At 36.9% G+C, this 63,983-nt stretch overlaps 2 protein-coding genes across 2 annotated transcripts; one reads left to right on the forward strand and one right to left on the reverse strand.

Moving 5' to 3' along the window:
* The first annotated feature begins 32,800 nt into the window (after positions 1-32,800).
* Positions 32,801-35,246, forward strand: GIMD1 (GIMAP family P-loop NTPase domain containing 1). Its single transcript, XM_010173361.1, has 2 exons — positions 32,801-33,193; positions 34,852-35,246. Exons 1-2 carry the CDS (start codon positions 32,801-32,803, stop codon positions 35,122-35,124), a joined length of 666 nt encoding a protein of 221 aa, XP_010171663.1. The 3' UTR covers positions 35,125-35,246.
* Positions 35,247-36,900: 1,654 nt separating this feature from the next.
* On the reverse strand, positions 36,901-57,455 carry AIMP1 (aminoacyl tRNA synthetase complex interacting multifunctional protein 1). Its single transcript, XM_029086316.1, has 7 exons — positions 57,445-57,455; positions 56,326-56,459; positions 55,514-55,627; positions 53,038-53,196; positions 49,952-50,160; positions 44,231-44,399; positions 36,901-37,132 (listed from the first exon to the last, which is right to left on the reverse strand). The coding sequence occupies exons 1-7, from the start codon at positions 57,453-57,455 to the stop codon at positions 36,966-36,968; spliced, it is 963 nt and encodes a 320-aa protein (XP_028942149.1). The 3' UTR covers positions 36,901-36,965.
* Positions 57,456-63,983: the final 6,528 nt, after the last annotated feature.

A 63,983-nucleotide genomic window follows, 5' to 3' on the forward strand; every position in this document is an offset into this window, starting at 1 on the left:
AAAGGTACACTTTGGTGAAATGGCAATGCTCTATCACCACATCATTACATTCCTAACGAAAATAAGCTGCATAATGACAAGTTTCAGTTAACTGCTTTACCAAAAGTTTGCAAAGCTACCTTTTAAAACTAATGAGGATTTCATTTAAAGGTCTTCACTCGAACCCTCGCTGTCTTTTTGTTTCTGAAAAGATTTGAGAAAGGGGGATTGGGGGTGGAAGATGGAGTTATGCAGTAACACATTTGTCCCAGCTAGGAAAGCTGACTGGTGATTCTTTCAGCAGTATAGAAATATTGGCAAAAGTCCTCCCTATCCCCTGAGAGAGTCATCTGGATTACATCCTCTGTAGCAGTGAGATTAAACCATTTGTAAAGAAAGAGATCCCTTTTCATTAGGGTTTTTATTTATTTATTTATTTAGAGGGAAAAAAAAACCAAACGTTAAAATTATCCCCAGAAAAAAGAGGAACACTTGTGGGGGTTTCTCAAGACCCAGAGTGAACTTTACAAGTTCTTCAGAAAGAGTAACTGATTTGGTTTATATTTTCCATGTGTTTCAAGAGTCCTACTTATCCATAGGTCTGATCATGACATTCCTGGGCAGTGAAATTACTATAGGGTGACAGCACTGATAATTTTGTAGCTATGAGGAGGGGAATAGGGGGTCCAATATCTATAGACAGAAACCTGTGGTCTCTCAAAAAGTTCTTTATTTGAACACACTGAAAAAGGGTCTTAGCTGTAATCAGTATTTCCCCAGCACAATAAATTTGAAGAAAGATGCTAAATCAAGTAAGTAAATCACTATACTATAGATTTCTTCAACACCGATCCATTAACAGTATCAAGGGAAAGGTTCTTTGCCACCTCTGCAACTCCAACTGAAAGTGTGATGATTTTGGCTAAAGTTTAAGCACACCTTTGAGTATGTTTTGGGATGTCTACAACCATGGAAGACAGAAGTTTATTGCTCCTGCTTTGGTCTTAATGTTGGCTTTCACAGGGCCTGTGGGAGATCCTCTGACAGCAAGCAGGTTTGAAAGCAGCTGTGATTACAGTCACTCTGAGGCTGCCAGATATTGCATGTGGGGTGAGACAATGCCCCATTCAAGTTTTCAGCATATTTTCTGCCACCAGAGGTTTTACATTTTGAAGAAAGAGCACGGGATTAAGACAACAGACAGTATGAGCATGGGGGTAGGAGGGATGTCAAGAAAAAAAACAACGCAAGGTTGTTTCATCAGCAGCATGGTATGAACTGAGGGCATATATACTAAACAGTCACATGAAACAATACATTTCAGGTACACAAAATGGTCCAGTTATGGTGATGGCTAGGAATCTAATAGTAATAGAGGGATCCAGATTTGCAGAGTATTTTAACTTTGAGTTTTACAGCAAACTTTCCAGAGAGGTTCTAATACTCACACTTTCCAAACTGACTTTTCATATTGCTGCCTTCTCTGGTAGATATGTCATTGCACACCCTCTCTGCCAGCATGCCATTCACAGCCACTAGTGCTTTTAAGGAAGTATACCATCTCACATCAAGACTGTCCACTCAACAGCCTCTCTAGATCTGACACACATGACTTAACAACAAAGCCATCAAGGTGTTCTGAAATCAGCTCAGCCCTCTGCTCTCCATGGAGACATTTGTAAACTGCATTTGGCACAGTTCTCTGAGTATATGCAAGCCACCTTCCCCACTGCTCTAGGCTGCATCCTAACATTTGATTAATCCATAACACAACCGTCTGTTTCATTAATCTCTTCTGTCATTATTTTACAGCCATCACAGATCTGCATGTCAGATAATTCAACACTTTCTTAAGAGTTCCTTGTGGACTTTTCTCCAAAATTATTTCCTCTCATTTGAGCACATTCCATTTGCTTATATTGAGTGGGTCAGTGAAATATTTTACATCCGTGTCAATGAGTTAACAAAGGATGTTCAAATGGAAGGGTAGATGTTTTTATTTGCTGCTCATTTATCAAGATGGCATGTTATTTGTTGAAGGATGTTGAGTCAGTTTGGAAATTCTGAAGTAGTACTGAACACACAAAATTTTCCAAGAACAAATTGGCCCCCATTGTTTAGTGTTATTTTAGTTTACCTTCAAGTTTTGGGAAGGAATTTATGGTAATTTATGAGAAATTAGTTGCAAGAATGAACATTATCAAGACAAGGAATGAATCCAGAGATTCTATACTTAAAATTAGGTTGCTGGACCCAGTCTTAGATGTACTCTAACTCGATGTCAGATCCATTAAATCCTTTACTTTGTTCTCAGACATTAGATACCCAGTAGTCTCCATTATCAAAACAATTGTATTTTAAGTCCTATAGAGCTATGGGCAAAAGCAGAAAGGAGGAAGACATGCTTCAGTTCCAACAAAGGCTGCTTTGGATGACATGTTTTCTCATTACACCTAACCACAAACTTTTATCATTATATTTTTTTCAACAAACTCATGAAATGCAGAGGAAAGAAATTCTGCAGTCCCAATAGATGTCAAGCTTGCCTGCTTGACAAAGTAACCTGCGAAGAAGAATATGAGCTTATAATGCCACAGAATCACCACATCTCCTTCATGGGGAAAAAAATAAAAACAAAACCAAAAAACATACCTGATCACTGTTTGCTCATCATACACAAGTCACTAAATCTAATAGAGCCTGAGGACTTTGTGCAGGTGAAGAATTATTTATGATGTATTTTGGAAGCAAGTAAATAGGAATTGCATTATGAAATTTTGTTAGAATAGTACAGATACTATTCTACACCAAAACAGAGCTCACTTCTTGCATTTGTCACAGTGCTGGATTTTCAACTGGCAAGTCAGTGGCCTTAAACTATGGGTTTAGGGCATTCCTAATGATTTTTAAGTAAGCAGAACACTTACATTTCAGGGATCAAGACCTCCTTCCTCTGAGAAAAGGAAAAATGCATCTTCGGCCAAGGTCTAACCTCTACTCTGCCCACACTCACATATTAGGCTTCAGCCTCCATATAGCTGACTACATTTTTACCTTAAAACTATTCTACCCTTCCTTTGCTATAAATTTAGAATTATGCATAAAATGGATAAGATTACATAACTCAGAGAAAGCTCTTTGCTCATTGCAGTTCTCAATATTTCCCCCACTATCAGTATAATATACTGGATTGTAATGAATTGGATCCCTTACCTTGAAGGAAAGGGATTGGAGGCTACATTCAAGATGTTACATATACTTATCTCAAATTATCATACATTGTTTGATAAATATAGTGTGTGGCCAGCTAAATTAAAAAGCTGTATTATAAAATGCAAATATGCTTTAAATTTAAGTAAAATACCAAAGCTAAGTTTAACCATGCTACCTAAACATGTCTTTAATATAATCTTCATCTGGAACAACAATGAACATGGATAGTCTTTCATTTTTTACTATTTGTTTGGCAAAATCCTTCATTCTTTTACCTTAGTCATGAATGCTTTTGACAACAGATACTTGGCTGAGAAACAGAAAATCAAACTGTAAGTACTGCTGTAAGAGAACAGACAGCATCTTAATCTTTCAACAAAAGAGGATTCCAGCTTTACAGTGCAATAGCAGACCTGCCTCTGAGATCACATCTCATCCTTTGTGCTGGTCACTGTATTGTACTGTTTCAGGACCACGCATTCCTTCCTGAAGCCAAATTGTCTACAGATGAAAGAGAACTATAGTCTGTAAAGTAAAACCAGTGGAGATCTTGGTACTTTGTCTGTCAGTATAACAGAAGCATCAACTTAGGTCATCAGGACAGACCTTACTTTTGCTCTACCTTTAAAAGGTTGCACTCTACTTGGTGGTTAGGTTGCAAACACCCATTTGAGCACACACACATACACACAAACAGGAAAATGAAAAAGAAGCTAAAGGAATCTCAAATCAGATTTCTAATATTACCAAACAAAGTTCTATTTTCTACTGGTCAACTTGATGTGAAAGCAGAAAGAACAAAACAGTCATCCATCTTATATGTCAAATAAGAATTCTGCTAGTCAGAATTACTGCCTTTCTTCTAATTCCACTTTCAAAGTTGTTCCCAGAATTTATCCTGTTGCACAAAAGCAAGCAAGCAGAATTTTTGATAATTACCACCTGATAGACAGTCAAGAGGCTGTTTCTTGCCATCTTGAGAATGTCAGTTCTCTAGTGTTTGCAAGCATTTTTAAAAATGTGGTTAAAACACCAACATTTTTGTCACTGAAGCAATCAGATCTAAGTACAGATGAAAAGCAAAGTCTTCCCGATGCGCCAGGATTGCTATTAAAACAGCAGAATTTCAGAAGCCCTGAACACTCGAAGACCTCTTGAATTCAGGGGCAGAAACAGGGACGCCTTTTTCTGTGCTTCCCCCTTCAGGCAAGTTGCAAAGAAATCTTTCTAAGCACCTTTCACGACTACCCCAGGTTTACCAGTGACAGCAAATGGTCTCTGATGCGAGTGTCCACAGCGATTGTAAGGTAATGTGGCTATGTAATAAATTCAAAGTTCATTACTGCTGCCTAATGATATTTAACTTCAAAACCCTGATTGAGGCATGCATCATGGCAATGTATGCCTGAAAGAAGCTCCTGAAGTAGTGGTAAAGTACTTGCTTAACATTCATTTCATGGCAATCTTCACTTCTTTGCATAGTAAGATACATTACAGTTGGCTACTCTTCTTCCTGTAATATTTAGAATGCATAAAAAAAAAAAATCTCTGTTCATAATGTGTTTATCTAGCAAAGTCTCCAGTCAGTGTTAGATCTAATTATAAGTTGCATATAGAGGTTCATACATGAAAGCAATAAATCTGCCAAGTCTGACAACACACAAAATGTATTATTTTCAAAAGCACAAGAACATCCAGACAGGTATGTACACTATACAGAAAAGCAACATAACCTTTATGTATTCTTTGCTATAAATGGAGAGTGAAAATGTTCTAATTCTTTCTAGATATCACAGGGACCTTATATCTCCTTCAGAAATTAAAAACAAGTCAATTCATAAGTGTGGAGCCACAAACAGCACTTTCATAACAACTTTGCTTGAACTTTGCAGTTGCTCCTGACATCTTTACTTCACTTTTCTCTTGATACACACTTCTGTTTCAGGCTGTCATGCTGTGTTGGCTCTACAAGTGTTCTATGTATTGTATACTGCCAGCTATGAAGTCATGCTAAAATTGTGAAATACATCAAAGCAAGGACATCCAAAGTTTCTTCAGGCATTCTCATCTCATTTCCTCCTTCTCTGCCTTAGCTGCAGTTTACGTTGCACTAAGTTCAGGCATGAGCCTAAGATTCTGGTAATCCATCAAAAGAATAAGATGCAGACTTTAAAGACATTTTTCAGAAGTACTGTTAGTGGATGAACCTCAAAGGCATTGCTGAAAACACCCAGTATATTTGCTAAACCTCAAGTCTTTGTGACAGCCGTTTTGGAATCAGCTGGCATCTTGCTTTTTCTTCTCCCAAGTAATATGAAATATTTCATGCTTTTGGAAATTAAAATGCAGTTTTAGTGGTGGTTTTGATTGTTTGGGGGTTTTTTTAAACTCAGCTGAAACTCCAAGTGGCTAAATCTGCCTTGATTAACGTTACTTGTGACACACATTACTTGTGAAATTTAAATATGAGTAGATATGCCAATACAGATAAGAGTAATTTTCAGAACTGGGAACATCTCAACATTTAGGTTACTACTTCAACTTTTTTCACTTACAGGTCATACGCTGCTAAAGCAGATCTTTAGCAGGTCATACCACTGAACAGCCCAAGCAAGAGCTGTGGTTAAAGCTGTCTGCCCACCACTTAAATTTGTATTAATTTTTAAGCCTGTCTTGTTATCACCATAAGGAAAAAATACTATTCACTATTCCCAATCACTTATTTTTTTTTTTTGATAGTTAACATTTAAGCTGACATCAAGTTGCTTTCAATTGTATTATAAATTGCATTGATTTTCCCTAACTAATCACCTTGTCATATCACTAAAAGAGAGGTCCCAGAAATCTGGTATTTACAGTAGAGTGCACCTAAGTGCTCCTACTTGATCAGTTTGCCGAAATTGCATTGTTCATTGTCTCTATTTCTACAGTAACTCCAAACACCTCTCCCTCACAGGCTGCTATCCTTTTCTTCTAGAAGCTACTCAATAGCAGCTTGGATACTTCAAAATCTCCTGCATTTTCTTTCTTTCTGATGGAGTGGATCTATACCAGGAACACAGATCCATCAAAAAATCACACCTGCAGCTAGGACACAGTCTATGCAAATTAACAGGGTTGATCAGCACTGAAACTTTGACTATTGTGATGTTAATCTCACTATTGTCACAAGCAAGGTTTTGTCCAGCTCACATGCAATGACATGAAGAATTCCCTAGTGACAATGACCAAGAATTTAGTGGAAGATCGGGAATTATTCCTGTCATATAGCATCACAACTCTCTTGTCTTTTGGATAGAGCAGTAACTCAATATTCCTCTGCAGCTCATAGTGCTGCAATACAAGACAATTACACTGGGAGACCTCATCCATTTGCTCTTTTGAGGTTTTCGTATGAAAGAGACATTAAAATATTAAGCTATATCTGTACTTATGCTGTGTGCTGGCAAACTGATTCCTATTTCAACCTAGCTAAATGACCACTAGCTAGCTATATGGGACGCTGCTTTCTATCGCCTGCAACTTCCCTGAGCATTTAGCTCCACTAAATGTTGGCTCATCAGCTGATACTGCTTTCACTCACTGCTGAAACTACAAACACCAGTTAAAGCCATCTCATTTGGTTAACAGAACAATTAAAAGGAAACTGAAAAGCATTTTTGATTTTGATAAAAATCCAATTAATTGTGTTCATTATGAAGCCATAATTGTACACCAGACTTATCAGAAAAAGTTTACAGACAAGTTTCCCCCAGAAGGCATTGGCAGACAGTCCAATGTATCCGTGCTAAGAACATACTCTCACAAGACTCTTCCATTGCTTTAAAAAAATATATGTAGTTACTTATACATTTCAGGTTAGCAGCCATACTGGTAAGACAATTTTATACTGCATCTGGCATAGTTTAAAGGCTCATTTCATATTTAAAATTCAGTGACTTAAAAGAAAGGGTGCAACAGTGGCCAGACTTTCATTGACCTAATTGCTCGTCAAATTTGAATGACAACCCTCTTTTTTCTTGCAATTATATTAATTTTTTCAGGAATTCAGCTTTCAGGAACTGGATGCATGTAAGTTACTGGGGGTGGGGTTTGGTTGATTTAACGATCCCACAAATAAAATACAAACGGAAGAACGTTCTCTGGGTTTTTGGATTTTTTTCCCCCCTCTAAATTATTATTAAACAAATGTAGTTGGAGGTCTTTATAAAGAGATGAAGTTGATAGAACCATTACCCACACTCCCATTCAGATAGGCTAACACTTCTGTTGATGCATTTTTGTTTGACAGGACTCACCAAGAAACCACCAAGGCAAAATGTAAGTACAGTTAATATTTCATTTTTCTCAATATTACCTTGTCTTCTTTATCTTTCTGTTCCCCAAGGAACCAGATGGTGAGAAGCATTTCCAGGGCTCTGTACGCAGTTCCAAGATACCCTTATACATTATGGCCAACACCAAACTTTCAAGGTTCACTGTTGGTCTCTACAACCCACTTAGTTGGAAGATTCTTGTCACTATCCTTCCAGGTTGTCAAACCAGACAATATTCTCTTAAAAAATATTAATCTACCACACATCAAAAACTAAAGTGCTCTGGAGCCAGTCTGGCCAGCAGCAAATCACAATCCCCCTCCTATGCCTCTTTTTCATGGCAGTATCAGCTCTGTAATGCTCACATTGCATGTAGGAGGCTGTCACAGTCCTGCTCCACTTCCCAGGTATATGGATCCCTGCTCTTTAGTGAACCCAGAATTTAGAACAATCCTAGCTCTCCCTTGTTCAGCAACTGACTGCATTGCTTCTCTGTAGCAAGAGGGTACACATCTTCTGTTTGCTTTTCAAAAGTAGCATTGTACCTCGCACATTTTTAGGGCATTTCTCAACATGCCCTATAGCAATTTATTACATTAGGCATTGATTGCTTTGCTAATTTCATATAAAAAGCCAGCATCCTGTTTTAATTATGCAATGCGAACAAAGGCAGGGGTATTTCAGAAGGAGAAGAGCAGTGAGATGTGTTGGTGGTTTGTTTTTGGTTTTTTTTTTACTTTCTTTTTCTCCCTTCCCACCAACTTTTTTTTAAATAAGATAATTAGACAGAGTTCTTATGAATTCTCCTGCATATATTTAGAAATGAAAAAAGTCTAATAGAATTTGTTACTCTAAAAGACAGAAGAGTATAAGGAAAATGCTATTGTACAGATCATTTCGAATGCAAAAGAGTCTGCAGAGTTGGGATATTCAAACTCCAGCTTTTCCAAATACTAAAGTCACATTGACTTTTAACATTATTTTTTTCCTCTCTAAACACCAACCTATCTATCTGGATAGCTATACAACAGCTTAAAAACAATGGAAAATAACATCAAATGGAGAACAAAGACAATCCAGTTAACATCAGATTTTGTCATGTTTTTCCAGCATTCTTTAAGCCAATTTAGAGAGCCACTGATGTTCTCTGAACTATTCATGGAGCAGGGAACTGCATGAACCAAGCAAATGTGAATAAGTACTTGCATGAACCAAGCATTAGCAGATAGCTCACAGACAACTATCCCTGATTTGAGCTACTCTACTAGTAACAGCAGCAACAACTTCCAACAACTCCTCTGCCATACAAAACTCTTAGCACCAAAAAGGTGCAGGAAGAAATACATTCTCTACCATTTTAAAAAGGCTGTAAGTAATCCTAAATCCCAATTAATAAATAATGTCAATAAACAATAACTGCCACAATTCAAGGTGTTGTAATGTGCAAATATTTACTTTGTAAAGGACAAAGGCAGTCAAAGCTATAATCTAGCAGCACATTCTTTGTGGAAATTCAGAAGGAATATGTTCTCTACTAATAAAGGTATCCTTAAGCTTGTATCCTAATCATGAAGTATCTGTACAGCTGTCTCATTCAGAAAGAATCAGAATACATTTTTGGTTTTACTATAAAGAAGTCTTCAATATAAGCAAAATCACCTTCTATTGAAACGTGTTTCATCACTGAGCTAAACCGCCCCTTTCTACACAAGTGCCAGTATTAGGATTGTCTGATGCATCTCACCAAGTCAAAAGCATCTACAGAAAAACTTGGAGTTGGAGGGTAAAAGAGGAAGAAAAGTTTTTGGAAGTTAGTACTAGATTGATATCCAGAGAGGATTCATAGTCAGGCATTACCTTCAATAAATACACTTCAAGGGCCTATGATTTTGTCATACCTGCACCTTCTCTGAAGCCTTGAAAGGAGACAATTTTGTGCTGCTTTTTACTTTTCAATTGAAAAAGTTCTTGAGGGTGTGAATTTTGCATATGCATCATGTCTATTACCAGAGATTTTTGCTTTGTTTTTTTAATCAGCAGTTGGAATTACCCCAAAACCAATTAAAAAACTGAAGGAGACATTGCTTCAGTGGCACAAACTGAGGACTAAAGTTCATAAAGCTGTCCTCAATGCTATGAAAAAAGGGAAGTGCCCAACAGAAAAGAATGCATTTTTGCAACTTTGACTCTTGTTTCAAAGAAATTGAACACGAGCAAGCTCCAATTCACAGGCAGAAGGTTCCTGTAAACAACTATGAGCCCCTACCACCTCAGTTGTAAGACTACTTCCTTGCAATTACAGTCTAAAATAGAAATGAAGAATGCAGAATATACCGGGGAGGGGGAGGAGAACAAATCAAACTGTAACAAAGCAAGTCTGAAGACAATACAAAAAGTTTGAAATGTTATAGAAATTAGAGATACCTAAACAGTATCATAATCTACTTGAATCTGAGAAATAAGTCTACAAACTAAAGGTCCAAGAACATACCAAAATATAAGTACTTTAATGACATATTTTTGGGGAAGAATGCATAGATCACTCATGACTACAGGTTTAAGAAATGGCTTCACCACTTGTAGGCTGAATATCCAAAATCTGTACCAAGAGTAAGTCCAGTCTCAGGCATGTACAAATAGCAAACTCATTTCCAAAACACAGTGAAAAAGTAGAGTTAATTAAAAAACAAAACCAAATGACAAAACCCAGATAAGCAAGGATTCTTATTTGTCTTAAAGTTTGAGTTCAGGTTCATGTTTTCAAAAGACTTTTTCCTCCATTTGTTCTTTATTCCCTGCAGGATGGCAAGGGACTTGTCATAACTGGGCCCTAATGATCCACGGCAACTGTGAATTCAGTCACACTAAGCAAGGAAACGTTAGTTTAACGTTAGTTTAAACATAGGTTTGAACTTGAATCTTGATAGAAGGGTGAAGGGAAACACAGTCACATGAGTACAAACCAAGAACAAACACACTTTCAGAAGACAGCTGTTTTCCTAACTAGGTGCAAGCAGTTTCTCACTGCTGAGAAGCAGAGAACAGTCCTTGGTTCTGTCTAAGACACCTTACTGGCATCTTAGACAAAGCTTCTGTGCTCAGGGTTTTAACAACATTTCTCCTTCACTGAGTGGGGATCACATGCTGTACCCTGTAGAAACACAAACTGTAAAATTCACAGTATATGGTATAGTATTCTACATACATAGAATAGTTCATAGTATATAGTATAGGGTTATACATATATTAGTATATAGAACAACTAGTATTTCAATACTAACCTGCCTCCTGAGCCTAGGTTTGTTAATTCAGATGAATCAAGCTTTCATATATTTACAGCTCAGCACAATGATGTCTCCTTTCATGATGAGTATGGTGAGTCAAACTGTGTTCAAATGAAAACTTGAACTGTATTACTTAAGATAAAGAGAATGTCATAACGAGTCTTGGGAAAATCAGGGTAAAATAGAAACATAAAACCAAAAGATAGGATAAAAAACTTCTAAGTAAGTCCAAACACCTCACTGTGTGGTATTATTTTAGCAGGGTTACTTATGATCAAGAGCCGTACATGGAAAACTTGCGAGACAAATGTTGTTACTATTGAAAGTAGCACTGGAGACACCAGAAAACTGGATCTTGCATCTATGCATTGCACTTCTCTAGTGTCCTCCATTTAGAAAGCTTCAGAGCATTCCCCAAGATGATCTGGATTTTCTTCACATTTTCTCAAGTCTAGACTATACAGCCATTGCTTCTGACCCAGAAAGCAATCCTTTTGGTGGTGGAACATGGCAACTTTTTAACAAGCATGCAGCAGCAACCCTATACAGTCAATTACAATAGGAAAAAGGTAGGAGATTATTAATGCAAATGACAGTTCAGCTGGGGGAATAAGAGCAGGAATTTTGAATCTCAAGCAACCTAGTTCTCCTCTTGCAAGGAAAGAACTCTGCAGGGCCTGGAGTGGGAAATGACTGTGTGGCTAGCAGCTCCACTGCAGACTCTGGGGTCCTGGTGGACAGGAGGCAGAACATTAGCGACCCATGCAACCTGGCAACAACGAAGGCTAACAGCAAATGCAGCTGTACCAACCAGAGCATCACCAATTTCCTAGAGAAAAGATTATGCTTCCTTAATTAAGGAACTTTAGACTGGCTCTGAATTCAGTGTTGGGCAACCTCCTAAGGTCCCTTCCAACCTGACTGATTTTTATTAGCGTCATCAGATTGCCAGGATCATGATGGCAATTACAGAGACCACTTCTGGCACAGCAGCACCTCCAAAAAACAAGCATCTGCTTCTGCAAACTGTTGTGTTCCAGGAGGTTTCATGTCCAAGATCTAGCCTCCCTTGGCCCTACCTTGCTTCGAGATCAGACAAGATCTTTATATTATCATTAGGTATGTTTCTAAAGAATAGCACCTATCACACTAGCCAACTCAGTCAGTCTTAACAAAATCCATGCCAGCATATTTGAAAGATTACATGTATGATTAACTCCTTTAATGCAATTACTATGATGTTTTTATTGGAAAACTCTTGCATTCCTCAGATTCTTAGTGTTATTCCTTGCAAAGAGACCTACAAGCACAGAACATTGTTTCTTTTGTTTCACATCAACAAAATGAGTACAATCAACTTATTTAGATTTCAAGACATTTATCAAAAGTCAAGCTGGGGCTATACAAGTTGTCTGATAAAAATCAATGGTCACTATGTTTATCATATATTTGATGGAAGGAAAAAAAAATAGAAGAAAAAAGGAAAAGACATTTCCTCTCTTGTAATAATTTCTCTAAAAACTACCAGCTGAACTGAGAAGAAGTTACTCACTATATTAGAGCATTGATTTATATTGTCCAAACATACATATTCAGCTAAAACATTCTATTCAACCACCATTCAGCACTAACTCAGTTATATGCGATACAGCTGTATCTACGCCAGGGCTGCTGCAGAAAAAGTAATATCTCTATCCCTGGTGAGGGAGGGCACGGGGAGGGGAAAATGACACTCAAACATTTAATAGCAGTTCAGAAATTTGTTGAGTGTGATTAGTACATTCCAGGTAATAGATTAAAATGACTTCATACTTCAGGCATCTCAATGTTTAAAGGATTACAATAGGTAAGTATTACTTTAAGGAAGCACCACATGGGATCACTTATTATGAAGTCAGACCTCAAATTAAACACATGGAAAAGAGAAATGCTTTGGTAATTTACTCTACGCCTACCTCTAAAGCTCCCTGTTTCATCTTCTGCGCTGCCTGCTCAGTTCTGTGTCAAATCGTCTCCTAAGGACTCATAAGTCCTGCCTGTCTCTTGTTACTGCACAGGCGTGTGCCCGGCAGCAAGCCAGCTGGAGGCATATGTCTTGGCAGCTAACTGATACCAGCCAATTCTCTGCCTCCTATAGCTAAAGTGATCCACTGAGGCAGCAGAACCACACTTCATGTCCATTCTCTAATCATGAGCACACCTGCCTTACACCAGTGTGAGGCACTTGTCTTTATTCAGGGTGAAATTGCACCAGCTTGAAGACAGTTTCAATAGCTGAACTAATTCATTCCAACCTAAAATTTTCCAAACAAACATCTCTTTTTCTTTTAAATTTGGTGAAATTATTTCTTCCTCATGAGAAGAAAAAAATAAAACTACTTATGGGGCTGACCTATTTGCATAAATTCAAAGTGAAATGAATATAGGACTTAAAAAATACAGTGCCTTAACCATATCCCATTCACATGTGGCATTTTAAGATTGGCATGGACAATCTTAAGAGACAAGAAGGAACTCTTTGAAAAGCACTAACCTCCACACACATCTGTTCAAGTTCCTTTTTGGTTTAGAGCTCCATCACCTCCACCTCCCCAGATGCCCACAATGGACTGAGACCAATAAGGACTACAATGGCAGACATTAACTGCTTTCCTCTAAACAACTCAGCTACAGCATGACCAGCTTTCTCTTCCCTACAAAACACACTAAAGAGTTGCATATAGTTGTGACCACAAAGCCGCAGCCACTCAGTACCTCCAGTACTGTATTAATCTCTGGGTTACTAAGACTCAAGGCAAGCATTTAACTATACTGGGAAGGTTATCTCACAATCCACATACCAAAATATATGTATGACTTAAAGCCATGCAGCTGAGACAGGTGTAGAGCTTGAGGAATAATTCACTATTCCTCATACAAACCTAAAGCTAAAACTGTCTCTCTGACAGGTTACAGGTCAGTATCATGGCAGCCAGGCTCACATAGACTAGCCTTTCCAGAAAGCATCTAACTCTGCTTCTTGTACATTTCCTCTCCTCCAGCTTTCCCCAAGAAGGCTGGCCACATATACATTGGATCCAGATCCAAATGACTTGCATCTCTCCACAGCAGACCAACTGAAAACCAAATTAATAATTATTTCCTCAGAAAACTCACAAATTAGGACAAGTGTCTGGAGACTGAAGTTATTTGGTAGCAATCAGAGTGTATTAGTTTCTTAGAAATGCACAGAAACAGCTTCATTAAAATGCTCCCAAGACAAGAACTAGCTTTGCTAATCAGATTTAGAGCCTCAGATACTCCAGAAAAAAGGCAGCAAGTCCTCTAAATCCCAACTCATTCAACAGAGCAGCAAAAGGGCCCAGACATATTAAGATAAATAGAGACAAATACCTCATTCACAGGCAACAAGTACCAGAAAATACTAAGATAGCTATGGGGATACAGAGCTGTCCAGATCTTTTTGTGTACCTATAAGCAGGGAAGATTTCAGCCATATATCTTCCGCTTAGCCTATCAAGCACCACGATTTTTCCACCATTTCAATCCATCTCCTCTTTTTCCCCAGCCTATATTTGGAAAAGTCCTTCTTTCTGTACCTTAATAATTAATTCCCACAATTCAACACCCACTTTGCTTCAGCAGCCAGTCACTCACCTCTATTATTCAACACAAAAACATTGCTGCTGATCAGAGGTCAGCTTCTCTTCTAGTTTTTGCAGTGTAAAATAATTAAAATGACTAACTGTATATCAACAACTACTGCACTTCTTTAGAGAAAATATTCCACGCAGAGTAGACCTATGCTTACCCACACACATCCTCAAATAAGGGAGCAAAGCCTTCCTGTGGCATGCCAGCAGCTCACAGGTGCACCCCCTGTTTGGACACCATCACCTGTATAGCAAAGGTGGTACGAATCAAAGCCTAAATCATCATTCAGCCATATTTTTGTTCGTTCAAAAAGATAACAACATCATATCAACTATGCTTTACAGCTGTAATAAATGTCTCTGTGTATGTCTCAAAACAAGCCACATATTTTCTTTCTACTGTTTTATTTGTAAGAGTATTAACAAAACTGTTTATTTTAAAAGCGAGGAGAGGGGGGCCTTCCTCCCAGAGCTGTAGATCTCTCCATCCCTTCCCTGAATCCTCTTGGTGCATGATCCAAAGAAAAACAAAATGCAAGAAGGCTATGGTTTTCCTTGTGGGAATCAGGTTCTCTGTCAAATCTTTTCTATTATCTCTCCACTGTTTGGTCTTAAGGATTAGCCCCGGAGAACAAAGCTAACTAGCCCTCTTCTTCCTGCAGTCTAATTCCTATCTAACTTACTCAATCTAAGCCACTTCTCTTATACTTTCCCATGCTTTCTGATATGGAAAACTATGGTGAAGTAAGAATTTGACATTTCCTTAAAATGCATGTTTTGTTGGCACTGATGCTTTTAACAACAGGATAAAGATACCACATTAGCCATAATATTCATTGCTGCTCTACAATGCATGTGAAAAGACTGCCGAAGCAGCAGCACAAGAGAAGGGGGTGAACACCATGGAGCAGCATGTGCCCACTTCTCTGCAGTTCTCATCACATTAGACAGGCTGGTCACTGCTCCTTGCTTACATGCACAGAGGAGTGTACACTGTGTTAAGATTGATGGATTTTTCACTGGAAATTTTCTCCTGGAGTCACTGAGAAGTGGCATCTCTAAGATGATTGGGAACAGTCAGTGGTTTACAGGTCCAAAAGAAATGAACAGTCTATCAAAAGTTAGAAGAGATATTTCCATTGGCAATCAAAAAACACTAATAACATTTTGAAAAGTACAAGTAGAATCCCATCTTCATTACCTCGGTAATTCTGGAAGGAGGAGAAGCCAAGAAACTTGTATGTTTAAAATTTCAGTTACATAATTTCCTTCATGTTTCACAAGAGACAACTTTGCTTGCCCTTTTCCATGTAGTATGAGAGCCGAAGTTTTCCCATGCTTCTCATTCCAAATTTATTCTCTATTTTATACCTTCATTAGTATATAACCTTTGTGGTTATATGTGGTTATACACTACGGTCCATTGCACTGAAATATGTATTCTCACTTTTAAGACTACCATATGAAAAAAAGGTCATGGATTGGCTTTAAAATAAATTGTGAGTGAGCTGTGGATACAGACATGTGATATGTAGTTTGAATAGCAGGCACCCCATGCTTTGTTAGCAAAACTTACCTTCAGTAGCAGTTCTGCGCCTTCAAAAAAACCTGAGTTTCTGAAGTTACGTCTTAGCATCTACTTCTCTTCTCTTACTATCTATGTGCTTATCTCATTAATGTATAGGTTATATGGTTGTACATGTGTTCTGCTGTTCCTACTTTTTTTTTTTTAAGTAGTTTTTTGATATGTGATATATTAGGAAACATGGTGGAAAGTAGCTGTGGTTAGGCTGAAAAACAGTGGTGTTTGGACTGGTTATATCTTTATGCAAAACGTCGTGGAAAAGCACTGAGGGAAGTACCTGAGGAGCTGAATCCTCTCAAGGTCCCTCTTCTCCATAGACTGAGCTCCTCTTGTAGTGTTACTCATTACATAAAAGGAACAGGTCCATATCTGAAATTTCTGTACCATCAAATTAAATGCAAGTCTTCTACCACCACCAATATAAATATTTACATTCTTTTAAAAACCACCGCTTCATAATGACATATGTTGATCCCATTAGTGGCTTCCAGTTGTCCCTGAATTAGGGTTCAACCTAATGTATTTACTTGACTACTATTTTTTTTTTTCTTTCTTTCTTTTAAAGCATTGCACCAGAACAGGACGTCCTGCAACAACTGGCAGTGAAACCTGTGATCATTAGTACTACATTTTGCAACATTTTTGATGAATCACCAGATAAATATTTGGCCTGAGCTTGATTTCTGCAAGGTTGAATTGACTTTTCTCACCCTATTTTCTTGTCCCTTGATGCTTTGATCTTGTGTAAAAGGAAGAATGGACCATAAAAACACTTAGACAGATATTCTGGCTTCACAGAACATGTTTTTTCCATTTTGACAGTTTTTAATAAGGTTTCTGATTTCTTGAAGAACTGTTAAAAGAGAAACTGTGATTTCCCAAAAAAAAAAGAAAAGAAAAAAGAAAAACAAAAGAAAGATATCTGAAAGAGTAATAAAAGAGATCTGAGGATATTCCAGTCAAAGTTCACCAAAACAAGCATCTCAAGATGTATGTTATGAAATTGATATAGACTCTATAAAGAATAGCTATACTTGTACACTGAAAACAAAGGCTTTTTATACTGTCATAAATTTACACTCAGTTAAAAAGATCTACAATGAATGTAGAAAGATTTGCTGAGGATGGGAGGGAAAATACAAAAGAAATTAAACATATAATAAATAAGATAAACCTAGAAATTATTTCGAAGTTAAAAATAGAAAGACAGCTGAAACAGAGAGGGAAAGTACTGCGCTACTTAAAAATTGTCAAATTCTTGGTTTAATTTTCTACTAATACCATTTTTAGTTTAATTTTCTACTAATACCATTTTTATTCTTTCTTTTCTCTGTAGAACGCAAAAACTGTCACTAGTTTTTATTGCTAAGCTATCAAAGACTATATAGTCATATCACAACTAAATTATCCATTGTGAACTAGGAAGAAAACAATCAAGATGAGAAAAATAAATGTCCATGATACATATGAGAAATGTACATATACTTTTTAAAAGAAAAACTTCCCTACAGATGATCCAAGTTTTCTGATTGGCAAGGTAATAGCTTTGATGAGGACCAGCAATGCAGTGAAGAAAGTATAGTTTAAGGTTTCTTCAGTTATTTCTTTTCTTACTGAGATACATTAAAAGGCACATTTCCAAACCAACATCTTATAAACCTTTGTTCATTTGTACATTTTTCCATAATGTCATTTGATGCAGCCAAATGCTCATTATAATATCAGAAAAAGTAAATAATATCCAACACTTGCACGCAGTTCTAGTTGTCAGTTTCACAGTTTACCTTTGTCAAGAAGTTTTTAGTTTCTTGATTAAATTGTATGGCCTGCAAGTTATGTCTGAGGGTCCTGCTTTTAACACATGCTTTTGCAAAAGAATCTTTAGAAAGAATAATCAGACACACACAGTGACCCATGGTTTTTAAAAAAGCAGCAACTTTTCTCTTGATACCTACACATAACTAACACAGCACCTTAAAAGCTGTATAGATACAATCCCAAAATGAAAACCATCAGGATAAATGTTCATACCTAGCAACTGCTGACCCCCTGCCCTGGCAGGTAAGAATCATGGATTTCATAGCTAAAACTGTCTGTCAAGCAAGCCAGCAAGGCCTGCACCTTTCCCTTATTACATATCCAATGTGAAGCTTCTGTGATGTGAACCATCTCCATGGGACTTCAAGGCGCAACATCTAAAATTGTTCCAACAAAGACCAAATTATCATTTGTAGCAAGGAATAACTCAATCTCATATTGCATTAGTCTTAATGAGATACGAGGTAGGGATTGGAGGGGGTCAGTAGAAGACAGAACCAACTTATATTTGCAGTGAGAAAAACACGAGTATTCATCAACATGCAGAGAACTCATGATGTGAATGGCAATGCTTGATTTTGTTTAATGTTGACTGCAACTCTCAGATAAATAAAGTAGGAACATGGGAGAATTCCTTCGCCTGGGACCACCAATCAAATTTAAATACCTAACTGGGAGTAATGGAATGAGAACTCAATAAGAAAGAGAAAAAATTTTCTTTCATCAGTTTGAAAAAGCTGTGAAATTTATCTACCTTGTCTGTTATTCTCACTTACAGAATACCAACAATCCTTGTTCTTTTGTAGACAGAATGTATGACCTAAGGGAAATGAGTACCAGTGGGGAAAAAAGGCACTTAAAGATAGTGTCTTTTTATCAGTGACAAAATATTTGCTTCCCCTTTCTTGAGAAGTTTAGAAAAGTGCTGCTTTTCATTCCTTTCAATAAATATTTTTCTCTCTCTCAATTCAAGCTATTAAAAATAATAAGAGGAATATAATACAACTTTAAATGAGAGTTTATATATCACATGCTTTATGACAGCTGCTTTTATTTCACTTTAGATTAACAAAGCCTTTATGTTGAGACTTTGGAGCTGACCTTACAAAGCAGCAATACCATTAGCCCTGAAGCACATGTTTCCCATTTAATGTTTCTGAGGTAATGTTCTTTGTGAAAGTGAGAGAAATGAGAACGCAAACTTGCAGGAAAAATAAAAGCCTGAGTGTTCTCCTTTTGAACAGAATTAAAGTCAGTTTGGATGCTTGAAAATATGAAGTGAGAGGCCATGGCCTTACAGAGAGTTTCAAAATGTGATCCCAAGAGTTACAATGCTCAGCTTTCCTTTAGTATGCCATAGCTCATTGTCATTTCCTCTCAAGAGGCTGAAGATATTTTGCCATCTCAATTTGAAGTGAAAGGTCTCGCTTACATCAATGTTATTTCAGTTTTAACCAGCATTACTCAAATGATTTATAAGCATGCCCAACCAAAAGAACACTGTTGTAGTTATAGCAAATGAAACCAACAGAGTTATTCTGGGGTACAGCAGAAAAGAATTTGATCTGCCATATTTGCAAGAGTCTCAAGTTACTGTTTTGCATGAAAATAGAACTAATCTTAATGACATTTTACTGTTGTCATATTCTACTGCTTAACAGTACCTATACATAAGTCCTCCATCCTGCTTTTGTTCAATACCTCCATGCATTAAAGCCTGTTCAGTATCCTTTAGCTACTGTCACAGTTACAGTTTTCTGCTTGAAACTGTCTACACTCTTCAGTTGGTGAATCTGAAAAGCTGCAGACTAGAGTCTATAAGGTTCAAGTTGAACTCAAAAGAGCTTTACACATGCAGGAAAGAGCTGGACAGTGGCATAGTTTAGGAGCCAGTGGATAGCCTTTATATTTGGGCCCTTGCCAAAGAAAAGAAAAGGACAAAAACTGTATGATTTGGAGGAGAAGCTGACAAATTCAGAACTAAAATTCCCATCTGTGCTAGAGGAAGTTGGATCAAGGTTCCTGTAAACATATGGCCTTTCACTCAAAAGAAGTCTCTCCTTTGAAACACAGTTCTGCAAAGCTTTTCAACAGTAATGATGCAGGATTTGCTGGAACCACAGCCAGGTTCCAAAGCCCAGAGAATGCTCTTACACTGTTGTTATCTGGGACCAGGTTAGAATGGAGACATGGGACTTTCATGTTTGTTTGGGTTTTTTGTTTTGTTTTGTTTTTTAAGAAGGAAACAAAAAGTCAAAAAGTTTGTTGGTTACATCCATGTTTAAACACTTAAATTCATAATTCTAATTCAAAATTACAACATTTGTCCCTTCCTACTGACCCAAATGAGAATTCTTGGATGCAGAGTACTTCTGGAAATTACAGACGTTATTTAGAGGGCAGGACAATGAAGGATCAGGCTACTTGGAGCATCCCTCTGTGACACTCTTGTCCTAAGGCAAAAAAGTTCCAGCTACTTTTTGCCCCAGGACCAATGTTAATTTTCAGAGAGACTCACCAGCAGCTCCATACTACCTTTTCCTAATCTTGCAGATAGTCCAAATTTACATTCCTAATATCAGATGTAGACAGACATACATTTCCAAGGCTTCCAGGAAAAAATAAAATAATAAAAAAAAGTTATTTTAACTTACTCTAAGTAAAGCTGTACAATCTTACTATTTGTTTCACCAAGTCTGTTTCCTCACACTTATATATTCTTTAGACCCAGGTTAGCCTCCACCAACCAATAAACCAACCCACAAACAAACCAGAGTCCTTCTCCTGTATCACCCAGTCTAACAATGTCCTACTAATGTCTTCCAGTTCGTAGCTTCTGCTCTATTTTGTGGTACCTTTTCCTCACTAGTGCTTTGTCCCTTTCTGTTGGGCCTACAGACAAACAGCATGCCCTCATGCAAACAGAGAACATATGCCTGCACTCTTCCCTCTCAGTTTGGGCAGGATTTTGTTTTGGTTTGTTTGTTTTGGGTTTTTGGTTCTTTGTTTGTTTTTTGTTTTACTGTGTAGGCCCAGTATTGGGGAAGAAGGAATAACAAAAGCATAACATATGACGTTTTTGCCAACAGCTAGCTGGTATTCCTTGGCAATCTTCCATCTCAGAAATTACCCTCTGCCTGTACAATCCCCTGGTTTTCTCTGACAATTTAACTTCTTACTGTAAACTGGTGGTTTGCTGTGTTTCACTGTTGACGTAGCTACAGTTAAGTGACTCCAATGTCTAAAGCTGTGCTCCAGTAAGATTAGATATGTTCTGATCCAAGAAATCTGAAAGGTGAAACACTATAAAAGTCATTCATGTGCAAGGGCAGACTTAAGTACCCAATGTCTTATTCAAATTACAGTCTGAATTACTACATCATGCTTGTACTAAGGTCCAAAAAGGTTATTTTCGCCACATTACAGTCCAAATTACAATTTCTCTATCAACTTTTTGTCCATGATTAAATACAAACTATGGACAAATCCCCTCTTCCCTTTCTTTTTCCTCTCTTTGTCTTCTTTAATAGCTGGTCTTGTTACCATCAAATGGCATAAATCAGGCCAATATTTAGATTTCTGGTTTTGAACTGGTCCTTTTGACTTCATTCTCTTTGATGTCTAGAAAATAATCTTTCTTCATGCTATTTGTATTCAAAGGCAAAAAAAATAATAATCTGTGATTCTTTTGGTGTGCTATGAATAAGCATGGACACGTTGGGAAAGGAAATGCATACATGCCACTACAATTAAAAAAGACTAATTTGTTAGCAATTCCGTAATATTCCCCAAATGCAGAAATTCTAAACAGCGTGAAGTCATCTGCATAACTCCTCTTTTCAGCTGCCAGGGTCCACAGGCTGAGTCTTCCATAACTGTGATTATCATGAGGAGTGAGACAGCACGCCAGATTTTACGGACTAAGATTGAACAATGCAGCTCTAGTCAGTATGATATAGTGCGTATTTCTTACAACCACTAAATCTCCCATCTACTAAAGCAGACTCATTTTTTGTAAACTCCTTCCATATTATGATTTCTAATGCTTTCTCAGCATGCTTGGTAGATGTCTGCTGGTCCTGACACATTCATTTGCAAAGCCTGTGAAACTCTGGTGCTAATGATAGGTTAAGAATTGCAGTTTTAAGAAGCTATTTCTTACCATTTTTGAGGAAGCTTCTATTCTATTTACTCCTACAATGAAGTTACATGTTCAAAGGACAGAGAAAATACAGCAAAAAATGCTGTGCTTAGAGCTGTTACAGAATGACTGAAGTCTTTCTCACACTCCCCTAGCCTCCAGTGAACTTTCTCACATCCTACCAGGAGACAATCTATTTTATATCCAAACAGTTTAAGTGATGGTATCAAAGATGTACCAAATCACTATGCAGACTTCTGATTAAAAGGAAGATCCTGGAGACAGTCCAGTGGAGGCCACAAAGATGATGAGGGGCCTGGAGCATCTCCCGTATGAGCGCCTGAGAGAGCTGGGACTTTTCCGCCTGGAGAAGATTGAGAGGGGACCTTATCAATGTCTATAAATATCTGAAATGTGGGGGCCAAATGGATGGGGCCGGGTTCTTTCTGTTGGTGGCCAGTGACAGGACAAGGGGCAATGGGCGAACATCGGAAGTTCCAGACAAACTTAAAGAAAAATTTCTTTACTGTGAGGGTGCCAGAGCACTGGAACAGGCTGCCCAGAGAGGTTGTGGAGTCTCCATCTCTGGAGATGTTCAAAACCCACCTGTATGCCTTCCTGTGTAACCTGCTGTAGGGAACCTGCTTTGGCAGGGGGGTTGGACTAGATGATCTCTTGAAGTCCCTTCCAACCCCGACCATTCTGTGATTCTGTGAAGATTTCTCCTCTACCATCTGTTTAAGGCTGCCTCTCTGTAGCAACCTATTTAACACAAATATCATAGGGCTTCACTATAGGCCTTCATAGCCCCCTCAGGAAGTGTCAAAACTCAACTAATTATTGAATTTTGTCAATAGTTTATCTTTTCTAAGGAAATTTATAATCTAGCCACTGAATCCTAATTGCATACATGCTAAAGAGAGAGTACTTTCTTGAATAAGGATGGATTTATCCTTTTGCTGGAATAAGAATTCTCAAAAACAGTTTAAAGTCCCAAACTTGCCAGAAAATAACACCCAAAAGATGATCACAGGAAGGAATGTAAGATGCATCTCTCTGACAGATGTTAAAACCAGCACATCTTCTGCACAAATGCAGTAAATTTATATATAATCATCCAGTTATTCAAATCTGAAACAGGAAAAACAAAAACATGTTTTCTCTTTACACCAATATTATAAATTAAGACATGAAAATTGGGTCTTATGAGGTTATGGAAATGCTGACAGCCGAAAGTTTTTGTTCCTTGCATTACAGTTTGGTTTAAAAAAAAAAAAAAAAAAAAAAATCCATTTTCTCATTTGAGACAAATACAACTTCTAAAGAAAGAGTTGTGGGTGTAGACTGGAAAAATTAGTACTCTTGTTTGTTCTTCATGGCCCATCAAGGATTTTGTGCTGACTCTAAAAAAAAGGGTTTGTAAAATCTTAGCTGATGACAACAGGCAAGCACTGTTTGAGCTTTAGGGAAGCTAATGTAAAAACACAAACTCACTACATAACTTCATTTTTTACCATTCACAACGAAATTTTACTTGAAGCCCTGAAGGACTCCTGCTAGTTCACTTAACTGGGAAACAGAAAGACTCTGTTAATTTACTGGGAGTCACCATTTAGTCTCTGCTATATGGTTCTCCCCTGTACACCTCTGTTCTGACAAAAGGCCTATTGAACACTGCATGACAATACTTTATAGCTGATTTTCCAGCAGCAGTGCTGCATTTGCATTGTACTAAAGATGGAATACTCTCATCTCTCCCACAGAAGTTATTCATAGAATGATACCACATTTTAAACTCGTCTCATGGTTTACTGCACTGTGTTGTAAAATACATCAGGGACAACTATTTCGATAAAAAACAGAGTTGATTACATGAAGGGGAGACAATACTTCAACTTACTTTATCAGAATTCATGAACCTGATAGTGGGTTAGTGAGGTCACAATCATCAGCCTTCACTTCTGACCTGCTATCCCACTCCGCACAGGAAGCCTAAGCTTGCATCAGAACTGGAAGCACTTGCAAGAAACAACTTTTTCCAGAATGCCAGATGTCTGACAGAGGAGGGGCAGAAAAAAAAAAAAAGCACCCCAAAAACTTTCTTTGGGGGACAGAGGCTGCTGTCACCTAAGAAACTGAACGGATGGAAGTTGTACCCAGCTCTTCCTGGCTGGAGAGACAGTCACATGGAGAAGGAAACAAGCAAAGCCTAGATAAGGAGAGAGGCAGGTACAGTAAGGAGGTCTCTTCATCAAGACTTTGAGAACCTGAAGGAGCAGAGTGGATTTATGGAATTTGTAGTGGCAAACTGGTTTATAGACCTCAAGAAAAAAAATCAAAACAAAACAATAAACAAAGTAAACTGACTTCTGAAAATTTTCTTCTGGTTCCTATTTGTTTCTTCATGTATCACTAATACCTTTAACATTTCCAGCCTTTGAATTTTGGTGACTTAGCCAGGTAATGTGTATGACATCAAAAGGAACTGGGTTCACATTTTTTATGTGCCATGTGGAATGCTAGACCCGGGGCTATTTTATCTGAAGATACTTGGCAGAAGGCTTCCACTGTGTGCAGATGAAGAAGTCTGACAAGCAGTGATGTAACAATCGTGGAGGAACTCAGGGAAAAACCCAATCAGCCTGCAACTTCTCAGCCCTCTGCTGTATCTGAAGCTCAAGTGTGACTTCCATTGCTCCTAGTTATGTTAGTTTGCACCGGAACTAGGCTTCAGGTCTGCAGTGTTTGCACAGACTTTTATTTTTCTTGTCTATATGTACAAAATTTTAATTTCAGGAGAGCAAGCAGTGATGCAGCTCTGTATTTTGCATCAACAAGAGGCAGATTTCCAGCCACAGAATAAGGTAACACTCTATCACACTTCAAGCCTTGAAAGACCCTAGACACATTCCACAGATTATAGAGGTACCACATTCCTTAACACAGCACATTACAGATGCTACAACACACATAGCACTGAAGAGAAGAAGCATTCAGATTTCTTAAATCCTTTCTGCTGTGAAAGGCAGGTGGGGATTTCTGCTCCTTTTGTCTGCTTATGCAGAAAGGACACCAAATTAAAAAGCTCCAACTTTACAGAATTTTGTGACACTTGATATTGGAAAGTTACAAGCATTGGGGTTAATTACAGAGTCTGGGGCTCACAGTCCCAAACCACACACCAGCTTTGTAACAATATACTTTGCACCCTTTCCTTATACACATTATTCAGAATTTTAATAAACCATCCACAGCAATTCCACTTTTCTAAACAATTGTGTTGCCAAAGCAAACCACACTGGCTTGTAAAACAACTTTTACAGCATAATTCTGACATTACATATTCAATGGCTTGACATATGAAATATATTGGAAGATGTCCTCAAATTCAGCTTGTTTGGAATGTTTTAAAGTATAAAAAGCATCTGTTCAGGTTCGATGACCACAAGTTATCATAATTATCAAAACCAAGAAAATGTAGTATTTCTAATTAGTATACCAGTTTCTTAAACTTGTCTTTTTAAGAAATGCTCTTTGCAACTGAGCATCTTGCCTCTAAAGTGTAGGTATAAGGAGAAGACAGAAAAGATTAATAATCAGAGTTAAATATTAAAAATATCAAGTTCTTAGTTACTGGGTGTTTTAAGATAAGTCCTTAACATATGTTGTATCCATAGAAATACAAACACCCTGCAAAACCTGGAAAATAAGAAAATGAAGGAACTGAGTAATACAGCTGTCCTGAATACACACAGATATCCATGTTATTGAATAGAAAGGTGTCATTTTTACACATCCTTGAGCTGAAAATTTATATGCTCTGTACTCCTGACATTCTGTGAAATCCTCTCTTGAGGATTAGAGTGCATAAGAGTAGCAGTGTGACCTGTCCAACCCTGTGTATCAATGCAAGTAGTTATTAGTGTTACAATGGTTATTATACCTTTTCCAGGCATTATGGGAATATATTTGGAAAGTATGTCTTAAGTCATTTTGGTCCCTGTGGAGCATTTTACAATATGACAAACATACTTTTTTTTTTTTTAAATGCAATCGTGTTATTGCCCTACAGAAGTCCGTTCCCTTCAGCTAAATTAATCCCACTACACACCTTCAAAAGAGGTGAATACTCCTCATGCTACTTAAATGAGGAAACTGAGAAATTGTACAGCTTCTCAGAGTAAGGGAATGAGTGTTACAGCAATAGCAGCTAGATCTGGGTTTCCTGAGCTTCCAGATATGTTCTCCATTCACAAGACTTTTGTTTCAGGGGCAAAATGTTTTAACACACATGGATTAATTTTGAAGCTAATCACAAGAAGGTGAATGAGTATGGTACCCTGACTCAGGTTGTCACAACAGAAGATGTATGGGGCCAGTCACAGAGTTCATCCAGCTAAGTATATGTAAGGGAAAATGGATTCTTCCTTAAGTCTGTATTTTCATATTTTCTGATGATTGTTTCTTTCCCAAATATATGCCTTTGAAATCAACAGTTTATGATTTTGGTTTGTTTGTTTGAAACTATTATTTATATATGTACAGTCTTACTTGCAATACCACCTTTATTTCGCATATGTCACATGAAGCAGTGAACAGATACAAACACGTCAGTCTTGTGGCATAATCCTATGGCCAAACCTGTGCACTAGTGACTTATAGCCCACCTTTACACTAGAGAAAACATATCCTGGCAACATGGGTGAAAACAAGACAGTTTAAATATCTCTAAGTAATCTGCTCAAGAGACAGTATAGCACAGTATGGTATAGTAAAAACATTCATTGCATATTAACAAAAAATTGATATGGTGCCACAGGGAAAAACATTAGTTAAATTGGAGAAGGTGGGGATTAGTAAGGGAATTAAGAAACTGTCAGCTTGTAACAGCTATGTGTGACATGCCCTATTTTACAATACATCCCCCAGCATTTTGAAAAGCTGTGCCATACCAAACCATGCTAACAGTAAACAAGAAGAGACTGTGCTCCTGTTGACACTGAGAACAGAGTGCTTGGACAAATATAATTCCTGCCAGCTGAAGAGACAACACTTCCACAGCAGAGACTTACCAGATCAGCATGTCAAAGATAGTGGTTTCTAATCTGAAGTTTTCTGTTATATGCAGAGGATGAAGGAAAAGGGTATCTTGTGGATCTTTGTGATTCAATGGGAGAATGTTGGGGGGGGGGCGGGGGGGGAAGCGCGGGGGGCAAGTCTCGCGGATGTTCTCACTGTGCTGATAGTTCTGCTTAATTTCCTCTTAAACACAAGGTGGGTTCTTGATCTGCCTTTCTGCCAGCAGTATTTGCCCTGAACCCACAGTCTGCTGTAAGTACAGTGGGAACCTGAGGAGCTGGTTCCACAACTGTACAAACAGACATTGTCCAAAAGCTGGTGCCATTGCAGTGTTAGTCTGCAGATATACCCCACCTCCTTTCCCCTTAGCAATGTCAATGTAGTAGCACATAACCTACACAGTCACCTATACTGCAAAGAGAAACATGATCTTGTAGATTACTGAAATTGCTTACTTTTGGTTCAAAAATAATAAAGATACTAAGGACTGAATTAAGCAAAGGAAAAAATAATAATCTGTTTCAGGGAAACATTAATGTATGTTACGTGCCTGTTCCTGTAGGATCAGCACAGAAGGTTTTGTTGTGAACGCAGCCCAAAAGGAGTAGAGCATCACTAGATCTGTCCTATGTCTCTCTCAGCAGTGATGTGCCTGGTGTTTCTTAGAACTTACACATCTAACAGAACTGAAGCCACACCGACTACATGGACTGCATACCTTCCCTGATTTCTCATGTTTGTGAAGGCTAAGAGCCCACCCCCATGTGTGGCAATAAAATGGCCTCACTGGGTTTTCTCTAAGTAAGAGAAATTCATCAAAGCACATATTAAATCACTTATTATGGCATCACCATGGCTAAAATGAGAGCCCACATCAGGAAAAAAGCTGTAAGGGATGGGAAGGCGTGGGAACTGAAAGAAGACACATGGTGAGAGATGCCATGTGCCTAAAGAAAAACTATGCTATTTTAGTTTACAAGATCTAGCCTGCTTGGTGTACTCTAACAAGCAGAATGGAGAGCTCATTTAGGGTATGTGCAAACCAACTGGGTGATCATAGGGACTAGAATAGAACAACAGCTGGCACAGTAATGTGACTAAGATATCACTCTAGATATATACAAATCCAACGGTTACTTGCAAATTACTTTAGCCTTGGTCTTTCAAAGACAACTAAAAAAGCTGTATATTCAGATATCATTTATTTTCAATCAGATCAGGGGCCTTACTTCCTGACATTCTTGACAATTCCTCACTAGACTTGCTTGGTATTCCTATGGGAGCAGTATTAAATCTTCCTTTATCAGTTACAGGAAGCCTTTCTGCCTGTCAATCTGTAATAGGCTCAGTTTTGGTTTCTTCTTTGCCATTTAAAAAATAAAGTTATATAAGAACAAAGAAAAAAAAAATAGCTTACACACTGGCAGTGAGCAGTGCTAAAAAGCATCCAAGGCAATTTTGTTGTACTCTATATTTGTTCTTTGCAAATTCATACTCTGACAGTAGATTTTAAGATCTCATATCCAAAACCCCGTAATAAATGTCACCAACTCAAAAGCTAGTGAAAACAAAGGTCTCAATTAGAAAAAGATGATAAGGTACAGTAAATAACACTTCCAGTTTCTTAACTCCTACATTTCCATTACTGCTGTTCAAATTCATTAAGGTGCTATGCTGCCTGCATTTGATAGATGAAGTTTAAAAATGTTTCTTGTGACAAAGGAGAGATAAATGCTTTTTACATTTCTTATTTCAAGAGATGCTTGAAGACTCCTGTCTATATTTTCTAATGCTTTAGCTCATTTCTGACCTGGTATTTTATTTCAGCATAGTACTCCAGAGCAAGGGGACCCCAGCTGAGTTTTACAGTACCTGTGGTGCAGGCTGATACTGCCACCTTGGGGAGGATGCTTTCCATGTTCTTTGAGGAGCCTAAACCAGTGTCACATAAATCAGTTTTCTTTTTTTCCCCCTGTTATATCATCCCAGAAAGACAACTTCTTAAAATCCTCTGCCCATGCTGTTGTAAGACCTTCCAGATGTGTCCTACCTCGGACTATTAAAATCATAATAATACTAGAAAGAAATGCCTTTTTTGTGGAGAAGTCTGTTTAGCCAGGTTTTAGATATTTAAGCGGTGCCTCATTTACACCACTCTTTATTTTACAGCCATCTTGCCAGCATAAAAGCCCTGTTCTGCATCCAGCTGGGCAAGCTGTATTTTGCATACAACACTTCTCCACTTCTGGGATTACAGTTTTCTTGGTAGTCTAAATCCTTGTCCATGCACAGCTTAAATTATCTCCTTGGCAGGCTACTGGCTCAGTTGGATGTGACTGCTAGGACATATACTGCCTCAGATGTCATGAGAAGCATTACATAGAAACAGTCTGATGAAAAGTAAAGAGCTAGACTGTGACAATTTAACCAAAGTCAAGACTTCTAGTCAAATTAAAGAAAGCATTTGGATTTTATCTTCACAATATCCATAGTTTTATGAGACTGATCTACCCTTTTGCTTTGTGAGTCACCCCCCATCCAGTCATCTTTGCATTTGTATCCACTAGCAAAAGAAGGAATCTTGCTACACGCTATATATAAAAATATACCTTGAGACACAAAGGCTGTGTACAGCATTGAGTCAAAAGGCTTTTCACAGTGGAAATTATCACTAGTTGTCCCGGCTACATGTACAATAGAGGAAAAGATTTAATGTCTCACCTCTCACCAGAATAGGCAGGCTAGAGAGCAGGGAGCTCTCTGAAAGCAAATAACTTGTCGATGTGCTCTTAAAAACATACAGCAACAAAATTATTACACAGCCATCTACAGCCAAGTAACACAAATGACAAACTCACTCATGACCAATGATGTGTATTTACACGAGGAGGCTGTGAAGGCACCATTAGCTCCTACCTTCTGCCAAAGCACTGGTTGTGCGTGTGGCAGCACAGTAGGAGACAACAGGCTACCAGAGGAACTGAACTCTCCCTCCACTGCTGTGGGCAGGCAGGATCAGCCCTGGGACTTCACTAAACCAATACTTGGAGGCTTCCACATAGAGCTATGTTTTGGATAACAATGTCCCCAGCAGGAATAGGCTCTGGAAAGCACCTTCCTCTTTTCCTCCCACCACAGACAGCCTATGTACCAGATTCTTGTTGTCACTGTAATGATACATATCTTAATACCCTTGAAGTAAACATGTGCCTCCACCCACCTGGGATTTGCAGTCAGAGTGGTGGCTTATCTAAACCTTTCCTTGGGAACAGACAAGAAGGCCTCACTCCAGTCTTTCATTCTATTACTAGTATCTGGTCATTAAAGCACAAATTTGTATTAATTTTCCAGTAAGGCACAGGAGTTCAAATCAGTTACTTTCCCACTTGTGAGAAATTGTCTAAAAACCAAGTGATGGATTCCTTCTGGACAATCTCTTTATCCCTGGTTTTAAGGCTACTATAGCATGGCAAAGAATGATGCTTGCAAGAGATATGTATCAACCTATCGAACCAACAGCTAACACACATTACTAGCAGTGGCACAAGCCTTCATTTTTCTTCCTGATTCACAAATCATTTCAGTATTTTAATCAATTTTATGATTATTTTAATCCATCTTTGCTAAGCAGGCAAACAGTTTTACATCTGCATATGGTTTACATTGTGTTTTGAAAATACTGCAATTATTAATTCATTGCAATAAGAGAAAGTGCATATGCTCTTCACATGCATATATGAACACACATTCAAGAACATGCAACATAAAGTAATCCCAGTTACCTCCATTATTATTCTCACATTTAACTGTTGGTAGAACTCAAGTAACTTTCAAAAATATCAACTTCATACAATCACTAATGTAATTGCAAAAACTGTATCAGCAGCTAAGCTGCAAAAATTCAACAGTGTCAATTACTAACCAAACATATGCAACTGAATGAGGATCTATCAGTAATAGATTAACCAGATTAATGTGTACGTAACAGTCTCAACATGGTACATTGCTGCTGCTAGTTTCAAAGTTCACTTATTAACTTTTTACACTGCGCACATGGTTTATGAATGAAGTCTGAATGAAAGAGGAATTTAAGAGAAAACAGGTAAGTAAAAATATGAAATTAATCTCTGTATTTAAGAGTAGACTGCTTATGGGGGGGGGGAAAAAATCCTTGATTATGATTTTAAAAAGGAATGCACAAATGTATGTCCACCCTGTCACATTGTTGTGCTACAGAAAAAGAATACAATGCATGTCTAGACTGATGAATAATTGATGACAACCATTTCATAAAGTGGTTTTTTTTTTTTAAAAAAAAAGGTATTCTTAGAAAAAAAACCAAACCAAAACAAAAAAACCTCACTGAATTCAGCAAGGAAGATCATCATGTGCAGTATTCAATGTTGCCTGTAACAAAATTAGTATGTTAATAGCTCTTGCATGTGTGGCTTTGTACTGAAGTTATTTCAAAAGATTGATTTGGGCATGGATTTAATATGAGGGAGAAAGCCTGAACTGCACATACAAGAATCTAAATAAATTAATCACAGGAAATTCCATTCTAAAATTATCCATGATCTCCTTTGAGTACTTAACCAGAGTATCTTTTTTAAAAACAAACAAACAAAAAAAAACCAAACCACAAAACACCTTCCTGAAGTTCAGGTGTCACTGGTAACTTAAAATCAGCTACTTACTTGCCAATACAGTTTTCCATCTGAAACACCTCTGAATTTATTTAACCACGTAGTATTCCTGTTACACCATTAACGTGCACCAAAAACCTTTCAGATAGTGGATTACAGAAAAGTACAAAGAGAATAAGAGGGTTTATTTATGAACAATTATAGTAACTGGAAATTATACTTACGCATCTCCTCTCTCCATCCATCAGTCTATGCTTTCCTTTGTGCCATAAGTATAAAAGATTGTACAGTATACATTTACAAAGTCTCAATTTCATATGGGGTTAGAACCTGCAGCATTGGCTATTTCAGCTCTTCTTTTTTTTCCCCATTAAGACATACTTCTTATATTTACCTGTATCAGAAAGCCCTTTCAGATTACTGTCTATTTCAACATTAGTTGTAGCTGATGAATGATGTATTCTAAGCTGCCCTCTGCTGTGAAAGTGCTCTTCTAAAAGCTAGTGCTCCTTGACTATCCATTTTTTTCTCCTAAAAACAAGTGAAGACTTACTTCTTGAAGCATGGTCACTCAAGAACAGCAGCACATATTTGTCACATTTTTCTTCCTCGCTTAGTTTTCCTCCTTTTCGTAACCTACTTTCCCTGCATGCCAGTGCTGTTTTTCATGGTTTTTCCCCAAGTCCTCCCTTCTCTGTTGCCTCTCCTTAGCTTTATGTGCTTTACTTGTTCCCAAAACTCTTCTCACACCTGATTCTTTCCCAGCTCTTTAGTTTCTGCCAGTGTAGGAGCACAACCTGTTAGGTTGCTCCTGTACCTGTGACACCTTTCATGTGGTCTTGTTACTTCTAAGCAGCAGACTGGGAAGGACAGCAAAGATCTGTCCTTGGATCAGAGGTGTATGTGCTGTACTGAATGTCTTCTCTACACCACACACTCCTTAAAACATTTTAGGCAGTGAAGGACATTGAATTTTGACTTTTTTGCTGTGGGTTTTTTTCTTTTTTTTTTTTAATAGGTTATATGAAATGGCTAATGTTATTTATCCTTCACTTGGTGACAGATTTATGGATAAAAGCATAGACAATGTCAGAGAGCAATGAGATGACCATCAACCTTGTTGTCGTTGGAAGAACTCAAACTGGCAAAAGTGCTGCTGGGAACAGCCTGCTTGGCAGCTCAGACTTTGAGAGTCATTGCTCCCCAAGTTCTGTGACTACATGCTGCAGCCTTGGGCACAGCTGTCGGATTTTGGGGATTATACGAAGAAACGGCTGCGAGCTAGCTCTCCGTGTTCGAGTACTTGACACTCCAAGCTACCCTCACACTGGTCTGAGCAAAGAGCGGGTGAGAGACACAGTGAGATCGGCCCTGGCTCACCACTTTGGGGAGGAAGGCCTGCATCTAGCTCTCTTGGTCCTGAGGGCTGACTTGCCTCTGTGTCCAGATGAAAGCCACCACACAATTCAGTTCATCCAGGTAACAAATAAATAAATAGAAACCCCTGCCCTAATGGCAACTCTTTTGTCTTCAGGTGACAAATAGCTATGGAAGAGCTGACTGCAAGAGCGAAATAGAGAAGTACAGCTGAAAACTAGAACGCTTCCCAGCCCAGCAATTGAAACGTGCCATTCACTATTCCAGTACTATAAAACACAGCTACACTTACCCCACTAAACCCGAGAAGACAGAGGCAAGAACTGCTCTCTTTTGTACATGGGTTTGGCACAAAGGAATTTAGGAACCAAATTTACCTATTGATGTAAGCTTGTCTCTCAGAAGTTACAGTTAATATTTTACCATAACGGATCTAGCTTGCTGAAGAGAAATGCTATTTAAGGCAAGTAAAGTCAGGTTACCTCACTCTCCTGTGCTCTGTATAGGACCAAAGCAGAGAGCAATGGGTCAAAAAGCACATAGAAAAATCAGACTGACCTGGGACCAGGATGCATTCCAAGAAGATATTAGCATGAAGACTACCTTTAGCAATCAGGAGTATTCACAATGATTCTCTGCAAATTAGGGATGGCATATCAATGAAGATGGCATATCTGTAGAAAACTACTGGCATTTAAATTTATCCTGATTTTTTATTTCAATAACATACCCTAATGAATTGAGAGAGTAGCAGATAACTGATTTCAGAACTAACATTAGCATTCACGGTGAGTCCTCAGCAAATCAAGGCACTACCCTCTTTCTCCAAAACTGATAATCCAACACCTCCTTTGACAGGTTATGCCAAAATTTTGTACTGGTTTAGTATTTTTTCATCCCTAGGGTCTAAAACAGATTAATAACTATCAATACACCAGATTCTTCTAACTCCCTGCTTATCTTGGAAGTAGAAAGATATCCTTTAAAGCAGCTTTATACACTTTGGTATTTAGGTTACAGCGTTAAGATTATTGTAAAGTGTACTTTATTACCAAAGTAGGCTTCTTGCCAGACACAGGAGTTGGCATGATTGCACTAAAGCTGTAATTTCATTTACATCTGTATATGAAAGCCCCATTTCTTATTCATATTAAAATTTTCTGTACTCATTGACAAAAAAAGCAGCTTGTTTTCTCCATTCCCCTCCATCAGATGAACAACAGTAGTTAAACTCTCTGGCCCATCACTTAGGTTGATGCATTTGATTTGTGTTTTTGCTGAGAATAGTTCAGTTTTATGGGATGCAGCTGGAATTGCAGTTGGTGTTGCACAGAAATTCATCTTTTATTTTTTCAATACAAGGTGATTTGGTGGTTTGAAAAAAAAAATTCAAAGATCTGTAAAAAGTATAGAAACACAGGTATGTGGAGACTACTGATGAAAACTAATGTGTGACATAGCTAAACAACCATTTTCCTGTATTTACATAGGCATTTTTTTAAACTGGAGAAATTCTATTAACATGTGTAGTAACAGAACCGAGAACTGCTAGTACTGCACAAAAACATATTTCCACTGAAAGTGGATGTCAGTGTCCTGGGAAGGTGAAAAACTCCAGAAATTTCAGCAACTCAAGATATCATGAACTGGATTACTGCCAGAAAAAGAACATATAACTGGTCTGTTAATGCATAAGTATATGAGGTGGGAGTGGAGAAAAGGAACAAGAAAAGATAACTAAGTTTTGTTTTTCATTACAGGAACTTCTGGGTCCCACATGGAAGGATTTCACTGCAGTTCTACTTACTCATGCAGACAAGGCAGAAGAGGCTGGATTCAGTGAGGAAGCATACTTGCACAGTGCCTCCAGTACACTGTTGTCACTTTTGAGCTTAGTACAGCATAAGTACATTTTCCTAGACAACCAGAAGAGCATAATTAAAGAGGAAAGAGCTACTGTCTTAAGAAAGCTCCTGAATTTTATAAGACAAAATAATTATCAAGTGCTTCTACTTAAACACAACAAGGAATAAAATTAGCTTTCAGGTGCTCCTTTGTCTATTTTCTATGGTAGGTAACATTTAATAGAGTAGAAGCCATCAAATGGAAAATTCCACATCCATACCAAACACCTCTGAAGACACAGTTGCAAATACATCTTTAGATTACCAGACTATCCACCTTTCATGGAGTACCTCACATTACTGCATTCAGAATCCTAGCTTCAATCACAAAATCAGAACAAGCTAGTGCGCTAAATCACGCTCCTAATATGTATGTAGTCACAAATGAGATTTTACACTACACCCGACTGTATATTGCAGTTCATACAGAACACAGATTGGAATAAAAAAAAAAAGTAAAAAATGCATAAGTTCAGATTGTAAGGGAGCCTCTTTGTTAAATTACTAAAAGCTACTGTAAAAGAATTTCCTTATCTTGATCCAGGATTAGTTAGAATTGAGATTTTGGACTTCAAATTTTTTTTTAATAAGACCTTATTGGGTATGTAGTTTACAAGGCAGATAAAATAGCTCCCATGTGTTTAACACTATTTGGCACATTTAAAAGAACTAATTATTATTGCTTATTACCAGATGTATAAAAAATTAACATAGTTCATAGGTACATACACAACTAATTTGAAAAAGAAATCTGTTCACCTCTTCTTTTGTGCCTGTTCCTGTTCATTCTATATCAGTTTAATTTTGCTTTCTCTCCCAGCTTACTGGATGAAGTTCAAAGCCTGCAAAATTCAGAGTGGCTATTTTTTTTTCATTTGAGTGGTTAAAATAGCACTTACTGTTTCAGCGGTTAGACAGTAACCAGTTAACTAAATATTATATGCCAAAATATCTGAAGTATCTCTAAATAGTTACTTCAAAGTTTTATTGTAAATTGATCTAAAATAGTTCTTTTCAGATTATTAAAAAGCAGGAACTAAAAGAAGTAATTTGAGGCTATTATCACATCAACCATGACTACCTGTACTACATTACTATAATTCTAATTGTAAAAATCAAAGTAGCTATTTCTGTTAAAACCAAAGCATCTTTTGTATAAAATATCATTGCATAAAAATACAATAAAACAAAAAATCAATTCACTTTCTACCTGCTTGGGCTTTGGAAACTGGTAATTTTTTTTGTAGCATTTGATGAGCTCTGGTAATCTATTTGCTATTCATTTTTTCTTAGTACTACCTGTCATTTGTAAGGAAATACCTAGGTGGACTAGATAAAGAACTGTTTTAGCAAAGTCAAAGCTTTGATCTTACTGATATCGTAACAGTGTAACATGAAAATGTGCCCATTTGTATATCTTAGGGCATAAAGGGCCATAGTTTAACCTCTCCACTACAATTGCCTGCACACTACTGGGACAACACGGGCAAGAACAAAGTGGCAGAGGCTTAGAATATATCTGAAAACTGTTGGAAGAAGAGGAGAAAAACTATTATAAGGTGACTAGAAGAATGAAGACGAATGTGGTCTGAGCAACTGATAGTCCTGCACCTCTTGAAGAGCAGCTGGCATACAAGGAACATGATAGAAATTTTTCAATATTGAAATGCTCTTGCTGTCCAGAAAATATCCTGGTCTGCCTGCAGTTCTACCATGAACAAGGCTTGGCAATTAAGTGTTAAGCACCGAGCAGCTAGTGAGTCTTGACAACGCTTAACTTCAAGGACAGTAAGCATGGTGAATGATCGAATTGTGAAAATGTTGGGAGGCATAACACATTCCACACCTCTGAAAGAGAAGTCAAACCAAAAAAGTATTAGCCATGCATTTCAGAGGGGTAATATATTCATGTTTTTTATTGTGTTTGCATTCCTTTCCATTTCAACATCTGAGAAGCTTCTAATAACCATTTATTTAATTCCACTGTTTGCCATGGTCTCTGCCCTGCAAACTCCTTTTCCTTTCACTTCAAATGGAACTCCTTTGTACGTAGCAACACACTGGTCATTGGTAAGCAGATCAGGTTGGACTTGCTCCCAAATCTTCTTCTTGGGATTAAGTTCCTTCTCAGGATCTCCTGTTTCAAAACAAAGAATAACCTAATAGCACATAACACAGAAGGCAGAGCAAGAGCTCTATGTATGTACACATCTGTGACAGCCCACATAGCATCACTGCACACACTTTTAAGAGAAAAAAAAACAAAAACACACATTACCCGCGATTCTCAAAATTAAAACTTTACTTGGAATTAGGGATTATCTAGAAAATGTCTCCAGAGCCTCTTTCAAAATGTTTATCTCCCAGCAGAAAAAAGGTTGTAAGTAACAGATCACAAATATTGTCAAAAGGAAGAAATCAAACCATTACTAGTTGATGGTTTACAAAACTTACTAGACACCAAAAGGATTCCTAAGAATTCAGTAGATGTGGACCACAGAAATACACTACTCACCAAGACACAGGTTTGTCAGCATCTTAAGTTTAGGAATTAATAAATTCTTATAAGCTATTAATATTAAGTGAATTTGGCAGATGGTCCTACAGTTGAAAAACACTGCATTTAGACAAGAATAGTCCAAAATTAGGATACTGACATGTAATTTTAGCCCCACGTTTCAACACTGTTCTCCTACTTTTTGTGGTACTTGATGACAAACTATGGTGCCTAAAACAACAGAAGTATTAGAAGTCAGTTTGTATTTCAGCAATTATGGTCTTAAGCCCCTACAACTCTCAGTTCCCTGTTTCTATGTGCACACCACGATAAGCTACCTATGCCCTACAGGCACTGATAGTCTAACTACATTAGCAAATCTGACTATTTAGGGATCTCTAATGACCACAAAATGCAGTTTTCTTCTACTGATGTTTTGAAATACTGTTAACAAATTGCACAGAATAGTGAAGAATTTCAGAGGCATATTTTTCCTGCTTTTAATAGGCATGAAATGCAAAGTATAGGAACAAAACAACTCAGCTAAATAGCTCTCCTAGTGCAGAGATACAGAATAATCTGCTGCCTGCTGACATAATCTAGATAAAGCAATACAACCAACTCATTGTACAATTATTTTCTGTTCAAAGGTCAAGTAAATTTAATCTCTTAATTCTAATACAACACATTCTCTTAAAGAAAAAAGATATTTCATTAAAAAGTTATTTAATCATAATGCTGTTGAGTGCTCTTGACCTCTTGTGTGTAACACAAGACAAATTAAAAAAAAAAACAAACCACACCAAACACAAGACTTGTTTTAAATATAATAAGAGAACATTTAAATGCTGAAAAGTATCCCATACTATTTCACTGTTGATACACTATATATGTTTTTTTATTTGCTTGAAGTGCCATATTGGCACCACTCTGGTCAAACTATTAAAATTTTAAGTTCCAGAACAAGCAAGAATCAAAAACCAAAATCCTAGTAAGCAGATCGTCGCTGAGATCCTCTTAGAGGAGCCAGGAGTTCCTAAGGGTAAATGCAGAGTTCTCCAAGTCAACAGAGTGTCAAGTACTTCCACCTTCCACTACTCGGTGCCCAAAGGTTCAGGAAGAAAAACTGTAAGTCTCCATGGATTTTAACTCATGTGTTTCTCAAAGCTGGTTGAAATTCATTACTGCTTGGTGTATTCCTGACCAGCTGACCAATAGACAGTTAAAAAAACTGCGCTCATTCCAGCCTGCCATATTGTTTTACTCCTTTAAATGTTTTCAATGGTTCAATCTATTCACATTCTAAATGCTTGCAAAAGTAAGTTACTTCCGCCCATAGACAGGTCTAACTTCTGCAGCTTCTGTATCTGTAACTGTGTAAGAGAAGCAGACCAGGCCAGATTTCTCTATTAAGTAGGCTAACCTTGCCAGCTCAAGATTCAATAATGCAATCGAGTTATTTCACAACCACAGTGCACTTAATATTTAACAGAAAAATCAGTAATACCATTAAACAGTTTGAGCTAATTGTGCATATTCACACACTCACAAAAAAAATCCTGCTCAATGTTCAAGCTCATGAACAAAGACAGACTTGGATTTAGACCAAAGTGAATGCATATGAACTAATAAAATCATTAAACAGAATGTTAAATGACCCATTGTGCATTTTCTTCCCGCTCCTCAAATATAAAAAGCAAGTGAATTTTTTCAGGAAGAGGAAAACCTGACTTTTATTATAAAAAACACGCTTTGGATGTTAATAAGTTTCTTTGGAATCCTGTGTCAAGCTCCCTTGGGATCTGTGGTGAGCTCATGTTAGATTAGCATAGGCACTGATTTTAAATACTACCAGAGCTTTAGGCTATGCATTTTCCAATGACTTCTCCTCATTGCATTCCTTCTTCCCAGAAAATATTCTTTAGAAGCATTTCTATAAATAAAATAAATTTAAACTTGTAATGCTTTAGTGAGCTTCCCACTCTCTTTACATAAAATGAACCAAATAAGAGGCCCCAAATTTTGTTAAACGTGTCACTCAGTCTAGTAATTTAAATATTACAAAATAAATTATCATATTAAAAAAGAAACCTCTCTACTTTGTATTAGCTCATTAACTACTGAAAGAATAAACCTTAGTGCAAGAGGCACAAAGATGCAGTGATGTATGACCTTATGAAAAGCTAATACCACTTAGTCCACTGTGGATTGTAACTATGCACCTGAAGAAAAGCATCCATACACCAAAGCTTTAATCAAAGAAACCTGTTAAACACAGACTAACCACTGCACTCTAGTTTTAGCCTCTTTTTTTTTTTTTTTTTAAAGAGATAGTTATTAACTAAATTGTCAGGTATTCTTAGACCAGAATGATTATTTAATTATATAATTCAAATAACAGAATTGTAGTTCCTGTGGCATTTTTGCATTAAAGAGTTTTGTCAAAACATCATATAAACTGCTATTAGAAAGAAGATTTCAGTTAGCTGTGAAAACTACAAGAATTTTTTCTGTCTCACAGTAATTACTGTGTAGGAGGGTATATTATTTACAGACATGCAATGGAATAATTTTTCTATGGCTTATAAATTGGACCTTTTCCACTGACGCCAGATAGAAATTTTATAAAGTTCATAACACAAAAAAGGCCCAACAGATCTTGAAGATTCCCATATTGGAGTATGAAACACTGTTAAAGTGCCCCTAAAGGCAATAATATCAAATAAACAAACAAAAAAGAACACTTCTCCAGACAACAGCATTCTTTATCAAATCACTCCTCTATACACTCAAGATGGTTCTAGGAAAACTCCCAAGTTTCTGTGGAAAAATGTTCAATTGGTTTGAATCAAGATACCATTTGTTTACTTTGAATAAAATGAGCAAGGAAAATTAGCCTGTATCTCATGAATATTTTGTATGGTGGAGAGAGAAGGCTTAAAAATAACTTAATTTCAAGCTGCTTGATAGACAGTCGTATGCATTTCAGAGTTGCTTTATTGTTGCTGCTGCTGCTCCTGCTGCTTCATTGGCTTTCTTACTTCAAACTAAAATAAGACCCAGCTGTCTTTTCTATTTTAATTTCAAGGACTCAAAGTGAATCTTTATGCTTTAAAATTACTCTTTAAAAAAAAAAAAAAAAAAAAAAAGGTCAGAACAAGGTTGGTTACAATTAGGCACTGAAATTAAATTACATCTGACATAGCAAGGATCCTACCCTCCTGATAACAGCATGAGAAGATTGCCTTTGACGAGACAGCAGCTAAGAAGCACATGAGATTTTAACCAAAAAAAAAGGTGAGTGGAAGATACAGACGTACAATCCCATTAAAAATTGAGAAACAGTTTTCCAGTGAGTTTCCCCAACTCAGGAATAAAAGAAAACAAAGCAAAACAAAAAACCCAAAACACAAAACCACAGCTGTTTTAAAAAGGAAAAAAAAAAACCCAAACAACCCCACAACAACCCCAAAAAAAACCCCACCAAAAAAAACCACCACCAAAACAGAAAAGGAACTGGGCGGGGGGGAATGAACCAAACCCACCAAAAGTTGGTAATCACTTGAACAAGAAGGTAAGTGGCAACAACCTTGTCTCCAGCTAAAAGAAATTTAAAAAAAAACTGTAAAGCAACCCAAAACCTACCAATGAACAGTTTTAATAGCTTAGTTTACAAAGGCAATAAGCAAAAGACAACTATGCAACAAATTAAATCCCAGAAGCAGATGTCAGAATAATTTTGTAAGTCTCCATCTATCAGTGTTTTTTCCCTTGCTTTTTCTTGCTCTGGGATAATAATATCACAAGTTTCAAAATTATTTAAAACAAGTTTTCTATAATTAGGAGATGAAACACTCTGCACTATCAAGCATTAGGTATATTTTCAAAGTTAATTATTAATTTTAATCTCATACCTACCAAATTTTATGTAACATTAGGAAACAGCTGCCGTATTTCAGACTACAATCTATAGCTCTGGAAATGCAACACTTTTCAAAGAGGTTGTAAAAGGCTTCATTTGGCACTTAGAGCTCCATGTATTTGGCTCCCTGCCAGAAGAAAACTGATATAAAGCGTACAGAACCTTGTATCACAGGCTGCAGGTCATAACTTTAGAACTGGTACAACTTTTATACCACTTTTAGCCTATTGTTTGTCTTTTAAGAATCAAAATGCCAACAGGCTACCTGTATACCTTAACACCTGGGAATAATTTTGAAACAAATGTTTCCATAACTGATTTACTCTAGGAAAATCTTTTTGCAACTGCAAACAAAAAAACCCTAAAACTAGAGTAAACCATTTTAATAATTTTGATAAAACTTACCTCACTAGTCATGTGCAAGAATAGATATGGCTGGCTAACAGAGAAGAGCACTACTACCAGCTCTCACATTATTTTCAAATGCCAGGTATACGAAGTTATTTGAGATAAAAGTTTGGAGTAAGGTTATGTCTTAGACAGAAACAAACAGAAAAGACCCTCCGCTCCTCAAAAATGTGACATGCCCAGGCTGAGTTGTACATCATTTTGCAGGGCTTATGCACTAGAAGGGTTTACTCTACAGCTTGATGCTCTCTGTTGCACATCCATTTTCACAGCAACAAAAAGCAACAGGAGTGCATCCTTGCATGTAAACAGAGGTCACACATCCAACATTTAATCTGTCTTCACTCATGGAAACATGATAACTACTAGAAGTTATGAGTGAGTACTCCTACAATTTAGTCAGTGTAATTGCTGAAGCCTTTCACATTTCAGTACAGCTTACCAATTCTGCATCTCAACTACCAAGCTTGGTGTATTTTTAACATAGAAAACTAAAAATTAAAAAAATGCTGCAGGACTGATTTCCTCATTAAACACAGTACTATTTTAAAATATTTTCAATGAGAGCATTAAATCACAGAAAGCTCAGCTTTCCTCCTGTTTCAAAAACAGCTAGATAGACTATCACTTCCTTTACCATATGTCAACCAACACATATACACTTCTTTATAGCATAACAGTTTCAATCAGGAGAAGTATAAAAATACACAGACATATACGTATATATTTATGAAAGGTATTTTATGCAAATATGTTTAAGCATAGAGCTGACCAAGAGGTCCATAAATACAAACACTGTTGTACAGCTAGAAATTATCAGAGGTGCAACAGTTTAAAAAAGTTACTATGTTTCTATGTAGAAAACTGAAAGCTACAACTACTTTCTCACATGTGAAAGGCAACTTTTGAGCAACAAATTCACCTTGAAGATGAATACTTTTTTTGATAAATGCACAAGCATCCAACTCCATCCAGTCTGGGAAATACTGGGAGTTAGACCACATTTTCTTAAGATAAAGTGATGCAGTGATGCTGGCCAGAAGACCACTGCTCATCAAGAACTCAGTGACCCACAGAACAGTTAACCAGAGTAGGCCTGGCCTTGTGCAGCGCTGCACAAATTCCTGAGGTGCAGAAAAAACCAAGCCAGATGACTGTAACAGAGAAGCCTGCAGGCAGCTCCCACGTGGTACCGGCAACTGAGCCACTTGCATGTCCTCACCTTTATGGAACAGTGCAGTATCAAGTTCTCATGCAAACCTCTTTTCTGTTTGACAGTCAAAATGAGTAAGAACATACAACAGCTTGAATGACCAAAAGTCTTCTATGGACCGGGCATGCACAGCATGCTGCACACGCATCACAAGCCTGTTTGCTGCTGCACCAGCTTGAGGCTTCCATCGTCTGTGCAAAGTAAGATTATTTATACTATTTTCTCTTTTCAGTGTTAGCCCTAATAAATAGCATTTTAAATGATACTTTAAGAGTCTGAGCATCTTTCTTACTGGGAATCACAATGGAGCAGCACCTCCTGATGAAACACACTTAAAACTGAACTGTCATTTGGGTAGGAATGAAGCATTCACCAACATGCTACATCTGTGATGCTTATTTGAGTTCCCAATATGCAGGGTCAGAAACCAATCATTTTCTCAGATGAGTGGGAGGTAGAAGAAGTGGGAAAACAGATGAAAATAATCTGAGAAAGTTTAAATTTGATTATTTTCTTATTTACATTCTTAAAAAAAAAAAATATATATACAGATTTATTGATTTAATTATGTGGGAAGAAGTCCAACGTTGGTCTCTGCAGACACAAAAAGTCATTTCCTCCCAGACAAACAAAAAACCCCTAGTGTTTTGAATATTATAGGTTCTTCTCATAAATGGATTTCCACACCTCAAATCCTCTTGATCCCTTTCTCAAACAAACAAAAAAACCCACACAACCAAAACAAACAAACAAAAAGTTCTGACACTTCCATTAGGGGGAGGAGCTGGAATCAGGAGCTTATTACTTCATCACTTACACTGAGACACTTGAAAAGATGTTTCACATTTGCTTATTCTAACTTGCAAACTGCAAATATGTTTGTCCATACATTTCAAAAGCAGAAATACTTATGGAGACTTAAAGAAAGTGGGTAACTTTCTCTAAAGTACTATGCAACTTTTTCAAGTTACAGTTATTTCCCTGTATTTTACAATTTTTGGCAGGTGGTTAAGTATTTTCAATCCTTTATTTACAGTCTTACCATGCTAATAATAAAAAAGTTTGAATGTAACTAATTCAGAAAATTTCAACAACAAAAAAAATGCAACTAGCTTTAAAATACTATTCTATCTGCTTCAATGCTGAGGTCACCTTAGCATACCCATTTCCTCCAATTTTTCAAATAGCTACTTACCAGGAAATCCTTCAAAAGTGATTCTATCCCCAGGTACTGCCCCAGGTGGGGGAGCCAGAATTTCGACCTTTTCTGGGGAGCTGGCACACATCACCATTGCTTGAGATACTACTCCTCTCATCTTTGCAGGCTTCAAGTTACACAGCAGTATTGCCATCCGATTCTGCATCTTGGGGGAGGAAAACAGAAAGGTGAGAGTACTTAAATGCCACATTTGTTTGGGGACTTCAGTTACTTCCTTATAATAAAAGAATAAAAAGACCTTAACATGGATGAGAGAAGCATACAGCAACAGATGCACAATTTCAGTGCCTGCACACCAGTAACAAATAACATTTAAACCACTTAAGAGTTGGCCAGTCCACTTCCAATGTAACACTATTAACCAAATAAATTCCATTTATTAATAACAAAAACAAAAAAACCCTCTACAAATTAAGCTAGCTCATAGATAAAAATTTTCAAATTGTGTACTGGAAGCATACAGAAGTTTTACATAATTAGTTGACTTGAATCTTAAATTATTTAACCCAAATGCTTTGAATTTTTTTAACCACTAAAAATGGCTGTATATTCTGTGCACTGCAATTTATTAGAGCAAAACTGTAAAATTAGGTTTCTCTCTTTGTTTTTTTTTTATTTTAATAAAAATTATAATAGTAAATCAGAGAAAACATACTTTGTTAGGGGAAACTGCCCAACTTTAGCATAGAAAACGAACCACACTTTCAAACTGCATAGAAATTAAACCCAGAACATCCTTAACAGGCAGACAGAAAGTAAGGAAGACTTAATTCCCAAACTCCTAGTACACATCTCTCTCTCCATCCTTCCTTCCCTCTCTCCCTTTCTCCATACTTCTAGATTTCAGTCTTTGTGCAACACAATATAAACTTTACACAAAACTGCAGGATTAATACTTAATAAAACACATATGATCAAGTATTCTGAATACTCCATATTTTCCAAGTAGAACATTTTAAAAAGCAAAAATATAAATTGCCAAAATGGAGCAGTTATAACGAAAAGTTGATCTTGCCGGAGTTTCGAGGCGGCCCATTGACTGAAAATTTTTGTTATTGTTATGGATATAAATTGCCCAAAACACAAGAAATGGCTGAAAGATGTCAGTGACTCTAAAATGTAAGTTGTAGACACTATGTAGCACCAAATAACAGTTATCAAATGAACATACAAAATAAAAGAAACAAGATCTCTGCAATTAGCATTCAACGTTAGCTTTGACTAACTGGAAAAAATTCTAGACTTCAGAGCATTGCTTTCCTATTAGAGATTATATAATTGAAGAAAAAAAAAAAAAAAGAAAGACTGCATTAATACAGAAATGGAGATCACCATCTTCATCAAACTAAAAGGGAAGAAAAGCAAACTAGCATCACATCATTCCTTTCTCTCCAATCACAATGGCCCAAATGTTTATATGCGCTGCATGGGATTTCTGTGTAAGAAGTTGATTACTATTATAAAATTAAGACGTTTTTAATCAACATTTAAAACATACATATTATCCATATTATTTTACCATGAAGTATCTTCAAATGTTTTTGAAAAACTGCTCTAATAGTAAGATACGTGCATTGATTTCACAAATAGTCAGGGCCTTTTCTGCTTCTCACACCACCCCACCAGTGAGCAGGCTGGGGATGCACAAGAAGCAGGGAGGGGGACACAGTTGGGACACCTGACCCCCAACTGACCAAATCACAGAATTGCCTCGATTGGAAAAGACCTTAAGATCATTGAGTCCAATCATTAACCTTACAATGACAAGTCCTCAACTAAACCACGTCCCTAAGCCCTATGTCTACACAACTCTTAAATACCTCCAGGGATGGGGATAGCCCCTACCACATGCCATTACACTCAGCATATAAAGCTGAGGGAAGAGGAAGGAAAGGAGAGACGATTGGAGTGATGGCATTTGTCTTCCCAAGTAACCATTTACGTGTGATGGAGCCCCACTTTCCTGGAGATGGCTGAACACCTGCCTGCTGATGGGAAGTAGTGAGTGAATTCCTTGTTTTGCTTTGCTTGTGTGCACAGCTTTTGCTTTACCTAATAAACTGTCTTTATCTCAACCCCCCAGTTTTCTCATTTCACTCTTCCTATTCTCTCCCACATCCTACTGGGGGTAAGCAAGCAAGTGGCTGCGTGGTGCTTAGCTGCCAGCTGGCGTTAAAGCACAACATTACACTAAACAACAAATAAAACCCTAAAATGTGTCAGCTACAAAGAGTCAGATCCAGTAATTCTACTGATGGGCAGTCTCTGTAACCTCATAAATTAGAGGAACAAAATAAACAATCTTGGTTTTTTTAAAGTAACTGCAAAAATAAACTGGGGAGTTTCCTGACAGATAGGTAAGATTGGGCTGAAATTTAAAAAAAAAAAAAAAAGAAAAAAAAAAAAAAAGGAAGAAACCTGACTCCATTCCCCTCTGTACATGAAAAGTTCTATCAGAAATACAGAGTGTTACTGAAAAGCAGCTGAAGGTGACACAGATAGACAGTAAGTGCATGTTTCCTTCTACATGTGTTATTATCCAGTAAAGCAAATTCTGGTTAAGAACAATAGGGCAAATGTCTACACTTAAAAGGACGCAAACAGGAGCAAGTCTACATCTACAGGGAACTGATAAGGTTTTGGCATCTCGGGAGGCGTTTGATACATAAATGAACTGAGAATAAGCAAAGGAAATTCAAATATTATCTACTTGAAACAGTAACAACCTCTGCTGGTCTTCTAAAGAACCAATCCTTTTGTTTCAGAAATCCAGGAACTTCAAAACTGACAACTCAATTAGTGAGAAACTGATTTAGTTTCAGCAAAAATCTTAGTTGGACATACAGTTACTTCATATTCAGAACAAAACTCCATTTTCCCAACATGCTGGTAGGATTGAAGCATGGGGCAGGGTAGGGGGTGGGAGGGGTAAAGAAATAAAGCAAAGAAATTAAGATGAGGAAAAGTTAATCCTGAAGTTTACCATACAGAAAAAACAAGACTTTACCCTTGAAGCACAAATTGGTCTTTTTCTTATGTAATCCTTGAAATTACTTGTATAACTGATGATTAGTAACTAACTAACTACCCCTCTATATCTCAAAATCTGATACTGTGACAGACCACAATAGCTAGTGAGTATGAGCTAAAAGCAACATGCCGATTACTTTAAAACCAGAGTGACCTGCAATGTCAACAGCAACAAAAAGCCCTCCTCAATTTATTACATACGTGTCTGGATCCTACGTTTGCCAGCAAACATAATTTACAAGTCACAAGCTTGGTTACACAGATATTTCTGTTTGTTTCATATCTGAAAAGAAACACGGTAGCATTTAATATAGCCTTGAAGAATAACACTACAAAAGTGGATGAAAAAAACTGGTTTGCCTTAAGAAAGGTGTCTTATATTACACAGAATGTGTCAATAAGTTTACAGTCATGAGTAGTCACTGTTCCTTATGATTTATAGAAACGTGTTTTCCCTGCAGGCTAGACAAAGAAAATTAGAAGATCCAGAGTTTGTGTCTAAGAAAAAGGGATATAAATTCCAGTACTATTTGCTAATTCCTGGGTGGACAACACTAACCCTTAAAAAACAATCTAGAAAGACAAAAGATGAAGGCATCTAAGTAGAAAGAAAAAGTTTCTGCTATTAAAAAATGAGACTGTATAGTTAATAACAGATATATCTGTAATGCATCCTCTCACAAAGAAGGGGTGTAGGACAGTGTTTCTGAAGGCTAATGGTGGCCTCTTCTCTTCTTGCTAAGTTTAAGATACATGTCCTGTCCTTCACATCTGATGACTGACATGAGGATCTCTTAGGTTAAAGGTGATTTCAGGAAGTAAAAAAGGAGACAAGGGAATTGTCCAGATTTCAGGAACAATTGCCTGAGACACGTAATGACGCTAGGAGCACACAGAGATGCACTTCAAAAAGCCAAATCTGGTGGCAGAAAAGCTGTCAATTCCCGCTGACATGTCAGAATGCTCTCCAATTGTCCCCAGCTGCTGCTGAAAGAGCTCAGCATCAGTACAGTCCACCTTATGCTTCATTTTCATATCCCTGTTACTGATGACACTTGTATCTATCTATGCATGATATTTAAGGGTGCAACCTCTGACTTGGCTTCACCACCATCAGTGGTACGCAAAAACACGATGTACCACATATAAAGTGGGCATGCAAGAAGTTTCTGCACCCATAAGTAACTTGTGCTGCATACTGAAATGTTAACGAAGACACACATTGTGCTCCTTAACAAAAATAAAATCAGATTATACAAATACTACAGCCTCAAACACTGCTAAATTACCACATCAAGCACTCAAATCATAAATAGCTGAATTTTTTGTGAATTATGTCTATAGTACTTGATCGGATGTACACATTTTAATTTAAATATATGGCAGTAGTCACATTCCAGGCCTTCAAATTTTTGAACACTTCAAAAAACCACAAAAATCTTGTCCCTAAGAATTTACTGTCTAATAGAGACTTGCCAAAACCAAAACCAGACACACTAACTGTTCCTAAAGAACGTGCAAGAATGATCCCTAATTCTCTGTTAATTAGTAGTTAGGATTATTTTTTCCAGACAGAAAGCAGTTTAAAGAGAAAAGATTGTTACTGCTGCTGCATTCTATACACTTCATGTTCCCAAGTTTATTTAGAAAGGCTTTTAAGATGTGTTTGCTACATGCTTTCTTGAGAGCGGACTGCTAAAAATGAACAATTTGACTTTTTGCCCACTGCAAATCCAGTAACTGGATGCTACCAGGTGATCAGTGCAGAACAGTTATTGCATTCAGTCTTTTTTTTCAGTTCAGTAACTTTCTGTATCATAAAAAAACCAATCACAATTTTAATTGCCTCCTACATTTGCAGTCTTACTATGGGGAGAGGGCATGAATAGGGATTTAAAAGGATTTGAGAAAATGTAGCTTTTCCACACTAAGATCAATTCCTTCCTGATCCATTTTGCAGTTGCTCTACACAATATTGCTTTAATTGCCAAGTCTGCATTTGAATTTAGAAGCAGCCTTCAGTCAATTCCTCCTTTCGACTAACCCTCTAGAAGAGATGCAAAAGGAAAATGCAATCTTGAAGTCTTAGGTTGTTCCCAAGACATACATAAACCATGCATGTCAAACACAGAAACGTATCAAATAAAAAAGCACAGAGGCAGACTCTATTATGCACAAGGAAGTAAAAATATGCATTTTGTATTCTACTGTCCTTTAAGCCACTCACTGCCAGCTAAGTTAAATCTACATGCTCTACACTTTACTCCATGCCCAACACTTCAATGGGCTATAAATAGAGCTGGAAGGCAAAGATTTCAAAAGTCTAGATGCTGGCAAAAAAGTTATTGTGGGTTCTCTACTACATACTAGGAAACCTAAAGAGAGAGTCACATCTGTGAAAGTCCATTGTGTACCAATGGCATCACTGAGGAATCTGAATAGGATCCCAGGATAGAAGCACTGCAAGCATAAAGGAATTGATTTGGGGTAAGGGTACTTCTCCATATTCTGACAAATGCTATCAAGCATTACTTCCATTTGCATCTTATTTTTCGTTTCATGACTGTAAAAATCTTTCAGGAGAATGAAAACACATCCTGAAAACAGATTAAGGTCTCAAGATACTTTAGGAAAGGAAAAGCTATCAGTAAATAATTGTGTCAATACCTGATCCAGAGGAACATGTTTCACTAAACCACTGACAACAGTCCTTGGGCTTGCTTCACCAACATCCACTTCCTCAACATAAAGAGTGTCTGCATCTGGATGCTTTTTGGCAGTAATAATGCAGCCAACACGAAGATCCAGACAAGAAACATCTACAGGTTTTGCATCGCTACTTCCAGCAGCTGGTTGCTGTTTCTTCTCCTTCTCACCTATTAAAGAAAGTTTAGTTCATGAAATAAACATTTAAAAAAGCATAAATAATGTATATGACCATTGCAAGGGAAAAGCAATCTATAGTCTCAGAAAGAAGTGCAAATCCAGTGTAAAGCACAAAGGAAGGATAAAGAGTTAGCACCTCTATTACAGTGGAGAATCATCATACACACTTCCAATTTAGATTGTTACTACAAGTAACTACCACCTTAGGACAGAGTTTTCTTGTTTGTAAAGTGAAGTCACCTTGAACTTTAAGTGTAGCTAACACGTATGTAAGCAACAAACACTCCAAAGGCCACATCAATAAACCCGATAGCACTGTTTTAATAATTAGCAATTACCAAGTAAGTCTTGCCGTGGTGTATCACCAGCAAAGGGAAACTAGACAATCACAAATCATCAGGTTACTAGTGCTTAACAACAGCTCTTGACTGTGGACAATGCTAAGTCACTGCAACTGCACTGTCACAGTTGCAAAACAAACCCTTCAAGATGACCTTAGCCAACATTCCTCACTTCCCAAAAATACTAATGTGTGAAAGTGCTCATGGCTTACGAGGTTTCACTGAAGCAGAGTCTTTATTCCATGGCAACGCAAGGGGTTATCGTCACCCAAACATACTGTATAGAATTAAACAACAGCAAAGCAACCCTCTTCATACTCAGATGCTTAGATATTCCTTTCAAGACGAGCAAGCTACATCCAGTTTGTATATAAGACTGTCCTGTTTAAAAGACGTTCAAGATTTGTTTAATAACTATAAACTCTGGGAGACTAAGAGATATCTAAGTACCTACTTAAAATAAGCATATTCTGTTATTCTTTCATCCAAGACAGCTCACATATTAATGTAAACTAAATTCCCTTCTTTACGGAGCAAAAAAGGAAAAGGGGACACAGCACACAATTTGATTCATTTATCATTGCGCTAGTACAGGGTTGAAATTAAGTAATACACTCAATAATAAAAAGGCAGTATTTTTTAACATAAGCAATAGCTCTTCAAAAATATTTCAGTTCATATACAATGAATAAAAAGTTCTAGCGTTTATGACTGGGTTTTATTTTTACAACTAGATTAATAAAACCAGTCGTATATACAACAATTTAAGAGAAACTGGAAAAATACCATCAAAATAATTAATATTTAATACCTACCTAAGATAATTTCAAGAACCTGCAATCTTTATCCTTGGTATAATTCCTCCCTGTTCTCCACTTCATGACATTTCTCTACAATAGGCTGGAGCCAAAAAAATCACTTTCTACCACCCTATTTATTTCACTTCAGAGAAATGAAGTCTGTCAGCAAATAAGGAAAAGAGAACACAGCAAAGTGTGTCTGTACCCAGCATATATAGATGCACAGAAAACATCCATTTCAATGTCACAGGCTAAAGAGAGAACTGGAGTCCTCTGGCCAGCATCAGAGTCAGTCCAGAACCAGTATCCAGATAAGCCTCACAGATGAAGTTTGTAAGAAGCAGAACAAAGAATATGGGAATAACCAGAGAGGAAAGAGATGAGACAGGTGACAGAAAGCAAAGGAATTTGAGGTATTTCGTAATTTCGTCAATTTCAAGACTAAAAAACAGATTTTACATATTGGTTACTTTGACTGTTAAATACTATACCTACAATAGATGTTGAACTCCAGAGAAATAGCCTGTTCAGGGCTACTATTTAATGTTCATGCTATATTTCATCTTTTTCCAAACACAATCACTGGCAGGAAGAAGTCAAATCGATTGCTTTCCAAATTTAAGCTTCTTATACAAGACAAAGGGAAATACAAGAAAATTCTATTTTCCCTTACCAACTGAATACTTGCTCTGTAGCCACTGAATACTTGAACAGTTAATTGCCTGATACGACATGCGGCCTCTGCTTTTCTATTTACAGTTCTGTGGAATATTGATGTGTCAAAGGCTACACCAAAAAATCTGAAGTAGCTTACAAGCCTGTGTACAGTTCATCAGAAAAATCAGAGATATAGTGCCCTGTCAGCATAATATCCAAACTCTGGAAAGCTGTACAAATCAATTCGTGGTAAATTAACAATAATTTACATAAGAGAATAACTGTAAAACATTAGAGTAAGTTACAGGATAGAGATCTGTACTTTTGTGCAAGTGTAACAGACATGTTAACAGAGTTTGTTAAACAGAAGTCAATACAGACAGCCAATAAAGAAAAACAGGAGGAAACCTGCATACCCTTCTGCTACATTTCCTCTCTGTTGCCAAAACCAGACGATGTTATCTGCCTAAATCCTTTACCCAGTACTTCCTCTTAGCCACAAGATTTAACCAGTATTGACATAGATGTGTCTGATCAGTTCTGATGGAACTTCACTGCCTGTTTTTTTCCAGGGGGATTGGGGATGGGGGGGTAAAGGCAGCATACTTGGAGGATGCTGAAAACTGCAATTTAGCACTCTTCCTTTAGCATTATGTTATGCTGCTATTGCTTGCAAGATATTGTGCTGAGCTGGTCTTCGCCTTTTGCTCACACTGTTTCCATGGCAGAAAAAAAAAGAAAATCCTTTGTGTGTACTTTGGTTTTGCTTTTTTCTCTTGTGGGGTTTTCAGGGGCTTGAGGAAGGAGTCTGTGGTTTGTTTGTTTGTTTTAAATAAGGGAGTTCAGTCACATTAAAAGAAGTTTGGCATGTATCACATTTAAGTCAGAATCTGTAGCTTACTTGATGGCCTTCATTAGCTTCAAGTACTTCCAAGATTTTAAGAGCTAGTACATGACTCTTCCTCCCGTGGCTGTACAAACTGTTTTTTTCTGTGCCCAAAATTATGTAAAAGCACTTGCATAAATTAAATGCCTTAACTGTCTATCACAGATAAGAAATCCGAAGTACCTTTTTTTTCTACTTTTTCCTTCTTTTTATTTTTTCCATCTTCACTTTTAATTTGATTTTTGGAACCAGGAGATGATGTGACTGTTGTAGGCTGTGGAACATCATCTGAAAACGAAGCTGTAGAAATGGTTGTACCAGTAGGAACTGCGATCTGTTTCACTAAAATCAAAACCACAAAAGTTAGAAGAGGTACCAGAACTTTGAACACCATGGCATTTTAAGTTTCCAACATAAATGAAAAAGTAGAGAGAACTGAAAATGTTGCTTAAAATACCTAAACCACAACTGCCAAGTAGTAAAGCAAAACTTTACAAAACACATTTCAGAACTCAATCTATATACAATTATTCTGATCAGCTAAGAACAATGCCTGTGACTGCACATTTTTAAAATGGGAAAAAGTGCTAAATACAAGAAAGCATATAAGCAAACACCACCTCTTTTTGTAGTTAATTTCAACACCTAGTTATCTTTGCTACTAAGTCTTTATTTCTCATCTGTGTTTGTTTAGTTTCAGTTTCTAGCTACTAACTCTTGTCATACTGGGGACTACTCCATAATTTGCTATGCATAAAATTATTTTTACATTGCAGTCAAGGCATTCCTCATCTCTTTTTTTCTGATGAACCAAAGAAACTGAGCCTGAATAATAGCATTGTAAGAAACTACCTGCAGCCCTAAAATCTGTTGATTTCTAACTTCCCTTCCCTAAATTCTCCATGTTACCTTCATATTTCTTTTTAAACTGCTGATACAGAATTCTGGATATCATCTCACTATCAATCTTAACAGATGAAAGCATAAGAATCACCTCACTTCTACATTCTGCTCTTCAAGAATCTCATTAAGGCTTTTTACCAAATCATTGTACTGGGTAAGCATCATCAGTGTGCTACAGAGTATCATCTAGGCTCCCTTTCCCAAGACAGGTTAGGCCAGATGATCTTTTGAGGTCCCTTTCAACCTCGGCTGTTCTATGATTAATTACTGTTTGACAAATCCTTCTAGTGTCACTATTATACAGTTCTCCATTCTGCATACATGTTTCTTTTCACACTTCAGACATTTAATAACTTTCCTAAAGAACTGCACTCTGTTTGTACCTGCTCTCTTGAACACTAAAGTGATGTGCACAAATTATGTTCTTATAAACAATTCTTTAAAATCATTTGAATCTGAGGTTTGTTGTACCAACAACTACTTGCTTGCTGTTTTGCTTGCTAGTTGTGGAAACACTTCTTGTTTCTCAGATTTTTGAAAACATATCTCAAGTGATATTTTTGATGTTCTGTGTCCATCTAATTTCTGCGCTCAACTACTTAATATCGTCAAAGCTAACATACATTAATTACTTCAAAAGAAGAGATTTTAATTTAGTCCTACTACCTTTTAGATAAGCTAGCTAAATAAAGGAAGATGCTATCAAGCTAAATATTAATTTCCTTGTCTTTTTCCATCTTGGAAAAAGTCATATACCTTGAGACTTCTCTCTCAAGCGTAACAGAGATTCTGTGAAATATCCTATACCTATGAAAATCCTGTGTCAACAACTGCCGCAGACTAACATACAATGGAGAAAAACAAACTAATAGTTTCGTTTAGTACATGAAAAGGCTTTATTCATGCCCGAAGGAGAAAAAGAATTCTCTGCATTTATAAAATGCTAGATCTTTTGAAGATTGAATGTGTTGTTTTACCAGTAAAACATTCAGTATTGGTTGAATGTTAGCATCCAGCTACACAGGATACTACCTCACCCAATTTTCAATCCTGACAGCACGGGTAAAAACAGAATAGCTGTTGAGGGCAGAAGAGGCTTTCTTTGGAAATAATTTTAAAGAAGACATGCTGGCTCTGAAACACTTCAGTTTTGCTTTTTTCTCCTTTCTTTTTAATTATGAATTATATAATCACGGTGCGAGCTGAACAGAGCTACACAGCGAAGTGTAAAGAAAGAAAAACACTGCAATGAAAGGCTGGTCTTACTACAGTATGGAATCAAAAATTCAAAACACATTGTTTCTAAATTTTACATTACCACAGAATTTCTAATAAGTCCCTACCCATCTGTACTTTGAACTATGGTGCGATTTTCCACAAGGATTTTTCAGTCATGCTAGATTAAATACTCAAGAGTAGCAAGAAGCATCAGACATTCAAGAATTTCTAAGGTATTATAAGGAGTCATTGTCATGAGTTAAATTCATGGCTTATTATAAAAGGCATGGTACAAAAACACAAAGAACCAGTTCCATGTCTGATTAAGATTTGGCATATATACCTGTTAGGCTTGCAACTTACTAAAGTGTTGGAATTAAGTAACTGGTCATAGGCATGGAACCTAGGAAATCCAGAATTCGTAAGAAATGCCACAGTCTTGCATACAGAAAGGTAAAAATCAAGAATTAAGATAGACCTACTTAGCACAAAATATGATCAAAACTATGTTGTATGAGGACAGGACTTTTTTCCCTACCTCCATTTCGAATTTCTGCCTGAATCAGCTCCTGTTTGAGCCCTTCAATTTCTTTCTTCAGTTTAGCATTTTCCACACGGAGCTTCTTCTCTTCTCGGAGAGATGCCTGCAAGACTAGAGTTGACACTATATTAAACCAACTGGTTTCAATAATTAGCACTCACCATTTGGCAAACAGAGGTTTTGTTTTTAAAAAGGGAAACATGGTGAACCAAACACCAAAAGAGTGGAAATCATCAGAAATATTTTTTAATTCCTTTTTTGTTGAAATAGCCAATTTTTACAATACTTATGTAGTTGAGTTACCTCTCAATACACTAGCTTCTCAGTCCCTTAAACAGACAAGAAAAAATTCCAAGAAAACTATTAGAAAAAGCTTGAACATGTTTGTAATATGGAACACCTTAATTCACTGATACCAATACGTACAAAATATCAAAGCTGAAGATATAATACTCTTGAGAGAATCCCATAGTGGTGAAAAAGCAGTAACACATTCAGGCAAATGCATGTCCTCATATTCTTCCTGACTCCCTTTCTCCCCGCAAATGGAATTGTGTCCTATCAAATTTCCATAATCTGTTTGCATCATTAATCCTTCCTCATTCATGCCTTTTCTATTTCTGAATAAGCAGCTTCAAAAAACCCCACAAACCACAAGATAGTGAAGCAACACTATTACAAGCTTTATCTTGGAGAACTTGAAAGGCTGACAGCAGCAATGAAGTTGTCCATGTTCTCATTTTTTCCTATGAGCATTTAATGTTAACCATCTGGTTAAGAAGGTTATTATAAGATAGAGAATTTCTTACTAGCTTTCTCCTTGAGCAGAGCAACTTGTTGCTTGAGATATTCAATAACTTGATCAGCCTCCGCACCCTTCTGCTCCAGTCTGTTCAGCACTGCATTGTTGGCTGCCATCTTTGCCAAGAAACGGGCTAAAAGCCTAGACAAAGAGACAGTTTAAAATGAATGACTTCTTAATGCAATGATGCTACCATCTCTTACCACACCAAGCAGTTCTAAAATCAGTTGGTGAATAAGAAAATTTGCTAAATGAACAAGCTGGGTTCCCACCTCCTAATGCAAAGCCCAAACAAAAAGCAACATTAAATGGAATCTGATGTTTCACAGCTGCTTTCAAGTATTTTGGAAGAAAAGTTACTTTTCTTCCCAGCTGTAGAAAACATGTTCTTCCTTCATGAAACAGAAAAAAATTCCACCTCTCAGAAAGAAAGATATGAATAAATTGGGAGGGAAAAAAAAAAGAAATAAAAGGGAAAAGGTTGAACAGGAGAACACTGTATGCCAGTCTTAGCTGAAAAATTTATTAAGTGTACATAGAATTTTATTGAGACTAAGAAAACAGAAACATCACACAAAAATTTCCAAACTTTTCTGATAAATTTATTCAGAATATCCTGAATACTTCATACATTAAGAATTTACTGTTATTTTACTTTTAAGAAGAATTTATCAGTATTTTTACTCATCTTGGATTCATACAACTTTGATTGCAGGTTTACACCTTCACAGTTATTTTAGCACTGATTTTGATTGCCTTATTTTATTTCCACTGAAAATGAAGGCCAGGCACAGAGGTAACAAATTAAAGAAGCAGGAAACACAAAAGACTGCTAAAGGCAAGAGCACAAATAAACGCTGCTAACCTTCTTTTAGGATGTTCAGCTTCATTTAGTGGGTTTCTCTAATGTTCCACAAACCAGCTATGCCCTGTGCACAGCCTTTATTTCTTGAAAGCTACCAAATTTGGCCTATTTCCTTCACTGCAACATTTGTGTCTAACCATAAAAGCTCAAACAGTAGCAACAGAATGATGAAATACAGTTACAGTCACTCAGATCTGCAGTAGGTAGCGCTTTTACCCTCCACACTCAGTATCTAGATGAAAAAAAAGAATCTTTACTAACAGCTGTCTCATCTGTAAATCAAGAAAACTGATTACAGGTGGGAAGAAAAGATGCCTTGCAGATCTTCACAAGCAACAATGATGTAATTCCTGTGAATCTGCCCATTAACTGCAAAGGAAGAATTGGTAAGAAAATGGCAATCCAGTTGCATGCATTGGCTCCTCAAATTTACCAGAGCCTAAAAATGCCTTTTCTCATATGAGTTATTTCTAAATCCGTTTTGTCTTTAGCACGGCTTTTGTTGCAAATCCCAACAGAGTACTCATACATTTAAAACAGATTTAGACAATAATGTCAGAATAATCTTCTAATAAAATGGGAAAATTTCTACCAGGTTTAGAAATAACTGAAAGGTGAACAGATACAATCATGCTCATGCCAGCGTCAACCTATCACCTTTGCTGCACTCTCAGTATCAACTCACATTTGATATCTGATCTTGCATTACAAATAACTCAATTCTCCACAGCTATATATCTTTTAAAAAAAGGGGGGGTGGGCAAAGACAATGAATCAGGAATAGCATAATTAAAAGTTCTTGAAGTAAAAGTCACAAAGCCAGAGAGATACAGTAGTCAGTTGATTCACAGGGTATTTTACTCCTGCTAAAGTGATGAATGAACCAACATCTTGCCTTCTTTGCAAGCTAATACAGTCAAAATCTGTTTTACACACACTGTTCTGCTTAAAGATGCAAGAGTATTACTGCCATCACACCTTCCACTCATTCACAACAGATTTGTCTTCTAAAACAAACTCTCATGGAGAGAAGAGCAGTAAAATAATCTCTCCAGTACAACTTAAAGTATTTTTAATATTCAAATTAATCTCCACTAATAAGAAAATAATTTTGTTTTCATGCGCAGTCTGGAAACAGGGTTTTAAAAAGGAAAACAGGGATTCCAATAAGTCACTGATTTAGATGTCAAATGGAAACAGACATAAAACTACTATGGCACAATGCAGCATAATACAAAGGCTGGAGTATTACTGTCTGCATACCACTAAGATTTCTTGCAAGCTACATATTCTCTTAGGGGAACACAATACTAAGAGTGGAAACCTTGCCAACAACAACAGAAATGCTACTAAAACTTCAAAGTGAATAGAATTGGTACATTTTATAGATTTTATACAAGTTGGCTAATGAACTGAAGATCTGGAAATGAAGTTACATTATTACAATGGGTAGACATTTTCCCACTTGTCAAATAAATTTCTGTAAACCTAGTATTATAACAGTAACACAAAGAAATAGGTATTTCCGCTACTAATATAAAGAGCCAACAGCAGAAAAGAACTGCTGCACAGGCACTACAGCAGAGTGACAAAACTGTACCTAATAAGGGCATATTATAAATAAGATACACTTTTTATTGTAAAACACGAGACATTCAAACATTAGCACTACCACAATCAAAGGTTACAGTCAATTATTTTTTTGGAATTTTTTTTAACCTTTTCCCTATTTCTTTTGCCCTCCCTTGCCCTGACACCCCTCGGCTCCACACAAAAACAACCTCAAACCACCAACTCCTGTTGGTGATATACAAACTAAAAATAGGAAAGAAAACCCTAATATAGCTTCAAAAACAGAATCGTATCTTATTACGGATACATTCTGACCTGTTTTGAAGAAAATGTTCCAGAGGCCAACACTCTTCATACAATTGTGCCTAACGAGCTGCTTTCCCTTCAAGCCAAAAACAGTTCTGAAAAACAAGGAGTAGCTACATTCAGACCTTTGAAAAGGGTAAATTCCTGAAGTTACCTGGTTGCTCAGCTAAGGGAAACTGTTTAATCTCAGACCTCTGACAACTACTTTGTTACCCACAAGACATTCAGAACTGTTCCAAAACCCACTTGCTCCATTATAATGGAGCTCAAGCTCCAAATGAAAGTCCTAAGTCCTGCAGTTATTCATGAAGATACATATCAACACATAAAAGTTGATTAATTTCTCATCATTCTACTTGCTGATTAAGAGTTGCTTATCTTTGTTTTTTTAAACAGAATGCACTACCTCCTGTGGTCGTCTAAGTAGCTACAGCACCCTCCCAGGAGAAAACAGGTATTATTCTACTTTGTTTCTCAATAACATTAATATGTAATGTGGAAGGGTCCCCAAAGTGGCAAATTCTGTATAATAAATCAAGACTTCTTATAGTACAAATTACCCCAAAATTCCAATACCAGTCTAGCCTTTGGCCTTGAGCTTAGAATATATCCAGATCAAAAAGTGAACACAGCAAGAAGATGCTAAAATCACTTTAATGTAGCTTACACTTCAAAATTAATATCCTCTGTTTTTAAAAGCAAGAAAAAGCCAAAACCCCCATAAAATTAATTACAAGATTTAAAACTTAAACTCTAATAATTGTTTTTGGAATCTATCCATAGTCCGAACATGGAACCAATTACTTTTCACTATTGGAAAAGCAACCATTTAACCAAAAAAACCCAGAAACTGGAAGCCAATTGATTCACAAAATCTAAAATAATTAGCTCTAAGAATTCCCTTTTCCAACTGGAGGCTTAAAAAAACCGCTCCATATTGAAGTTCTCAGCTTTTACTTGCAATGCTTTGTTAATGTCAACACACAAAATAAGATTACTAACTGTACAAGACCTAACCTGCAGGTTGCTTAGTAAGACTTACTGCCTACAGATCAACGTGGTCTCCATGTATGCATCTAGTTACATCTATAACAGCGATGCAGCTTCATTCCAGCACTCGCAATTCAGTAAAGTTTTCTGCTGCTCTCTTAGGTGACAGGCATCTTATTTCTTGTTCTCTTTTTTTTCCCATAGAATGGGAAATATAACACAAGCAATGCCATGCACATTACAGTTGGTCACCCTCAGCACATATTGATACAGGAAGTTGACAAATTTTGTCTCAAACAGTGTAAAATGAAACAAAATCACCACAACTGCCTGCTTCTCCTTTCTTCCTCTCCCACATATACGCTAACCCCTCCACAGTGAGAGTGTAAATCTTCACAGCTCACCACACCTAGGCAGTGTTCTCCACTGCACAACTGCTTTGCTAAGACCTCTTCACTTTATGCTCATTATGGAGGAATCAACTACTTCTACAGCAAAGCCAATCCTACTGATATTTGGCAAATGGCAGATAGCAACCACAAGATGGCCCAGACAACATAAACATGCACCTTACAGAGAATGCCATATTCATGAATAACTGCCAACCAAGACCTAAGATCAAGGAGCCACTACACGAGCAAAGAAAAGCCTGCAAAAAGACACGTTTCCTTATCAATTGAGATGCTCTGTTCAAATTAAAAGTTTTGTCATTATAAAGTAGAAGCAGTGGCATCAGCCTCCTTCTAAAAGTTATCAACAACACAACGGTAGTTTCTGCAATGCTAAATACAGTTCATTAACTTCAACTACAGAGACATATTTAATGTGAATTCCTCTTCCTAAGCATTTAGTCTTAAGTCTCAAGTTAAACTCCTTTTCTTTTTCCATGAGAAGTCTCAAGACACTTTATTGTGGCCAACTTGTATAGTAAAGTATTCTACTGTCTGTAAGAGACAGAAGGTATCAACAATTACTTTGTTTCTGCAAGAAGTGTGTTCAAAGACTTCTATCTGAGCATCTTTTTTGAGCATGGTCATTTCTGGCAGACAATCTTACAAAAACCCATAAATATAACAGAATGTGCCAGCTGTTTGCCAGATTCCGCTTTCCTAGGCTTTGCACTTCTATGAACTGTCAGGACACAGTGAATCAGATTTAAGAATCTCACATCACACCTTTTCATTCTGCAAAGTAAGGAATAGCAGTGAGCAGATCAAACCAGGAGGAAAAAAAAATAAAAAGAGTGGAACAATGTTATCTTTTGCTGAACCAAAGTATCAGTGCAACTAGGAAATTGCTGTAACACATCCTATCTTCTCTCTCAGAGAACTGGAATTCATGTTCTAAAAAATCAATTCTCTCTTCCAGGTTTCTCCTAACTTTGGCCAAGATTTACAATACCTGATTTGATTTCAGATTTTTGTTAGAAAAACTTCAAGATTTAGTTTTCAAAACTATGAAAATTGAAACTATATTAAAAAACAAACGAACAATAACACCACAACTGAGAAGAGTGACAGCTGATTAGTTTCAAGATAAAAATCTTAGTTTCGACCTGGTTGTCTCCCTAATTCACTCTAATTAAAGCACAGAAGATCAGCAGCTGCTCTGTTTGTCATTAGGGAGGCAACGGTCTATAACATTTAGTTACAAATTTGCAGTAATATAATTGTATTGCTAGGACATTTTGGAAATCAGCTATTTTCAGTAAGTTCCAGGCACTCACCATTTACTACCACAAAGAGTCGGGTGTTTCACTGGTTTTATACCTTTTAGACATTGTAAAATGCAATCAAGGCTTTTACACCCAAATATTCCTTCTCAGGAAGTGCAAGTCTAAAAGATTAAATGTTTCTAGTCTTTGAAAGACAGAACAATCAGATTTACTTATCAGAAACACAGGTTTTCCACAGTTATCTGTAGAAAAGTATAATTCCTCAATTGCAAAATAAAGTAAAACATGAAGCTGTTTACAAACAGGTTTCAAAAAAAACACACATACAATTAAGCTAAGATATTAATAAGCAACAAATGCAATGCTGAGAAAGAAAACAGAAGTATCTTAGATATTAGATACAACTTTTGCATTGCTTGAGACTAATCACAATCAAAGCCCTAGTTTCCATGTTGTAATAGAGCAAAAAGACATAGTGCACCCCATTACCTATCATTTCAGTCACATTGAGGAGACAGGCACGTATCAGTTAAGGTTAAACTACCAGCTCATCTGTCTTTCAGAATTAAGTATATTGCTAGCTGTGTAGGGGAAGAATATAGGTTTCCTGAATTGTCAAAGTAAGTTTACACAACTAAAAATAAGGTTTAAGCACTTAAGTAAGTATGTGTAAATGACTAAGATGTAGATACTTATCTAGGTCCTGCTCCACATACGGCAAAGGAGATCTATCAAAATATTTTTGTCAGAACAATGGCAAAGGCTTGAAAAGCAACAGGCAGCAATGACAGTACAATTATAAAAAAACCCCAAACCCAACCAAAACTACACACCACCACGACACTGTATTTTTGTCAAGATTTTGAGCAATATGGATTAACTGCAGTGTAAAAACTCAAAATCTAGAAATGATATCAAGTGAATACTCATGTCAAAACCTAATTTTTTACTCTCGGTACTAAACTGGTGACTCTCTACCAGGTATTAGAAATGTGGCACTATAAAAGATCAAATGAAATTTTAACTATTATCCTTGTATTTTCCTAAAGAAAGAACACTCTTTTAAATATGAGTAAAATAGAATTACAGTCTAAAATGTAAGAGGGTATTGTAAAGTATGGCAATACAGTTTTGCAGACTTCTATAATTGTAAAAAAGAAATAAGAATTCTGTCTTCCTCATTCTCCCCAAACAAGTGATTGCTATAATTGAGGCTCTAAACAGTTGAAAACCCAATATTTTTTTTTGAGCACTTAAATACAATTTTTAAAGTATTCATAAACTATAAACTCCTGTGTAGTCAGTATTGAAAGCAATTTGCCAAGCAGCAAATTATTAGGCAAAGTTGTACATATCTGCCATATGTTATTTTAACTCATATCTTTTGCACTGAGAATCAGAATAACTGCTTTGCAGATTTCCAAACAACTAACATGCCTAACACAGTCCATCCAAGAAGTAATGCCAGCCCTAAGGAGTGATTTGCTAACTCTGGAGACTACAGTCCAACTCTTCTGGCTGCCAGATAAATCAGGCTCAATCCCAGCTGCAGACAGCTCTTTTAGTAGTCCTAAGAGCCTACCCCTCCCTATTTTAAAGGGCTGTAAATAGTAAAAACACACGCAACCAAACTTTTTCATATTGAAAAACACTGCAGCATGAAACGAGATTTTTTTTTTTAAATGTGATGGAACATTGCACAAAAAAGGCCCATCCACTGGTACCACTCCTGAGGCAACAGAAGTTACTCAGTAATAATTATTTTTAAACACGAAGACAAGTGTATCTTGAAAGGGAACGACGTACCAAAGTTACAAGCAAGTCACAACATTAATGAGACAAGCAAAAATCAAATCTATGAGAAGCAATGAATGAAGAAGTCAGACAGGCATATGTTAGAACAAAAAAAGGTAGAAGCATGAAATTTTTACTTTTAAGAGTATTATGACAAGCTTAATCTGAATTCAAATTGATCTCTTAGATCTCTATGGTTGAAATCATTAGAGACTGAACAGTCAGAAGTAAAAATTATTTTAGTATTTCATTCAAGTTTGCATTTCAAGACTTAGTAGATGACACAACACATTAAGTAACTGCATCATATTTTAACACACTACAGCTACAACATTCAAAAAGTTAAGAGTACTGGCAATTTCATTCACATCATGGCTGTAAACTTGTGCTAAACTTGTATTCAGGGAGAAGTTTCTACTAATCCTTGTCTCAGTCCAATTCTGAATTAACTTTGTACTCTTTC

This window comes from Antrostomus carolinensis, unplaced genomic scaffold (genome assembly GCF_000700745.2).
Source record: "Antrostomus carolinensis isolate BGI_N321 unplaced genomic scaffold, ASM70074v2 scaffold2778, whole genome shotgun sequence".
Lineage (NCBI taxonomy): Eukaryota > Metazoa > Chordata > Aves > Caprimulgiformes > Caprimulgidae > Antrostomus > Antrostomus carolinensis.

What these genes read in the sequence shown, in the direction of transcription:
- GIMD1 (XM_010173361.1), top strand. Translation starts at nt 32,801, where the DNA reads ATGTCAGAGAGCAATGAGATGACCATCAACCTTGTTGTCGTTGGAAGA. An exon ending in ACACAATTCAGTTCATCCAG is followed by an intron (nt 33,194 to 34,851) that starts GTAACAAATAAA and finishes TTTTCATTACAG; the next exon opens with GAACTTCTGGGTCCCACATG.
- AIMP1 (XM_029086316.1), bottom strand. An exon ending in AACATGTTCCTCTGGATCAG is followed by an intron (nt 44,400 to 49,951) that starts GTATTGACACAA and finishes TCCTCCCCCAAG; the next exon opens with ATGCAGAATCGGATGGCAAT. An exon ending in CACTTTTGAAGGATTTCCTG is followed by an intron (nt 37,133 to 44,230) that starts GTAAGTAGCTAT and finishes GTTTTGAAACAG; the next exon opens with GAGATCCTGAGAAGGAACTT.